This window comes from Vigna unguiculata, chromosome 6, assembly GCF_037176805.1.
Source record: "Vigna unguiculata cultivar grain cowpea cultivar isolate G323 ecotype 2 chromosome 6, ASM3717680v1, whole genome shotgun sequence".
Classification (NCBI taxonomy): domain Eukaryota; kingdom Viridiplantae; phylum Streptophyta; class Magnoliopsida; order Fabales; family Fabaceae; genus Vigna; species Vigna unguiculata.
In genome coordinates, this window is record NC_140797.1 from 9,090,468 (window position 1) to 9,162,556 (window position 72,089).

The 72,089-nt window shown below is 34.9% G+C and overlaps 1 protein-coding gene and 1 long non-coding RNA gene across 4 annotated transcripts; both read left to right on the top strand.

Moving 5' to 3' along the window:
* The first annotated feature begins 15,752 nt into the window (after positions 1-15,752).
* Positions 15,753-33,168, top strand: LOC114187975 (Glyceraldehyde-3-phosphate dehydrogenase-like family protein). Of its 3 annotated transcripts, none has more exons than XM_085674486.1 (12): positions 15,753-16,057; positions 16,375-16,525; positions 16,611-16,688; positions 16,926-17,041; positions 18,282-18,335; positions 24,469-24,556; positions 24,670-24,762; positions 28,096-28,142; positions 31,480-31,533; positions 31,648-31,811; positions 31,997-32,066; positions 32,744-33,168. In XM_085674486.1, the coding sequence occupies exons 1-12, from the start codon at positions 15,962-15,964 to the stop codon at positions 32,867-32,869; spliced, it is 1,137 nt and encodes a 378-aa protein (XP_085530612.1). In that variant the 5' UTR covers positions 15,753-15,961; the 3' UTR covers positions 32,870-33,168. The 3 variants fall into 3 exon arrangements, 2 of the variants coding, with proteins under 2 accessions (XP_085530612.1, XP_027932232.2); XM_028076431.2 differs by having other exon boundaries at positions 28,096-28,136; XR_014995701.1 differs by lacking the exons at positions 15,753-16,057; positions 16,375-16,525; positions 24,469-24,556; ... (4 more) ...; positions 31,997-32,066; positions 32,744-33,168 and adding exons at positions 20,779-21,958; positions 22,264-22,433; positions 22,509-22,689 and having other exon boundaries at positions 16,665-16,688.
* Positions 33,169-35,903: 2,735 nt separating this feature from the next.
* On the top strand, positions 35,904-38,533 carry LOC146885491 (uncharacterized). Its single transcript, XR_014995774.1, has 3 exons — positions 35,904-36,345; positions 36,425-37,754; positions 37,910-38,533. It is a non-coding gene; the product is annotated as an uncharacterized LOC146885491 (long non-coding RNA).
* Positions 38,534-72,089: the final 33,556 nt, after the last annotated feature.

Sequence of the window (72,089 nt, forward strand, 5' to 3'; positions counted from 1 at the left end):
CTCCGCCACAAAGAGTATACTCACTTGGAATCAAACCGTCCCGAGAATTTTCAGTTGGAATCAAACTATAATGTCCACTTCGAATCAAACTATCCCAAGAATTTCCACTTGGAATCAAACCATCCTAAGAATTTCCACTTGGAATCAAACCATCCTAAGAATTTCCACTTCGAATCAAACCATCCCAAGAATTTTCACTCAAAATCAAATCATCCAAAAATTTCTACTTGGAATCAAACCATCCCAAGAATTTCCATGCACCTTGCATCAATGCTAACCAATGCCTATGTATAATCACCACACATCATGCATAAATATTAGCTAATGCTCGCGCATAAACATCATACACCTTGTATCAATGATAACCAATGCCCAAGCATAATTCACACGCACATTGCATCAATATTAGCCAATACCTGTGTATAAAATTACCCTTAGGAAATACCGGTAGAAAACAAAGAAATTTATGAAGAAGGGGATTGTGTATTATTGAGTGTGTATAAAATGTTACAAGAGGTGTGATATATATACACACAAAGCCAACCCTAGAACATGGGCCTTAAACATGGGCCTGAGCTAACATCCCCCTCAAACTCACAATGCTACGGCTAAATGCGTTGAGAGTTTGTCAAATAAAAAACAAAAGCGTAAATCAGAGTGTGGCTTGGCAAATATATTTGCAATTTGTAGAGTCAAAGAAGCAAATGGTCAAGATATAGTGTCAAGTTGAAGATGATGATGAGTAAAATGGTAATATGTTTCAATATGCTTGGTTCGCTCATGAAAAATAGAGTTATAAGCAATATGAATAGCACTTTTATTATCACAATGTAGAGGCAAAGGATATTTCAAATAGACACCCATATTTGCAAGTAACCAACGCAACCAAATAATCTCACAAGTAGTCAGGCACGTTACTCAACTTTTATGGACAATCGAGATGTAACATCTTATTTCTTACTCTTCCATGATTAGAATCACCAAGAAAAATACACCACCCAGTAATGAATTTCTGATCATTAGAATCATTATTCCAATATGCATCACAATAGGCACGCAAGTCTAAAGATGATGTAGAAGAAAGAAAAGAGACTGAAATTCAGTGCCACGAAGATACTTGAGAATACGAAGAACAACATCTCAATGAATTATTGTGGTAGCTGAAACAAACTGATTAACAACATGAATAACATGTGCAATGTCTTGACGAGTCACAGTAACATAAACCAGACTCCCAACAATAGTTTGATATAAAATAGAATCATTCAAAGGAATATCATATGATGGGGAATGCCATACATTTTTTTCAATAGGAGTATAAACAATCTTATTGTCAGTATGCCGAGAATGCTCAAATAGGTCAACAACATACTTGGATTGAGACAAGAGATAACCTTTGGAAGAAGAAGCAACCTCAATACCAAAAAAAAGTAACACAGAACACCCAAATCTTTCATAGCAAAATGATGGGGTAATGTAGTTTTTAAAGATACATTTCCATAAAAATCAACACTAGTAATAATCATATCATCAACATATAAGGAAAGAAAAATATGTCCTGCATTGGTTTTCCTAACAAATAATGTAGAATCATGTTGACTAGCAACAAAATCAAGAGAGAGAATTAATGTAGAAAACTTCTGAAACAAAGCATGTAGTGCTTATTTAAGACCATAGAGAACTTTTTGAAGTTTGAAAACTTCACCAGATTTGTGAGAGACACCTGGTGGTGGAATCATGTAGAATTCCTCATGTAGATCCCCATTCAAAAAGGCATTCTTTATATCCATTTGAAATCTCTTTCATTGAAAAACAGAAGCGACAACAATCAAGGTACGAACAATAGTCATCTTTGCCGCATGAGCAAATGTTTGCTCATAATACATGCCATACTTTTGGGTATATCTTTTAGCAACAAGTCTAGCTTTATACATTTCAATTAAGCCATCTGATTTTGTCTTGATTTTGTATACCTAACAAGATCCAATAAGACATTTTCCTGGTGGCAATGGAACTAGATACCATGTATGAGTCTGATGTAGAGTAGTAAGTTCCTCATCCATATCATTCTACCATAATGGATCACAAATTTCCTTTCTATAGGATGAGGCTCATGAAGACGATGAATAAAGGTAATAAAAGCAGCAAATGAAACAGAATAAGAGAATAAACAAAATATGGTAGTTAAGTCGACTTACAATTACGATTGGGTCGAACATGTGGCAGATGAACTACAACCTCAGGAAATGATTGAGCAAGCATAGTAAAGGAATCAACGGGTACAACCTTTGGTCCGATGTCTATAATTGGTGCTAGAGTTGGTGGAAGTAGGTGTAATGTCATCAATATCAAAAGGATTAATTTTAATGGCATCAGATGTAGTCAAATAATGTGAGCTAGTTGGAATAGAAAAGAATGGAATATGTTCTAAGAACACAACATGACGTGAGAATACAATTTTTGAATAACTAGATCGAAGCAACGATATCCCTTTTGACCAAGACCATATCCTAAAAAGACACACAAAGTAGACTTAGCTAATAATTTATTACACTCAACATATGGTTTTAGAACAAAATAGGTACATCCAAAAACACACAAAGTAGAGTAATTAGGTGCATCACCATACAATTTTTCAAAAGGAGACAAACCAGAATTTTGTGAAGTTAGGATCTGATTCACAACATGAGTTGATGTAAGAGGAGCTTCCCCCATAAGACACTTGGAATGATTTTGCAGTTTTAACAAGACGACGATGTTTTCTTTTAACAACACCATTTTGTTGAGGAGTGTCAATGCAAGAGGTTTGATGTATAGTTTCATTAGAGGCAAGTAAAGTGGTAAAATCATTAAAAGTGCATTCACCCCCCAAGACACAACGAAAGGTTTTTATCGTAGTAGAGTGTTAGATTTTTACAAGACCATTAATTTTTTTAAAATTGTGAGAAAATCATACCGACATTTCATAAGATAGATCAAGTGAAACGAGTAAAATCATCAATGAACAAAATAATATCTAGAACAACTTTTAGTGGATACAAGTGAAGGTCCCCGCACATCAAAATGCACAAGATCAAAAGGAGCAAGGGAAGAAGAAATACTTTTATTAAAAGGTAAAGCAAAAAAATTTTGCCAGTTTACAACCACTATAATAAGAAATATCATGACTGCCCAAAGTATCGAAGACTTTAGTAAATGATAATGTAGATTTTTACCATTATCTTAGTTATCTTTTGTTAACAAAATCAACTCCTTTTGGGCTTTTAACCCACTTAATCCTCAATTTTACTTTGCTTTTGTACATAAATATATTTTAGGTTACATTGATCTAAATATACCACTAATCCCCATTTTATGTCTATCTATAGATTGAAAGCTTTGTTCCAAAAACCCAAACAAATGAGTGACCCAAAATAGCAAACAGAAGATAAAAAATGTTATAAAAAGGAAGCAATAGGCATCGCCGGGTGGTTCAAGGCCAGCGTCAGGCATCAACCCACTTCTAGGGAGTCACCGCCATGCGGACAACATTCAACGTCAAGTGTTAGAAGGTTCCAGGGGCATACCGCCTAGCGGCACCTAGAGACCGTCAGGCAGTTCACACAGGATTCTCCTTTGTTCTTCTTTGGTTGCGCTTGGCGATGGGAGGCTTCTGCCAGGCGCCACTTTCACTAATGTGGCAAGTTAGCCCTATTTCTTCGTGTTTTCGTGAGGGAAACTCATCTTGGACATTTTGGAGCTCGAACAACACGATTTGAGGGTTTGGAGGGCTGGTAAGGCTTATGGGAACTATCCCTTCTTCCTCTTTGTATCTCATTCCTCTTCCACCTTCATTTTGTAAGCTTGGACTCTTTGTAACAATGGAGAGCTAAACCCATTTTATTAGGGGTAGATGTAGTCATTGAACTCTCATGTATTTGTGATTGTTTTGAACATATATATATATATATATATATATATATATATATATATATATATATATGCTTCTTCCATTAATTGTTAGTATCTTTATTTCTTTACTTAATGCTTGCTTTGTTTTAACCATTCATTGCATGATATTTGGGTCATTAGGTATTGGAAAATATCTCTTGAAACCTAGACTTGGAATAAGATGCTTAATGGAACTTGTATCTGGGAATGGAGTTTGACCCATTAGTTGTCTTAAACCCTAGCTTGTAAAGCGGGTTTTCTTATTTAGGGATTCACGAAATTGACTCTTAATAAGGAAACCTAAACTCATTCAACTAAGGGATTAGGGTTTGAGTAGACTTGTGGGTTGACTTCAGTAATTTAATAGAGAAGAATTTTAATATTTTATATGCATGAAAGTGAAGACGGTGAAATCTAACCCCAACAATATCAATCCATTGCATTTCTAGTCTTTTCCATATTTTAGATTTTCAAATATCCAAGTTCACATTTTACTTGTTTATGCAAAATTTACTTTTTTGCACAAAAAACCCAAATGATGGATTCATTCTTTAGTTTAAATTAGTTATTAATTACACGATTATTTAATATACACGAGTATCTTGGGAAATGATATTCCGGTCTTACCGGTTACTACTTGCATTACCTAGTGCACTTGCTAGAGTCTTAACAATAGAGGCTAAAAACTGTAAACGAGATGCAAACACATGACCCAAATAAGAATGCCAGAAATAATAAGCTGAAGAAGAAGAACACAAGCGAAACAAAGATAAATCCACTATAGAGGCCACAATTATTGATTCCTTGAACTAATTTAAGACATAGAGTCCACATTACCTACGACCTATCCGAATCACTTTCTGAGATATGGTCCTGTACAAAACATTCAGATGGAGAGAAACACACGTTATATCTAGAATCACAAATGTTCTAAATAGAAGCAAGATTCATAATATGACCATGTATGTAGTAAACATCAGACAAACACAAAGATGGTGTGATAATGGTACAAATACCAGATAATGGAATTGAATCATCGTTAGTAGTTGCAATTGACATGGATGAGTTAGGTGATAACGAACAAAAGAAGGCAAATGATGTGACATATGATTAGTGTAGAATATAAGGAAATATATGAAGAAAGGGATTGTGTATTATTGAGTGTTTATAAAGTGATACAAGAGGTATGATATATATATATATATATATATATATATATATATATATATATATATATATATATATATATACACACATAAAGATAACCCTAGAAACCATTAGTAAATGTGCCTAAAACATAGGCCTATGCTAACAATACCCATCCTATCATTCACAAAATCAGATAAATGACAAGTTGTCATATATGCATAATCCTTCACTTACATAATTACCCAACCAGGACTTTACACATGGTAGCATCCTCACCTAAACATCTAAACCAATGAGATGTTGCCACGTCACCGTCTTTAACATCTCCAAAGCAATGATTTAACTCAAACCTCTCAACGCTTTATTACAAGAGTATAAGAAATATGAAGAAGAATAATTAAATACAAGATTAAAATGTTTTTGACTGGGACAAGGAACATCGTGCGATGACGCACCATCAATGTTGATGAGACTTAAAGAACGACAGCTCCAACCACGACCTTGCCTAGGTGACAACACCAAAACAACCTGAATCCCTCAAAGTCAAAAACTTTATCCTTAAGAATGAAACCCATATGAGATTTTAGAGGGGAAGTGTGAGAGATTTTGTTAACTGTGCAAATGGGAAAGTGAGAGTGGCATGGCCTGGGATTAAGAAAGAGAGTTGATATGTAAGCAGAAGAACAAGTATACTGAGAATACCGAATGTGACTTCAATCCTATGTAAAACTTCACTTTTTGATAAAAAATAAAATGAGTTCAAACATTATGATTTTTAATAAGTTTTTCTTTTGTTATAATTTTTTATAAACGTTTTTTTTCTTATTTTTTAATTAAAAAGTATAATTTATAATATATATATATATATATATATATATATATATATATATATGTGTGTGTGTGTGTGTGTGTGTGTCTGTCTGTCTGTCTTATAATTTTTCAATATAGTTCTGTCATTTATGTGTTAGTGGGCCTATACATTTTTTTCTAATATCCACGGATATCCGCGGGTATTTATAAAAAAGAATTAAAATATCTAATAACATATTTTAACTATAAATTCAAATAAAATACAATACATAAGATTCATAAATTTTGAACAAAGTCTAAATAACCTATAGAACGACAATTTAAAAAGAAAGGGAGATTATATTTTAAAACTAATAAATAAAAAACAACCTATCCAAAATCATTGTGTTAATATTTTAATTATTTTTCTTAATTTAAATTAGAGTATAGCAAATACAAGTATCTATGGGTACAAATACTATTATACTCGTACCCGTCCTGTTAACATGCGAATATAAAAATTATTTGTACCCCATTATCTGCGAATATCCATTTCTACTCATTACGAGTTTTATTTGCGTATCAACACCCAATTTCGTCCGGCTTAATAAAAATAAAGAATAAATAATAATAAAAATATATTTAAAAAATAAATAAATAAACAAATAAAAATAATAAAAATAAGTAATATTTTCTTTTGATTTTTTTTCTTTTTCTAAATAATAATAATAATATAATAATATGATAATAATAATAATAATAATAATAATAATAATAATAATAATAAATAAATAAATAAAAAGAAAAAGATTGTTTTAATCTTTTATGTGTTTTCTTTTAACGTCTTGTTTTTATTTTTTTAGCCCAAAATACTTTATCCACCCACACCACATCTTCTTGTAACTAACCGCGCCCAATATTTTGTATTCTCATCCTCACTTTATACTTTGCTTCAAATCAAGAAGTTAATGATGAGATTCTGATAATTAGAAGTATAATATGTTCTAATTTTTAGAATTGTTTTTTCCCATGGATAATTGATTTTGTGCTCTAATTTTATGACACCTTTTTTCTAGATAAATAAAGTAGTAATATGATTCTAAGAATATCTCTTCTACTAATTAGAATTATTTTTTCATGATCATGTCTTATATTGTGCTCTGATTTTCTATGTGATCTGATTCTCATAATGTGATAAATATTAAGACCAATTCTAGCCTTTTTAAATTTATTTGTAACCAAAACTGACCTTGTTATGAGATTACATTAGATTTATAATTTGGTGTATATAAACTCATCAAGTAAAAAAATAAAGGGGATCTTTGGAGACCTCTCTCTTGCCCTAAGCACACAATTTCTTTTAACCATCACCTTCGATCACCACCCCCACGTACTTCTTGGTGTTCCAACGCAACTATTCATCTTCTCAAACAAGTGTGCAAATCTAATCTCCCATTCAAGTTCACAAAAAATTAATTCTTGTTGTGTTATGCGTTTTTTGTTTAGAATTGGTTATGATCTTGGTTGAATTTGATATTTTCATCATTTCTTCTTGATGTGGAAAAAGCATTATTGTCATGAATTTTGGGGTTCATTAGTTTTTATAATTAATGCTTGTTGATTGCACTGGATGATTGCGAACGTTGTTGCATGAATATGTGAAAGATCTCATGTTTTAACATTCTATGTTTGCGTGAGTCCCGTTTTCTAATACATTTTGGTTGGTCCCACCTTTTTTTTTATTTATATGCCATGACTTCGTTTTTCTTTTATTCATTTATTTTTTTTCCCTTGATGTTTTTATAAATTATGGATATATAACAGTCACACGTTTTTTTCAGTATCCTATTTTATTTCCAAAGTTTCTTTTTAAAAAATAATAATAATAAATCATTTAAGTACACTTTTAATTTTTAAAAAGGTTTAAGTGCTCGTGTGACTGCTTGCATCATCTTAGTACTTAATATCTTCGCTTTTCTACAAAATTACTAAAATATACAAAATTTTCAAATATAAAAAATGTGCGATATCAATGTCTTCGAAAAAAATTGTTTTCAAAAACTTTTTTCATAAAGAACTATGTGATTTTGATTCTCCATTATGAATGGAGATACATAGGAGTAAGGATTAATTCTTGTCGAGCCCAAAAAACTTTTTTTTTTGTTTCTTTTGAATTTTCTCTTTTTATTATTTTGGAAAATAAATATTTAAAGGAGATCACATCCATTTGTATTTTAATTAAAGGTACTGTCTTAGGACGGGCGTTGTACGGTGTTAACACCTTCCTTGCGAGTAACCAACTCCCGTACCCAAAATATGTTTTCGTAGACTTGTTCTTTCTTTTATGGTTTTCCATAGTTTTCTATAATAATTATGGTGGCGACTCCAAATCTCTTTTCTTTAATATTTTATTTTTTGTTCGTCATCTTGTCGCAATTTTGGTTGTGACAGATGACGACTCCATTGGGACTTTAGAGAGTTAGGCTATTTAATTAAATATGTAAAATTGATATGGTTGTTTAATTTTTTTTTCATTCCTTTTTTTCTTCTTATATTTATTTATTTATATTTATTTATTTATTATTATTATTATTATTGTTATTATTATTATTTTGTACATTTTTGTTTTCATTTTGGATTATTGAATTTTTTTTGTTTATTTTGCTTATTTGTATGCTTGAATATTGAATCCCAGGGTAGACGACATTGTTATATATATTTGCCTAGTTTTTCTGTTTATTTGTAGGTGAAGGTTTGGGTATGCATCATCCTCCCTTCACACTCACACTGTGTGCATGACATGAGTGTGACCCTATACCCGGGTCTAAGTTGCTTAGAATTAGAGGGGGTTGTGTAGCAGTGTCACGGTGGATGTACCTCTCAAGTGGTCATTCTGAGAACCCTAACTAGAGTTTGTTTGCTTCATTGGTACTCCCACTTCTTGTTGTTTATCAACTGTCGTGGGAAATGCCATGAAGTGGGTCATAACTCTAGTGACCTTGATATGTATTTTACCTTAGATCCATTAGGCACCAAACCTTTGTTAATGCACAAAGGGAGATATGCACATCTCTTTATTCCTCAATTTATTTTTTTATTTATTTTTCCCGTTTATTTTGAATTAGTAATAAAATCATGCATGACATATTATGCATCCATGTATTTATGTTTTGCCATGTCATCTCATCATGTTTATCTGATTTTAGGCCCAAAATTATAAAGTTGTGATTAAGTCTAAAAAGAAGACAAGTTAACATGGAATTTGGAGCCGATGTCAATTAGGATATGATACTTTGAAGAAAAAATTATCCATTAGGGTTATAGAAAGTAATCTGAATAATTTGAGAGAGATAGTTGGCAAAATGAAGACCATACCAAGGAATACCTTCAAGAAGAGATATGGGAGCTTATTAAGTTTGTTGAAAGTGGAAGCCCAAGCAGCAATAGTCACAACTTTGGCCCAATACTATGCCCCACCATTAAGATGTTTCACCTTCTAAGATTTTCAGTTGGTACCCACAATAGAGGAATTCAAGCATATTTTGGGCTTATCAATGAAGGGCAAGATTCCCTACAAATACTCCGACCAATATTCCTCAATTGTTACGTTGGTAGGAATCTTGAAAGTGCACCCCATCGGGCTAGAAAGTAAAATGATTACTAAGGGCAATTCGAAAGGCATCTCTCAAGGCTATTTAGAGTGGTGTTTGTGACAATTGGTTGAAGAAGGGATCGAGGAAACATTCATGGACGTGTTAGCTCTCACACTCTACAAAGTCATGCTTTTTCCTAACATGGAGAATATCGTTGACCACACTGCCATTAATGTGTTTGTCGCTTATAAAAATTATTTAGAAAGCCTAGTCAATGCAATTATAGCTAATGTATATGGAAGTCTGAACCTTTGCTATGAGCTCAAGAAAAAGAAGATATTGTGTTGTCTACCTATATTATATGTATAGTTCATCTCATAGATCAAAAAGGGTATTTCGAATGCTGAAGGTCTAGTTGAAGAAGTGTTATTAAACAAGCCAGAAATTAAAGGGGCAAAAGATTGGGCTAATTCTTGTGCAAGTTTGAATGGGGGAAAGATCAGATGGCGCCTTCCCTGGCAATTGAAGTCACATATTATTTCATGTGGAAAATTTCCTAATGTGCCTCTCATAGGCACAAAGAGTTGCATGAATTATAATCATGTGCTAGCTCAACGACAATTTGGGTATCCCATGCGAGGCTCCCAAAACCTAGGAGCTCTGGTTCACATATGGACTTATTATGAGTAAGGAGTTTTCCTCAATTTAATTAGACAAATTAGAAGTGCTTGGGGTGAGGTTATGTGTGTGGAAGAAGATCCAAGGTCCTGGATAATTAAGGACAAAATGTCTTACGATTGATGGATTATGGAGATAGTTAAAGTGATAAATCTACCTTTCAAATTAGGCTCCTCTCCTTCAGAACAACCGCAACCCATAGAATATGAGGGAGGGACGATCTTGAAAGAAGAAATGGAGATAATAAAGTTGAAAAATGAGGGGTTAAGTAATAACCTCCAAAGTCCTAAACAAGAATGTGCGGGCCTTAGGCGTGATAACAAAGAGAAGACAAGAATGCACCAAGAGCTATTTAGGAAACTGAGGGAAGAAAGGAATCATTGCTTTAGACTTAAATAAGATCTTGTTGCTGCCAACGTCGAATTAACACTAAGGGCTCGAGAAAGAGATGCAACATCTTTATATGAGTACTACAGAAATCAAATTTTTAAAGAACTTAAGAGAGATAAGAAGGAAGCATTAAAAAGATTGCACGAGGCTCAAATTAAGATCAATGAGATGGAGCAATAAATGAAGGAGCTAATGATGACCTATGATGTGAAGATGAATGAGGAACACCGACACCAGGCAAAATCAGAGAAAAGATATCAAGAGGTGGTTGCTCAGATGAAAGACTACACATTGGAGCAATAATGGATCATAGGACATTGGAAGAAATACTTTTCGTAGTTGGCGACCTTGGCCAATGGAGCCATCGAGCACATCCCGCGATTACTATCTAAAGTTGAGTCTGCATTGCTAATTTTTAATCATTCAGAAAAGATTGAGACCATTTTGGACCACTGCAAGAAACTAATATGAGAGATGAAGAGCATGATATTTAGGGCTAGAAATTAGGTTTTCTTTCTAATGCATTGATTTATGAGTTTTTTAGAAGGTTGGGTTTGTGTAAACTCTTTTCCATGTTAAATTTTATTTACTCACAGCTTTATAATTTCTTAATAGAATAAATGACTTGCATTATGTTTTTCCTTCTTTCTTTTTCTTATTTTATTTTGTTTAATAAAATTAATAGAGAAAAAATATAAAAAACAAATACGGCAAGGCCAAGACACCCTTACAAGACACGAGCAAATAGTAAAAATATGGAGGACTGGGAAATCGCACAAGAGACAATGAAAACAAATAATAGCCAAATAAAGGACTAAGTGGGTCAAATCTTAGAGGCTTTGAAATCTCTAAAGACCTCAAGAGAAGCTTCTTCTACAAAAGGTGAAGAAAGCACCCATGGTGCTCCTTTGCTTTTTCGGTATACGGATTACCACCAAGTTATACTCCATATAATGGAGAATATTCAAAGGTTGAACAAGCTTCCTTCTCATTCATAATCAATACTCCAGGGAATGAAACAGTTACATTTGCGGGGACACGAGTGATTGTAACACCCAAGCCTTTAAACATAATTGTCGATGAGGACTCTTGGACCAAGATCACACCACACCCTACTATGCAGGCCGTATCCGTTGACGTTGAGGGAACCAAAACTAAGTTGGAAATTCTGGAAGAACGACTATGAGCCATTGAGGGAGGTGAAAACTATGGGTTTGACGATGTTGTGGGTTTAAGCCTAGTTCGTGATGTAACAATACCTCACAAGTTTAAAGTTCTAGATTTCGAAAAGTACAAGGGTACCACATGCCCTAGAAGTCATCTAACCATGTATTGTCGAAAGATGGTTGCATATGCTTATGACAACAAATTACTAATCCACTTCTTCCTAGACAGTTTGGCTGGGGTAGCATTGAGTTGGTATACACACTTGGAATCGTCTCGCATTCGTTGTTGGATAGATTTGACAAATGCTTTCTTGAAACAATACAAGTATAACATGGATATTGTGCCAGATCAGTTGCAATTGTAGAACATGGCCAAAAATGATGTTGAATCATTTCAAGAGTATACACAACGATGGAAAGAGCTTGTTGCCTAGGTGGAACCTCCTCTTCATGATAAGGAAATGGTGGCAATGTTTGTGAACATATTGCAACCACCATTCTATGAGCACATGGTGGGGAATGTATCTTCGAATTTCGCTGATATCATCATCATAGGCGAAAAGTTAGAGATCTGGTTGAAAAATGGAAAAATTGCATTTAGCTCGCTTGTGGTTGCAACTCCTAAAAAGCCTGATTTTAATCTTGGAAAGAAGAAGGAAGTAGAGGTGCACACAACATCAACAATACCTAAGTGGGAAAATCATGCTCCCACTCAAAGTTATCAAAAACAAATGAATCGACATCCTTACGTGGCTCATATGGCACCCGCCCACCAAGCACAATCTCCATAGTAGGGATTTTATCAATCGCTATATGCCACGAATAATACTTGGAAAACTGAGGTTAGCACGAATCCCAACCAGAATTTAGGGCAAAACGCTAGTCCTAGAAGGAATCAAGAAAGAGATTTTGTTCATTTCACTCCTATTCTTATGACTTACACAAAGTTATTGTTGGATCTACTTCGTAATGCTTTGGTAGCTATCTGCCCGATGAAGCCATTGGAGCCTCCTTACCCTAAGAATTTTGATGTAAATGCCACATGTGATTATCACGGGAGAACCATTGGTCACTCTATTGAGAGATGTTTGTCTTTCAAACACAAAGTGCAAGCTTTAATCAACTTAGGGTGGTTAAAATTTCAAGAGTATAAACCCAACATTGAGAGCAATCCCCTCTCTAGATATGATAATGCTCCGACAAATGCTATTGATCTCAAGGGACACAAGTTGGTGAAGAATATAAGCGAAATTCAGAGTTCCCGAAGGTTTAGAGGCACTACTAACAATAGGATTGTTGGAAGGTGAATATAACTTAAGGGATTCATGCGGATTCCATCCAGGTGCTAAACATTCCATCGAGGCGTGCAACAAGTTCAGAAATTTTCTACAAAATTTGATCAACAAGAACTTCTTGCAAGTATGTTGTGGGGATAAAGAGGACAAAAGGAGGCTGGTAGAAGAAAAAGAAAGAGCGAAGCTTGGCTTGCATAGAAGGACGATAACAAAAGATAGGGAAGATTTGCATTAGTGACATCAAAGAGAGCTTCCCCAATGCTGGATGGATTAACACTTGTCAAAAATCTGCCATCGAGGATGGAAAGAGATCTGAAACCTCAGACTTTGTGCGGTCCTGTCCTCCAGACGTGTAGATGAACATTTGAGAGATAATGAATTTACCTGTGATGTTTAATTTGGAGAAAATGTAATAATTTTAGTTTGTCCAATTCGCTTTACCCATAGCTTTAGGATTCATTACGTGACGGGCATACTTTTTCTTTTATGCTCATTGTGACAATAAAGTCATTTATAGTTTGCGTTTTTCATGGTTTTCTTTTATTTATATGATTTATAAACTTAAATAATCCAAATATGATGATGAATGTTTTGAACATATTAATGTCGATATTCCTAATTTTGAGCATTCTATTGATAATATGGAAGATGATAATGAGGATGACTGAGAACTTTCACCTTACTATCCGAAGATGAATGTGGCAGTTGGGGCTGCTAATAAAAACATAAAAAAGATTATACAAAATATGGTGGTCACATATAAGGATTTGCATGAGATGCTTCTTTTTGCTTTGCATGGATATCATACATCGGTATGTACTTCAACTAGGGCTACACCTTTCTCTCTGGTATATGGAATGGAAGTAGTACTCCCCCTTGAGGTAGAAATCCCTTACTCACGAGTATGAATGGAAACCCAATTAAAAGAAGCAGAGTGAGTTCAAGCTAGATTTGACCCGTTTAACCTCATTGTGGAAAAAAGGCTAACTGTGGTATGTCACAGACAATTATACCACAGAAGAATGAAAAAACGTTTGACAAAAAGGTGCGTCTCAGAGAGTTCCATGAAGGTGATTTAGTTTTGAAAAATATCTTACCTATACAAAAGGACCATAGAGGCAAATGGACTCCAAATTATGAAGTTCCGTATGTGGGTATGTGGTGAAGAAAGAATTCTCTGGTGGGGCACTAATTCTCATAAGGATGGATGGGGAGGAGTTACCGTTGCCAGTCAACTTCGATGCGGTTAAAAATTCTATGCATGATGATTCCATGATAGAGGATGCAACTAAGGATATCGACATTGTTTTCAAGTTTTTACATTTCGCTTTATTTGATAAAAAATATATCATTTGGGTTTTCATAAATTTGTTGTAAAAAAGTTTTGTGTCACACTAAGTTGGTAATTAAAGATAATAAAAATAATGGTAAAAAGGTATATTTGTGTCAGGAAACGTCACATGTATATTCACTAAATGCATATTAGCTCCTAAGGGATGTTGTGGAGGCAAAAAATAATAATAATCAAAATAAATTAAATAAAAAAATGAGGAAAAGAAAAGGAAAGTAAGGAAAAGTAAGGGTTTTGTGCATCCATGCATTCATACACCTTTATCACATCATACCATTCATTTTTATTATCAAGACAATTTTTGGAAAGGTTCAAAAAGAAAAATAAGGGCCATAGGGGCATGGGATCACTCTACTTCTTTTTCAAATGACATTCATGTGGTGTTTGTTTATGCTTAAATCAAAATTTAGGTTCTCCATTAGGTATAGATCCTCTCCTCGTAATTTGTTTATTTTTTTAAATCATATTTGCAAAATGGGATATGTTTAGGATTGGGGCCCTCTATGTGGTAATGGTCGTTGAATCCCTTGGATGTAGATCCTCTCCTCAGGATTGGTCTGATCTTTCTAAAAAAGAAATCAGATCTGCAAAACGTTTTTGTTTTTCGGATCGGGGTCCTCTACGTGAGAATGGTCGCCGAATCCTTTGGATGTAAACCCTCCCCTCAAGCATTGGTCTAATTTTTCTCAAAAAGAAATCAGATTTGCAAAAAGTTTTTGTTTTCCAGATTTGGGCCCTTTACGTGGTAATGGTCGCCGAATCCTTTGAATGTAGATCCTCTCCTCGGGATTGGTCTAATCTTTCTCAAAAAGAAATCAGATTTGCAAAATGTTTTTTTTTTTGGATCGGGGCCCTCTACGTGGTAATGGTTGTCCAATCTTTTGGATGTAGACCCTCTCCTCGGAATTTGGTTTAATCTTTTTTAAAAAAGAAATAAAATTTGCAAAAAGGACATTGTTTTTCCAAATTGGGGCCCTTTACGTGGTAATGGTCACTAAATCCTTTAAAAATAAGGTTTTTGGATTGTGACATTTGTATTTTGGTCATGGTTTTCGTTTAAACATAATCATTTCACGTTTTGTCATCTTTGTTTCTTTTGAAATCAGACAAAATTAGGATCTTTATCTTTACTTGTCTTTTCTCTAAACATATAAAAATGTAAATTCTGAGATTATCGCAAGCAAATCTAAGTAAAGAGGACAAGGTATAAATAGTGCGGATACCTACAAATATAATTTTTTTACAAGTGGTAGTGCCAGCTAAATGATGTAGGATTTGATTAACTTTAATATATAATGCATTTAATAAAATTATATATTAATGCTGTTTTAGTCAAATTAGAATTTCATATAATGTATTTAATAGAATTATAATATTGAATTGTTTATGTCATATTTGATGATTGATTATCTGCCTCTGTTGTAAGTATTGATTTTTTTTTGTCATATTTGATGACTAACTTTCCGCCTATGTTCTAAGCTGCAGAATTGGAATCAAGGATCACATTTCACAGTCCCCTCTGTACTTAAAGCTACTAGTTCTTCCATCACACACACAACCCTAATAAATTTAATTGACAACTTCTCTCTAAAAAAATTTGAAAGATTGAAAGGAAAAAAAATGAAGAATATTCCTCTGATTCTAATGGGTTGTGGAGGAGTTGGTCGTCAACTTCTCGAACACATTGTCTCTTGCCGTTCTCTTCACTCCACACAGGTAATGTCCCTTTAGATGGATTCTTATGTTTCCAAATTGTGCTTCAGTTTCCTATTTTTTTTGTCATGGCTTTAACCTGAAAATGACAAGTTATTTGGGTTTCTGATATACCATTTGTCTTTTGAACTTTTTTTTTTCTTTCTGGGGTTATTTGTGCGGGCTTTTGGCTTCTCTGCCAAATGAATCCAGCGATTGCGCTCCGTGATTTTATTTTTTGAAATTGATTGAGAATGGGTATAGAAAAATGTGCATTTTTTGTTTAGTTGATTGATGTTTCAATTTATTTATTGTGTTTGAGTTTTTTTTTTTGTTGGCAGGGACTGTGCTTGAGAGTTGTAGGAGTTGGTGATAGTAAATCTTTGGTGGTGTCGGATGATTTGCTGAATAAGGGGTTGGACGACAGCTTTTTGTTACAACTTTGCCGGGTCAAGAGCGCTGGCGAATCTCTATCAAAACTTTGTGATTTCGGTTGATATTTATGCCTAATTTTTCTTGATGGTGATATGAAAATTTATATTTTTTAGAATGTTTACTTGTTGTATGTTATTTAAAGGGGAATGCCGGGCGTTTGGGCATCCGGAGTCAGAAGGAAAGATTCTAGAGATTGCATCTCAACTTGGTAGAAAAACAGGTATGTAAGCAATCATTCACCACCATGAACTGGTTATGGCAGTACCCATGAAACCTCCTCTGCTGTTGTATCCTGCAACGCCCCATACCCCAAACATATTTAATCCTTGAATTTTTATTATAGACTGCATTGCTTGCTTACTGTTGTGGATTTTAAAATAAATTTGAAATGAGAGTGAACCTTCACAGCTTCATGCACTAAATCACTGAACAGCTATTTTTTTTTTTTTTATTATAGGTTTGGTGCTTGTGGATTGCTCTGCTAGCTTTGACACTGTTGTGGTGCTAAAGCAAACAATTGATATGGGTTGTTGTGCTGTTTTGGCAAATAAGAAGCCTCTTACATCTTCAATGGTACAACCATCTTCATTATTTTATAACAATTGTTGAGATGAGAGTTGGGGGATATTTATCAAGTCAAGAAAGACTATTTATTTTGATTTTCTTTTGCTTCTCTATATGTAACCCTTGGTACTGATGTACACAAAATAAGAAAGAAAATATCCAGTATACGGGCTCCAAGTTATGGCCTTGTACGTGGTCATAAAGCTTAATAAACATTCTATGTGATCCTTAAACACTATAATTTTTGTATTGTTATCCTTTTGTTTGATTTTTGTCAAAATTTGTTGTTCTTAAATCACAATTTTCATACTTCAGGACTGTAGTGCTCATGGCCGTTTTTTTTTATCTTGATATAATGCTCAAGCAAGAACTTACATGTATGTGCACATAGCATCTTCTCCCATGCTTTGATCTTAGTCTTCCCTTCACGCTCATGCTTCTTTAGATTCTCCACCTTGTGGAAGCATGCTTCTTTAGCATAACTGTGACAATCTTGACTTTTAGATCCTCATGGATTTCCTTAAATTCAAACATTTCTTCGTCAGTTTGGATCCAATCAACAAATTCTTTAGGTTGTAACTTGCCATCAAAATGTGGAAGCTTGACCATAATATCATTAATCAAAATTGCTGTCTTCTAGAGCAACATTGCTATTGTATGAGGACACTCATCAGATTCTTCACCCAAACATTTTGTTTGTTCTTCTATTAGAGCTTGTTGAAGTTCACAGTGGCTTGAAGATGTTGAATTTGGCATCTCAGTTCCTCCATCTCAATTTCGTTATTAGGTCTGTCTTTTTGGTATTTTGTGGGTTATTATTGGTTTAAAGGGTAAAAGTGTAAATTTGAAAATGTTTGGATTTTTTAAAACTTTACGGTTCAAATGGTAATTTTGTAACAAATATGGCGTAAAGGGTGACTTTTTAAAAATATAATGCAAGGTAACATGATTTTAGAAACTTCATTATTAGCTTGTCCCATTACTCCTGAAGCGTCCCAATTATCATCATTCACGACTGTATTTACATTTTCAGAAAACGTACTAGAAATGTTTAAATAATGAGGTGATAGTTTTAATTGGTGCATATTCAAAGTTTCTGAAACAAGGAGTGCATTATCCTAATTGGACGGGGCAGTATTTTACATTTTCATATTAAGGTTTCAAAAGATTTTGGTTTCTTCCTCTCACTAGTATGTTTTTACGTAGTTGTGCATCCTTCATCCAAACAATTACCTCTTTTATGTGACAGGAGGATTTCAAGAAACTTTTCATGTATCCACGTCATATCCGGCATGAGTCAACTGTAAGTGATACTTATTTCTTTCCTTAACTACACATGTCTCTCTAGCAGCACGTAGCAGGATTATCACATTTGTGATAGCATTGAAAATATTTATTAAAATGTGTATTTTCCACTAAGTGTAATATAAAATTCAGCATTACTGCTTTAATTTCTTTGCTTGGTTATGCTTTGTTGTTTTGAACACTGGTCTCATACTAATCAAATCTAAGCCTTTAGAAGTTCTGAATGACTTGTATGGATCAATAATGTACAAACTGACGCTTTGCTTAAATTTTTTAAGCAAAATTTACCTTGATAAAAAAGGAAAATTAAATCCACGGAAAAAGCCACATGGTGTGTTTTCCAGCTATTGATGATTCATCTTCTCCATTATATTAAGAAGGGAAAGATGAATTGCGGTGTGTGGCTGACTTGTGAAATTATGTTGATGAAAATATAAAACACGAAGAACAAAACTTAACATATGAAATTCAATTCCCTTTTGAAACACAAGGAGTATATCTTATTTTCTTTCTTTGAAAAGTGATCTTAAAAAAATTGCTTTTTATGTTGTCGTTGAACCAAATGTGTGTTTCTTTTGAAGTGTAATAGTATGTGATGAATCTTATGATAGTCATTACACAATTTTTTGTTTCTATCTCCTGTTTTCCTTGTTACTTGTTCAAATACACTCCAATTTCGTTCACAACCCAATGAACTATGTTAAAATTTAAAATTTTGATTACTAGCTTTTGTAAGTTTAGAGTTGCATGCCCATAATTCTTCCACCATTGAGCTACAAAAGCAAAGAAAATAACTTAGAATGTAACCATTATATCTTAACGCAATTTAGAAAGCATTGATGTGTCTCATCGGGAATGTGGTCTACCTTGATTCTTTGGCAAAGTCATCACCAAAGAGTCCACTTCCACTCTTATAAAGAGGCAACTCAATTACAATTTTTTGTTGCACGTCTTTACTTGGCACCAACCTCTTGATGCAAGCATACAATCCATTTGTAACTTCCAAATCATATTCCATTTCTAGGTTGGAATAATAGAACTTTGGGTTCAAAAAGTGACTAGCTGCATGCAAGGGGCGATGAAGTTGACATGCCCATCTATTATCAATGATTGCAAATACATTTACTTTCATTGTTGTTGAATGACTTCATTATTGTTTCCATCTAACTTTGATATGCCTAACAAATCTCCTATAAACACTTTTTCCATATTGCAAGAATTCAAAACAAACATTAAGATAAGTCCCTCTATAGTGTTTCCTTATAGTAATTTTTTTTCTTTAATACTTTTCTACCTCGAGGGACAACACATTGTTAGGAATGTTCATGGTTCCAGTCATGGTTATCAAACTTGCGAGTTAACTCGTTAACTCGGACGAGTTTGTGATTCTAGACATGGCTTCTGAGTTAACTCGGAATCAAACTCGATTTTTATGTAAACTCGGTGGAATCGGAAGTAGGCTCGTTAGAATTGCGCAAAATCGCAAGTTTGGAACGTGTGTGCGAGTTTGAATGGGTGAAAAAACTGAAACGAAAACGACGCCGTTTGGGGGAGATCTGACCTGATTTTGAAACGAGATTTAGGGTTTTTGGTTTTCGAATTTTTCAATCGTGTTTGCCCTCTCTGTGTGTTAAGCTCTCGTCGCGTCTGGAGATCTTGGCCACTGCAGTCGCCGTCGCGTCTGGAGGTTGCCATCGTTCTCGCGTTCACGTCCTGTCATTGTTCACGTTTGTCGCAGCTCGCGTCGCATCCTTGTTCGCATCGCCTCGCTGTCGTTTCCCCTCGCCGTCGTCTCGCCTCATCGTTGTGTCGTGGTCTGTGACAGTCGTCGTGGTCGTCGCATGTGGAGGTTGCCACTGCGCTCGCGTTCGAGTTCGTGTCCCGTCACTGTTCGCATCGCCTCGTTGTCGTTTTGCCTCGCCGTTGTCTCGCCTTGTTGCGTCCTGGTCTGTGACAGTCGCTGTCACCGTCGGTCACCATCTCGCCGTCAAACGTTGGTTGCATCTTCCCTATGCAGTGCAGTGCGTAGCGTGATCTGTCCCTGGTAGCTCATCTAGTCTTGTTATTTATAAATAGAATTATTTACTTAATTTTTCTTTTAAATAATTGCAGTTTTATTTAAGCCCTTGATAGATAGGTTTAGTTCAACTGTGATTTTTTATATGTTAATTTTGTAGTGAAAATTTACACCACTATGTCTGGAAATGCTTCAAATTCAGTGGATACTAATCCAAGTGCATCCTTATCTTTCAATAGTAGAAGTAAAAATGCTCCGGGGAACCGGTCTGATATTGGATGGAAACACGGGTTTGATATTAATGGCAATGGTAGAAAAGTTAAATGTAACTATTGCTCAAAGATTGTGAGTGGAGGAATATTTAGATTCAAACATCATCTTGCTGGAACTAGGGAAGATTCTGAACCTTGTGCCTCTGTTTCAGGAGAAATAAAAAATTTGATGATAAAGATAGTTGCAGAAGCTAAGCATGCAGCATTAAAGAGAAGAAAGTTGAATATCATTGATGAAGAAGATGAAGGAGGACATATGTTGTTTGGCTTTAAAGGAAAACAAACAGTTGCCAATGCTAGTAAAGGGGGAGTCCAAGAAACTATAAATCAAATGATGAAAAAAGGATTCAAAGAAGAGGTTGATGCTCAAGTAGCTGAAGTCTTTTACACTAGTGCCATTCATTTCAATGTGATTAGAAATCCAGCATTTGCAAAGATGTGTGAAATGATTGGTAAATATGGAGTTGGCTACAAACCACCCTCTTATTATGATATTAGAGAGAAGCTCTTGAAACAAGCTATGAGAAAAACATATTTAATGCTTGAAGAATACAAGGAGTGGAAGAGAACTGGTTGTACCATTATGTCTGATGGTTGGACGGACAAAAAAAGACGTTCTATTTGCAACTTCTTGGTGAATAGTCCTAAAGGGACGACTTTTCTTTATTCACTTGACACCTTAGACATTTCAAAAACAACTGATAAAGTATTTAAGATGTTAGATGATGTTGTTGAGTATGTTGGAGAAGAAAACGTAATTCAAGTTGTCACTGATAATGCTGCAAATTTCAAGGCAGCTGGAGATTTGTTGATGCAAAAAAGAGAACGATTGTATTGGACTCCATGTGTTGCACACTGTATTGATTTGATCTTTGAAGATTTTGAAAAGAATTTGAAGGTCCATGAATTGACAATCAAGAAGGGAAGAAAGATTACCACTTACATTTATGGAAGAACAATGTTGATTTCATTGTTGAAAAAGTTCACTATAGGTAGAGACTTGATAAGACCGGGTGTGACTAGATTTGCCACGGCATATTTGACTCTTGGTTGTCTTCATGAATTGAAGGCATCATTATTGACCATGTTTAACTCCGATGAGTGGAAGACAAGCAAATTTGGAACTTCACAAGAGGGGAAAGGAATAGAACGCGTGGTATTAGACAACCGAGTTTGGAAGAATGTCTCCACATGCTTGAAGGCTACTGCCCCTCTTATGGTGGTCTTAAGATTGGTGGACTCAGATGTAAAACCCACAATGGGTTTCATTTATGAAGAGATGGACTGTGCAAAAGAAAAGATTAGGTCCAATTTTAACAATATTAAGAAGAGGTAAACTTCCAAACTTTAACTCATTAAAAGTTTAATTCCTTATGTCTGAAATTTGTTTGGTATTGAATGTAGTTATGAAGATGTTTGGAGAATAATTGATGCTCAATGGGATAATCAACTTCATAGGCCTTTGCATGCAGCTGCCTATTTTCTCAACCCCCACTTCCACTATGAACCTAACTTTAGATGTGATGATGGTGGAGAGCTTAAAGAAGGATTGTATGAGTGCATGAGAAGATTAGTGCTAGATATTGTAGAAAGAAGAAAAATTAATTTGCAAATTGTTCAATTTCATTTTGCTATAGGTCTTTTTGGAATGGAAGATGCAAAGGAATGCAGGAAAGCATTAAATCCTGGTGAATGGTGGGAGATGTTTGGGGATGCAACTCCGGAGTTGAAGAGATTTGCTATTCGAATTCTAAGCTTGACTTGTAGCTCTTTGGGTTGTGAGCGTAGTTGGAGCTCATTCGAGATGGTAATTTAAATTATTTATAATTTATAATTTTCTTTATTAGGTTTATATCTACTAAAATTTAATATTTCATTTTAGGTTCATACAAAGAGAAGGAACCGTTTGTATCAGAAAAAGATGAATGATTTAGTTTATGTGATGTATAACTTGAAGTTGAAAAGTAGACAAATTCGAAAAAGTGTTGCTCCACCATTTGATGACATTGAATCAGATGATGAATGGATAACTGAAGAGGCAGATGATGTTGTTGAGATTGAGCAAGCTGAAGGTGAAATTGATGTTCACTTAGATGGACCAACAACAAATCCAACTCTAGATGCTCTTGATCTTAATAACATAACTTTTGATGCCAATGAGGATGCACGTTACATCAGGGGAGGAGTTGGATGAAGATGATGATGATGATATCATTAGAGGATCAGAGGATTACACATAGACATTTGATATTTGAATTTATGTTTTATAGTATTTGTATAAACTTATTTATTTCAAATACTTTTAAGCTATATAATTTTATGGACTTGTTTGAATTAGGATATTATTTATATAAATTAATTTTTTTTTCCTTGTGAAGTAAACTCTTACGAGTTTACGATTCGAGTTTACTGGGCTTTCACAAGTTTACGTAAACTCTCGAGTTTGACAACCTTGGTTTCAGTTACCCGATGATTCAACTTGACCCAATCCAAATGAATTAGATTGGGTTGGTTTCATTTATGATTGAGTCAAACCTGACCCAACACAAACTAACTTACTCTTATACAATTTGAGTGATGGGTTTAGTATGGCTGACCCAAAATCCAACCCAACACTCACTCTTATACTTGTGTTATGACAAATTGTGTTATGTTTTTTTCTTCACAGCTTGAATTAGTATGGTCAAACTTGTTATAACTTGACTTATCTACTTGAAGCCTTAAATTAATTTTTATAAAGATGTTTCATCTTTTAATTAGAATGAAACTTTAAAACTAATTTTTTAAACAAAAAATAAAGTTTTCCAAATTTCTATTCAATTGATCCAACTCAAGCCAATTCGCACAAGAGTGAGTTGGGTTGCATTGAGTTTTAACATAAATACAGAAACCCAGCCCAATACAATATTTTTTTAGTGGGTTGGGTAATGGGCTTGCCTAAATCCTACCCAACTCATCCCTTAAACACCCGTACTCTTCCTCCACCTTATTTATATGTTAAACATATTGTGTTATTCCTCTGTCACATATTTATAAGCATGAATGAAGTTATGCACATTAGATTTTTCTCTCGCATACACATTCTATAATGATTTAAAAGATTCTAGAATAAGGAACATGTTGGACTGCCATAGTTGAGATGTAGAAGGTACATGAATGCACTTAATTAATTCATGATTACTCATGATTAAGGTAGTTAAGTACATACGTGCACCAAACTACCTCATCGCGTGAATGTAGTAGCTTCTGCATTTCAACATGACAATAGGCATCCAAAAGGGCTTCATTTTGTTAAAACTTTTATTTTCAGAAGAATGTAAATGACTTATCACCTCCTACACAATTTATTAATTGGCCATAATAATATAACAATGTAAAGCAAATAATAACCACAATCAATTGTTACTTCTGGATATTTAGTCCTACATCACTTTTTTAATACACGTACTAGAATCCATAAAGGAATTCATGTAGTTAGTCATTTCAGTGAGAAACCAATGCTCAAGAAGCCATTCCAACAGAAATGAAAAACTAACAGAAACAATAAGCATGAAATTATAACACAGGCCTCACTAAAAATACCTTTAGTCTCTTTTCTCCATTGCTCTCTCTGTTTTAACCTGTTATTTCACTACCTGCCACACGAGCGGGTTTTTACCACTCAAATCCATTCTCCTTACTCATCCTCTCCTCATTGCGCTTAATTGCAATCTCCTGCTCCTCTTCCATTTTTCTGTGGCACAACATAGATTTGGAGGGTGCTTGTCATATTCTTATTAGACTTAAATGCAATTGAATTATATTGATGAACTACTACTGAGCTGGTAATTATATTTTTAAAGGTAGGAGCTGGTCTTCCTGTAATAGCATCCCTGAATCGTATAATCTGTTCTGGTGATCCTGTTCATCAAATTATTGGCAGTTTGAGTGGTATATATCTTTTACGATCCTATAATTACACATTATTTTTGGGTTTTCCAACATGCATTATTTGTACAAAATTAACTCTTTTGATACTGTATTCTGTTACTTGCTCTTGTTAGGGACATTGGGGTATGTAATGAGTGAGGTTGAAGATGGAAAGCCACTCAGCCAAGTTGTTAAAGATGCTAAAAGTCTCGGGTATACTGAACCAGGTTAGTGATGTTACATTTGAAATTGTGTTGTTGACATGTGAAACTGATTAATCTATGTCATAGGTAGTTTCTACCCTTGAACCTTATGAATATGGGGATATTATCAGTATTATGACTTCCTTTGGCTTGTACTAGTAACACTACACTAGTGTTTGACCAAATTATAATATAAATTGGACTTGGGTCCGAATCGCATCCATATCAATCTAAATATTATTCTCACATTTCTTCTTCCCCACCTAAATCTTATAATTCCTATGATTTTAACATTTGAATGTATCATGTTTCCATTAGTTGTGGAATATGTGGAAAAGCACTTAGGGAGGGTTATGGTTTAAGGCTCCAAAGTCTGAAATCCAATAGTGGGTAGGGGTGTATTTGATACATTAAGTTCAACAGAAAATGGTAACTTACTATAATATGTCAATGAACACACACACAAAAAAGAAATGCTAGACCAGTTATTAGACCACATGATGATACTAAATTTGGGAAAAATCTGGTGTACGGCTGAAGAGGAAAGTCCATTCCAGAATCTACTCATGTTCAAGAGTTCAACCCTATATTATTACACGAGGTAAATGTGTTTGACCTTATAAATTCTGATTCTACTAACTTTTATGAACTACTTCCTTCTGTAGAACCAGTTGCACAAGTACATCAGAATTTAGATCTCCTAATTGCCCTTAGAAAAGGAACCACATCCTCCACTAAACCATGTTACCCTTTAGCAAACTATCTATCCTTTGAAAAATTCTCATCTACCCATAGAACCTATCTAACAAGCTTAAATACCACAACTATAGTTTCTTATGTATCTAAAGCATTGATTGACAAGAAATGGAAAAAGCCAAGATTTGGAAATTGAGGAAGACAATACTTGGAAACTAGTAACCCTATCACTTGAAAAAACAAAAAAAAAAAGCCTGTTGGGTGCAAGTGGGTTTACATAGTAAAATACAGGGTTGGTGGTGGGACTATTGAGAGGTATAAGGCTAGGCTTGTAGCAAAGGGTTCACTTAAACTTATGGAGCGGATTCCTTGAAGACCTTTGTTCCAGTTGCAAAAAGGAATACAATCAGAATAATTTTTCCTTTGGTGGAAAATCATGATTGGAACTTGAAGTAATTTGATTTGAAAAATGCATTCCTCCATGGGACGGGTTGAAACCATCACCTAGAGTATGGTTTGGAAGATTCACCAAAGTTATGATGAGCCTTAAATACAAGCAGAGCCAAGGGGACCACACTTAATTTATCAAGCAGTCTAATTCAGTGGGAGTAAGTGTTTTATTGGTCTATGTGTATCGTATCATTTTTATTGCAAATGATGAAAAGAAGCAACAAAGGTTGAGCCTCTGCCTTGCCAAAGAGTTTTAAATCAAGGCTTTAGGAAAGTTAAAATACTGTTAGGAAATAGGTAAAATAGCATGCAATAATGATGTTGTTGTGGATAAAACAATGTACTAGAGCCTTGTGGGGAGACTTATTTATCTTTCTCCCACTAGATTTAATATTCCTTTTGCTAAGTCTAGTCAGACAATTTATGCATCAACCAAAGGAAGCACATTTACAAGTTACACTTAGAATTATCCAGTATTTAAAAGGGACACTAGAAAGAAGAATTTTGTTCAAAAGAAATGAGAATGTTAGTGTTGAGGCATATATTGATTTTGATCATGCAGGTTCAATTATGAACAGGAAGTCAATTACTAGATATTGCACCTTCCTTGGTGGAAATCTAGTAACTTGGAAGAGTAAAAGAGTGTGATAACTTATTGAGCAATGGTTGAAGGGATATGTGAACTTTTATGGCTGAAGATTACATCTGAAGACTTTAATACAAAGTAGGATGAACCTATGAGGTTATATTGTGACAATAAATCTGCAATCAACAGTAGCTCACAACCCTGTACAACATGATAGAACTAACATATTGAAGTGGACAAACATATTGACACTGGCTTAGATTTGCAACCCATATGTGTCTACTCAAGGACAACTTCTAGATATACTCACAAATGGGTTGAACAAGGTTGTCAAACTTGATAGTTTATGTAAACTTGTGAGATTGTGGTAAACTCAAATCGTAGACTTGAATCGTAAACTCGTAAGAGTTTACTTTAAATAAAATATATATATATATATATATATATATATATATATATATATATTATTGTTATATGATTTTATAAATAACTTTTTTAATTTTTTTAATGAAATATTATTATTATTATTAGATTATTATATACTATATTTTATATAGGCCCAAAAGTCGATAATAGAACAAAGAAACCCTAAACTTCATCTTTAACCAAACTTTCCTCCTACCCTTAGCAACCCTACAATGGCGAGTGAGCGCAACGATAAGCGAGCGTGATGGTGAGAAGGTGCTACAGTGACGGCGAGTGATCGCGAGGACAACAACTTGTGACAACATTGGCGAGCACAGTGACGTGAGTGCAAGAGAGTGCAACTTCAAATGAGTGACACTGGGCCCTAATCAGGTGAGTGTTCTTCAAAAATGCATTCCATACGAACAAGCCAAATAACTTGCAAACTCGCGAGTTTGAACGAGTTCACTGATTCTACGCTCGATTCTACCAAACATGAAAAGCGAGTTTGCTTGCAAGTTGACTCGGAAGCCATGAGTAGTCATGTAAGCTTGTCCGAGTTAACGAGTTAACTCACAAGTTTGATAACCATGGGGTTGAACAACAATAACTTTTGAGAGAGGATTATATCCAACTTGGGAATTGAGAACACTTATTCACCAACTTGAGGGGAATTGTTGAGATATTTTAGGACGTTTTAGATTTTATTTTGTTGTATTTTGGTTTTATTACTAGCATACCAATTCCACAATCTCAGGAATTTGTTTTCTTGAATAGGCTATATGTATATATGTGTATATATGTGTATATACGTATATCTATCTAATATATATATCAAATGTATACAAATGTATACACAAGATGAATAAGGGAGAAATTATTTTCTTCTAATTTTGAGGTAAGCAACTTTTTTTTATGAGGTAAGCAGCTATTAACATCTTTTTTTGTGTGAAGAAAGCTATTAACATTATGAAGTATATTCGTAGGTTATTGTCATGATTAATCTTCATGTTTAAGTTATTAACATCTTTTTTTTTTTTTTGTGAAAAAAGCTATCGACATTATGAAGTATATTCTTAGGTTATTGTCATGATTAATCTTCATGTTTTTGCTCGTTTCCTCTTGAGCTCTGTAAATTGCAAAAGTTAATGATAATTTGACTTCAATGTTTTAAATAGTTTGTTAATGATTATTTATCTATACATGCTATATTGTTGCAGATCCACGTGATGACCTTGGTGGAATGGATGTTGCTAGAAAGGTTCATGTAGTTTGCTTAACCTTGAAGATTAATTTTGTAGCTATTTCTGATCTGTGTAAAAGCTGATAATGTCTCACAATCAATATAAAATGGTTTGGTCTCGCAAGGACATTGTACATTACTGCAGCCTACATATAAACAATGTCCATTTTGGTCACCAATGAATGATGCCCATTCTTTGGTAATAGGCTGTGTTATTAATATCGGATTGCTGATTTATAGCAGCATGCCGTTGCCAGTTATGGTGGATAAAATATCTTTAGAATTTTTCTGTTCATTTCACCTTATTTGAAAGAGTTTGAATCTTGGAATTAAAGGTGAATAAAATGTAATTTGTAACGACCCAAGAAATTTGATTATACTTTCCTTGTGTTCCTACAATTTAGTATTAAACAGTACCTGGCCATGTAATTAAAGGGAAACATACATAACCCCATAATAATAGTGTAAATTACAATCCTTACATAGTCACAATCTTTCAAAACTACTTAGGTTTATAAAAGTTTTTCAAAATACACTTGAAAACAAGTAATCACATCATTTCATATACTTATATGCATACTTCCAAAATATCCTTTCCTTTAAGGACCATTGACTTACTGGTTAGTCACATCACCACCTACAGTCCTATCTGCTCACGCCATGATAGCGGTCATAGCAAAAATAACATAATAACCAACAAACAAAAAAGGGTAAGCTAATGATAAAATTGAGAAATCATAACAATCAAATAAATTCAAAATAATACTCTTAATCATACACTTTGCAGTTTAGACTACATTCATAGACACATGACTTCTAGACTCGATGTTTATCCGGATTTATGCATTGACTCAGATATAAGAAGCTATGCACTTGTCATAAAAGTGGATTGCGGTAAAGGCCCTGGCTCCAGTTGGCCTAACCAACATGAATCAATTACCTCTGGACAAGGTAAGTTACTTATGGCATCGCCAGTTTAGTGGTCCCACCTCTAATCTCGCCATAAGAACCTCCTTCAACTCTCACCACCTAAGTCACTACACTCTATATGAGTTTGTAAACCTAATAGAGTATAGGATAGCTTCTGACCAACACATATCCCTAGTCATGCATAACAAACTCCTAGTGGGGATTGCACTTCTTCCTTAGAAGCACAATCCTTATACAACAAACAATCAGTGTTATTAAAAACCGGTTATGGCAGCGTTATGGCGTAAATCGGGGGCGGTTTTTTAGCCTGCCACCATACAAATGCGGTGGCGATGCGGGTTTCTTATGGCGGCCATGGCGGCTGCTTTTTTTGTAACGGGTTGCGGGTGCGGAACGACTATGGCGAAAATGGCGGGACGACGTGGAGAAGAAGTGGAGAAGAAGCAGAGAAGAAGTAGCGGCGGCAGTGACCTTGCGAGATGCAACTGAGCACATTGAAACCCTAATTTCAGGGTTGAATACTTCTCTTCTTTCTGTATTAAGTGGGTTAAAAGCCCAACTAATGTTTTAATAAAAATTTGGGTCAGGCCCAATAAACACTTATTTTAACCTATTACTCCCACTAACCCTTTCCAAGTCTATCTTCTTTTTCTTGGACTGACCTTGCTGCTTGCTGCTGGTCGCCACCACTCATCATCGGTAGCCGCCGTCCAACGCCGGTCGCCGCCTGTCTCCGCCGTTCACTGGCAGTGGCCGCCTCTCACATTCTTCTAGACAAAATATAATTTTTTTTAATTATTTATATCTATATATTATATTTCTTTCTATTCTAATATTTCTGCCATAACCCGTTATTGATTCCGCCATAACTTTATAAAGGATTTTTAGGGTATCCGATATTTTCCATTATCCGATATCAATAACACTGCAAACAATTCAAATCATCTTCTTTGATTCCATTCCACTTATTCTCTTTTATACTTATAACCTTATCACTTCTCCACAAAACATGATCTCACACCGAGTTCCTCATACCAAACAATCATACAATGCTTATTCATCATATTTACATATCATATTTCATATTTTCATGTTAAAGGTGAATAAAGCAAACAAAAGGTTCCACAAGTAACCTGTGGATTTGGCTCCAGGATGCAGAATTTACACTAGTGTGTTCCACAGGTAACCAGTGGATTTAACTACGAGAAGCATAATTCAAAAAGCAGGTTCCATAGGTAACCAATGGATATTTCCACAACCTGTGGATTCAGCTACGAGGAGCAGAATTTCAAACCATACAAGCAAAAACAATCATACTCATCACAGATCAAATTCATCAACATGCATTCATTAATTTCGAAAAAAACGCTACAGAGTAAAACAACACTAGCTTCCCTTACATGATTTAGGAATTCCTCTTGATCTCCCACAACCCCTAATCGCTAGATTTCACGAAAGCTCTAAACAAACACAAGAAAGAACCCAAATTCAAAATCTTAGAAAACATTATGAGACCGCATGCACAACCACCACCTCACAATCATGAGAATTGATTCTTGATTCAAGAGAAGAGAAGGGAAACTTACTCTTTTGAAATGACCTAGTGAAAATGAAGTTTTTCCCTTTTCTAGAGTAGGGTTGAAGAAGATGGCTGGAAAGGGGATGGGCTCTCCTCCCCTACGGTGTTGCTGCGCCAGATAAGAAGAGAGAAAAGAGAGAAAGTGAAAAAAAAAAGGTGAGGTGATATGGGGTTTACATAATTGATGTGATTATCATCAATTAAATAATTCTTTATTTCCTTATATAGTTCAAATTGATACCCAAGCTCATCTTGAGAGTTTTGGTGCTGTTGCGGTTTAAACATTAAAAATTTTAAAACACTTAGAAGAATACTTAGAGTTTGAGTTATTTTCTTAGTTGTTCACCATGAGATGTAGGTTTCCTTGATGGTCATGCAAGCTCAAAAACAAAGAGACCGCGACAATTCATATAATTGGCCATTTAGAATCTTTTGTTGCACATCTCTATAGACTCCAACCTCTTCGTGCAATCATACAACCATTTAAAAAGTGGACTTTAACTTTAATTCAATCTCATGAAACCAACCTACATAGTGATATTTGTATTTACGTATATATTATAATTTGATCATATCTCTAGTCAATGTGAGATATCTAGGACGTCTCAAGTGTAAAAAGAAATAAGTTTTCGTTAGCTTAGATTTGTAAAATTCATGCGTGTCCATTTGATGATTTTGGTTATGAAAAGTAGTGGTATTGGAAAAGTGTATACACTTTCTGCAGATGGTGCAGGGAAATGAATGTTAATTTCGAAATGATATTACAATACTGTTGGTTGTTTGTTATTTTCAATTATGAATGACATAATTTGCTAATGCTAACTTTCTTTGTTTGGGCCAATATTAAGACAGGCTTTAATTCTTGCTCGAATACTTGGCCATCAAATTAATCTAGATAGCATTAAGGTTTGGATTTGCATTAGTATATTCAACTTTCCTGTCCTTTGCTTTTCTGTTTCTGTACCCGTTTTTCTCCCTTTATAATAAGTTTGTTATATTTTTTCTATATGCATTTAACAGATTGAGAGCTTGTATCCCAAAGAAATGGGACCTGATATAATGACTGTTGAAGACTTCTTGGACCGAGGACTCTCGTTGCTAGATAAAGATATTCAAGCTAGAGTTGAGAAGGCAGCCTCAAATGGAAATGTTCTGCGCTATGTCTGTGTGATCGAGGGTTCAAGGCATCTTTTTTTATCCTCCCTTCATATTGTGTCTTCAATCAAGCATTCATTTCACACCTTTTGCACACTTTTTCTCCATTTTTCGAATCACTCTTTGTATAGACTTCTATAGTGTTCATTGTTTGCAATTATTCACATTCAATATCGTGTTTCCTTTTCTACTATTTAACCTTTTCTCTTCGTAGGTGTGAAGTTGGTATTCAGGAGCTACCAAAAAATTCTCCCTTGGGAAGACTAAGGGGAAGTGATAACGTCGTAAGCTTCTTTTATTTTCTCGATGTTGTGTTGAGCATTTTTAATAGTGATAGGTGATTGAGGATGAAGAAATGTCGGGTCAGCTATCCCGCCGGTGGCGGGACATGTTCAATTTTCAACCTGTTTTCTGATGTTGGGCTGGCCTGCCCGGCCTGAATTTTGACGGGCCAGAATTCACACTCCTAATTTTCAGAAATTGTTTCTTAAGTGCACAGCATAATACTAATAAAATAAAATGCATATGTAACTTCTAAAACAGATATATAGAGCATTTGCTGAAAATTTAAATTAAGGGAGGTGTTACTTGCCTCATGCATTATGTGCTTCCTTTGCCTTGGTTTTCTTGCCACTTCTTTGAAGACTCTTGGATGTGAATCATCTCCAAGACTGAGCTTGAATCACCTTTTGTTTGTTTTTCTCATTGATTTCTTTTTTTCTTTGGCCCAAGACATATACATGCAATAGACGTGTCAAGAGACCCAATTAAATCTATTTACTAATTATACCTAAGAAATAAATCGTAGAGAGTAAAAAAAGTCCAAGAAATACAAAATGAAGAAAGGAGTATGTTGTTGAACAAGTGACAACTGTTTTTCTAGAAATAGGGTATTGCTCTTTTTTCTCTTTTATTCATGTACTCATCATATATTCTGTTTTATTGTGTATACAAATGGCAGTTGGAAATATACACTCGATGCTATAGTAAACAACCACTGGTTATTCAAGGTGCCGGAGCCGGAAATGACACCACTGCTGCTGGTGTTCTTGCGGATATCGTGGATGTTCAAGATTTATTTTCTTAAAGGGAAATTTTTTTGTATCCTGATTAGAGAAAGTAGAAGGTACAACCGCTACTGATTTGCCCTGGAAAGCTGCTGATGTGCGTTTTTTGTTTGGTTGAAGCCAAAATAAGTGGCTCGTAGTTTTTTTAAGATATTAGACATGAAGCTTTAGTGCTAATGTTGGTACATAATGCTGAACCAGATACAGATGGAATTGATTTTTGCATTTTTGTTTTTCTTAAACGTACAAATATCATGACTATTGGAGAATTTTGATGATTAGTTTGAAGGTTAAAATACACATTTTGTTCTTATTTTTATTCGATTTTGTCAATTCAATACTGATCTTCTGTTTAATAAGGTTTCAATTTGTCAATTTTGTTTTTTTACTAGCACCATCTAAATCATTAGTGGACAGTAAACTGTGTATGTCACGTGTCAGTTTATGATTTTTTTAATTTTTAATTTTTTTAAGTTTTCTTAATTTGAAAAAGAATGTCCATGTGTCAAGGTAGCATCGTGTTATGTGATAGTAGCAGTGTCAGATGTCAGGTCAGTGACACGTGTTAGTGTCAATGTCACACAAGATCTGAGTCATGTGTTAGTGTTTTATATTCAATTTGATTTTTATATTTATTATTTTTGTTCAATTCAGTCTCAATTTTGTTTTTAAAATTAGTAATTTTGTTCATTATCAAATTGAGATTATTTAATTTTTATATAAATGTTATGCCAAATTTTAGCTTAGACTATGTAATTAATTTTTAACATAAAAATCATATAAAGTATTAAATATTTTTAACCTAAAAATTACATAAATTTATTAAATAATTTATGTGATTTTTAAATTCTTAAATTTTTAAATTAATGATGCTAGTTTTCACTTCTAAAATTTTCATTCCAATTCTAAACCAACTCTAATCCTAAATTCGGAATATTTTAATAAAAAATCTATCAAATTTATATAAAATTTAAATTTGGTCTTTATTTGAAAATAGACAAAATTGTTCAATTTTAAAGAAATTAGTACTAAATTGAATAAAAATAATGAATATAAAGATTAAATTAAATATAAGATTGACACGTGACACTCACACGTGTCACGAACCTTGACATATGGAACTACTATTGCTATGTGACATGATGTTGGCTTGACAAAAACATTTTTTTTAATTAAGAAAAATAAAAAAATGAAAAACAAATTAAAAAAATTCATAAACTAACATGTAACATACATTATTTACTATCTGTTAATTATTTAGACATTGTTAGAAAAAATGATTAAATTGATGAAAATTGAGATTTTATTAAATTTTATTTTTAATGAAGACTGAATTAACAAAACAAGTGTAAATATGGATTAAATGTGTATTTTTAACCTAGTTTGAATAACACAATACTAATTCAAAAATGGCAAATTCAAAAAGATTTTTTCTTTACTACGCTTTTATTATTTTAAAAAATATTAATTAATATTAGGCATGAGTATCCCTTATTTGAAATGGATGATGGTGAAACAAATTTCACACTTGTTGGGTATAGGAAGAGGAAAGGATGTGATTGTACTTGGAAGATAAAGATTTGGATAGAAATGACTTTGAACTTCGAGGATGGAGATGAGATATTCAAATTTGCACTTATCTTGGCTCGTTGCTATCTTTAGGTCGAATCTATCTTAATTTTGATGAATAATTACTGCATTGACTAAATATGGTATGCGTATAGATAATACAATGTTTTATAAATCAAGTATGGAGATAATATTATTTTCCTAATAATAATAATAATGAATATGTACCTATCTATTTCATACCCGTCCCACACGTGTTCTTATACTCATTCTGTTTTAAAGTACCAAAAGACTCGTAGTTTGATAGATAATCTAACAAACTTATTTTCATTGTTTTCTTTTTTGTCTTCAGTTTCAAATTATTTGACAAACCTTGTTTCTTTCTCGTCTTCATTCTCTCTTATTTCTTATTTGACTTGTTTAATATTTATAAAGTTTACTTTTATTTCTACCACAACCTTATTATGTATAATTTTTCTTTGTGCGGTTTCATTCAAATGATATATTGTGTACTGCACCTAGACGGACCAAGGCAACTCATACACTTCCAAGTCTTTGACACTACACTTCTCCCGACAAAGGTTGGGGGACTAGTGTATTGCCCCTAGGCGGACCAAGGAGACCACACGACCAAGACTGCCTACCTATAACCCCACAAATAAAATTACTAAGTATATAACCAATCAAGCAGAAATACATAGCGGCCTAGGCCGCCTACTTCAAAGGATAAAACATAATAGGTTGATGACATTAAACTTGGAATATTGCAGACAAAGCCCCTGGTATCAACAAACACTAACACAGGGCCTGGGTCAAGCCCAGACCCACATAAAAATCCAAGTATTGGACCAGCCCATAAAGGTGGCAGCCACAATTAATGACTATATAAATACACGTGAACCCAACAATTAATGACTATATAATTCCTTAATCCAAGATTTGACTTTTTGAGAGCCCTTTTGCTGACTTGAACGTCGGAGTCCTCTGCGCATGTAACCCCTTAAGGGTCCAAGTGTGTACGCTATCAGATGGCACTTGCAAACTGAGAAGGAGCCAGCTCGAGAGGTCAATGATTGAGGTAAGACGTTATTTATGTCCCAAATATCTTTTATTTGTTTTTGCAAGAACATATTGTATTTCAAAAAAACACAAATCTCAATCTCATTAAATCAAATACGTTTTAATACATTAATCTCCTTTTTAATATTTTTAATTATTATTTGTTTGTTTATACGAGAATATCTCAATTTCAAGTATTCAATTATGTAAATTCTAATATGCATTTTTTTATATTGAAAAATTAATAATATTATTTTTGTGATTTTTATCACTTTTACGTAAAAATATTATTTGACCAATATTTTGAAAAAAGTGTGAGGACAAGTATATTTGTTACTCGATAAAAATGAGAATAAGACAAAAATTATATACACATATTAGGAATGTTAAAGCGGATTAGGTCCAATGAGTTAGCCTACCATCCCGTCAAACAAATGGTGGGTTGGGTTATATATCTGAACCTACCAGCTCGCTCATCCCGCCTTGCTCTCTAGCCCGTTGGGCCATAAATAAGCCCGTAGCCCATTTTAGTTTTAAATGTTTTGTTTCCTTTTTTTTCTTCATTCAACCACCACCCACATGACAGAGAGACGCAATTTGACCTAGGCTACCACACTGAAACATAACCCTTCTTCCCACTTCGAGCAGACAGACAATAACAAAATAACGATAGTGTTCGTTACTCAAGGCACACCATTATTTTTGTGGTTCGTTTATGGCTTAGGATTTAGGATTAGGTGCAATAGATAACCTTTTCCACTGTGTAACTTTATTGAACTTGCTTCAACCCTTTCAGTGGCGATTGCAAAGCAATCTAGGGAGGAGGACCCTGCTTCGGTCCTTCCGACGATCACCTCTTTGAACCTCAGTTAGACCTCCTTTTTTTTTCTCCTTCACTATGTCAATTTCAAATCCCCTCAAGAATTTCTCATCTTTTTCTATTTTAGTTTTTCAGGTTTCGACAATTGCAAGTTCTAAAATGCCCCTAACAACACGAAGGATGCAATGTTGCAGAATAGGCAGGCCAGCCTACCCATTGGTGGGCCGAGTTCAAGCTTTGGTGCCTTCTCCCTGCACCTCCAAATCTTCTTTAGTACTCCAAATTTACCATTTTACCCTTAATTAATTTGTAGCTGGCAATGGATGAAAACGGATGGAAGAGCAGTAAATGATATTTACTGCGGCAACGTATTTTACTTATCTGAGCTGCACCCCCAATATTCGACAGCTTCTTCCTCTTCTTCGTTTCTTCTCCAAGTCCAATTCTCTTCTTTGTGCTTCATTGGTCCCTGGTCCAAGGTTCTCTTCAGTTTCATTAATTTTATTTTTGAAAGCTCTCATGTTTCTCATTGTGCTTCATTCTCTTCTCACTGTGCTTCATTCTCTTCTATCCGTCCTTGAAGGTGACCCCTGCTCCGAGGTTTAGTTTCATTCGTTTTTTTAGGAAAACTCTCCTCTTGTCTTCTGCTGGTAGGTTAGCCTCCTTCCAGAATGTTTTGGAATTTAATTTGAATGGTTGAAATGTTAATATCAGTTTTGTATTTTTTTCCTTTTTATTCTGTTAAACGGATTTCGTGATCTTTTTCAAGAAAAAGCAAAATGGATTTCAAAATTTGTTTGGTATTTTTTAATTTTTTTTTCCAGAAACGAAATTCGTAATCCGTTTCAGAAAAGTGTGAAACGGATCTCGAAATCCGTTTCAGAAGTTTCCATGTTTTTTTTGTGAAACGACTCTTAGAATCTGTTTCATACTTTTCTGAAACGGATTACGAATTTCGTTTCACAAATTTTAACTTTTTTTTTTAGAAATGGAATTCGTAATCCGTTTCAGAAAAGTATAAAACGGATTCCAAAATCTATTTCATCAATTTTAATGTTTTTTTATGAAATGGATTTCGAAATGAAACGGATTACGAATTCCGTTTCGTGATTGCCCCGCCGTCATTTCTTTCTCCCATGCGGACGTGGATTTCATTTCATTTCACAACTTGACAATGGGGTTTTGGGGTTAGTCATCTTTATTCTCTTTTCTCTTCTTTCTCCTTCGACCTTCGACGTAGTTCTAAATGCACAAGCAATCAACTCTTTCACTTCTTATTCTGAAATTTTCTTTTTAGCTTCTAATATTTTGTTTCTTCTTTTTCATTCATTTTGAACTCTTCTATGTGTTTTTTCTATTTTGCATTTTCGTTTTCATTTTCTTTGTGAACTCAGGGATTGAAGTCAAACTTGGCAAACCGTGTGCTTAATGTGCGACGGATGTTGCACGTTACTCAGGTTCTTCTTTCATGACTCAACGTTTTCTTTCGAACATCCCTGCGATTCCAAGATTTTTTTTTCTTGTATTGGGTTTGTCTTATGCAAATAACTGTTGCTCTTGTTTTCTTTGATATTAAAGTTTGGAATGTAATTTCATTGTGGGGTTTTGACAGAGTGAGGGTAAAAGGGTGCCTCAATTTTGGCGTAAAGGTTAAATTTTGGAGATGAGGAAGGCATAAATGTTGCGTAGAGAGCCATTGGAGAATGCACTAGAGCTTCGATAGATAGTGGTGGAAGCTTAAACTGAAAATTAAAGACCTAAATTTTAATGACCCAGCAGAGAATGCTGCACTGAGACGACAGTTCTTTCTTCTTCGCTTCCGAATTTGCCATTGACATGAAACAGATTTTGACAGAGTGTGTGTGTGTTTGCAGTGTTGGCAATGGAGTGTGCAAAGAGTGTATCGGGGGTGCAGGGGTCTGGTGCATGAAGAGAGAGAGGATTATCTTTTCACTTTTTTTTACTTTTTATCGTGGGCAAAGATGGAATTATATATGTTTTTGGGAGTACAGGAGAAAAGGTTGGAGGTGTAGGGAAAAACCCCCTCAAGCTTTTAATCCGTTTTTAAATGTTGAACTGGTCCGATTTACCCCATTTTGACTTGCTAAAAGTGGGGTGGGCTGACCCATTTTAACATTCTTAAATTTAGTTATAATTTTTTTTCTATGTCATTTTGTTCATATTATGTATTGCATTTGAGGAAACACAAACTCTAATTTTATTAAACCAAATAGTTGTTAGGATATACATTTGATTATTTTTACACCTTTTTAATACTTTTTTTAATTATTTATATGAGAGTATCTCAATTTAAAGTGTTCCCTCGCATATGTTGTTGCAATGAGTGTCCTTTTGATATTGAATCATTCATAATATCATATTTTCTTCAGAATGATATATTAAATATTTGATTGATATGTTGAAATAGTAAGGGGGTGGGTAGGGATATACTCGTAATTTAATGGAAATAAGATAAAAAGTTTAGATTCAGATTTCTAAAGTATTTTTTCCAGTAATACGATCTTGATTATATATATATATATATATATATATATATATATATATATATATATATATATATATATATATATATATATATATATATATATATATATATATGTTTAAGTTATTTATTGTATCTGAGGAAACACACTTCAATTTTATTAAATCAAATAATTTTTGGGATGTATGTATGATTATTTTTAGTTCTCTTTAATATTGTTATGTATTGTTTATTTTATTCACATGACAATTTAGGAACTTAGAGTGTGGTATTCAAGTGTAACATAATTTTAATAAGTGATAAAAACAAATTGAGGATTATTTTTCTCAACTCATCCACCAAAATTGAAGACAAAAACATAAAGAAAAAGATAACAAAGAATCTTTAAAATAAATAGAAACTTCAATCTTTTAGAAGATATGACTGGATAGAATTGTTGATTAAATTATGTCTTTGAACTTTTTTTGTTGTGAAATATCAATTTGATCACTTTTTTATGCGAATTTGATCCCTATTTTAGAAAATATGATGCAATTAGGTTTTTTATGTTTGTATGATACTAACAATATTAAAGAGGTACATTAGTTAATTTGTGAATTTATAAATGTTTAAAAAAATTTAAATTTTTTTTAAAAAATAAAAAATTTGTCATTTGTCAAGTTGACATCGTGCCACATGACAATAATAATGCGATATGGCAGTGACAATGTCGTGTGTCATTGTCACACTAGGTATCATTATCTTAGTCTCAATTTGGTCCCTGTATTTTTATTTTATCTCAATTTGGTCCTTGTATTTTTATTTTGTCTCAATTTAGTCCAAATGTTTTTAAAAATTGAACAATTTTATCCCTCTCCAAATTAAAACAAAATTTAATTTTTATATAAATGTTATACAAATATTTTTGTTGGAAATGATATATTTATTAAATATTTTTAACAAGATTAAAATTAAATATTTTTCAAAATAGAAATCAAATTAATATTTCTCAACAAAATTAGGTATAAGACCCACTTTTTCAACTCTAATATTTTAGGGCCTAGCCCCATCTGTTGGGCCTAAGGGCCAACCCTTAGGGTGCTCCCCAAAGGCTCTTTTTCAGCCTCTTGGCTTTTCATTCTGCCTCTTTACCGAAAATCTCACTCCTCTCATTTTCCCTCAAACAGTGCTCTGCTAGGGTTTGGAGCTCATTCATATTCAAGTTAGCTCAACCATATTTTCTGCTCAACGTAAGTTGTTCTGCAGCTCATACTCTTTTTTCTCCAGCTTGTTTTAGTGGTTTTTGTTAGGGTTCACCATAGTAACCCCGTTTTCATTCTGTGCCACTATTCTCAACTCTTAAGTCTACTCCTAGAGCTGTTGGGTTCGTTGGCTTAGGTGTCGAAGCCTTTTGGATAACATATTCCAGGTAAGGGCAGCTATAACTCCTTTATCTTGGAAATACAGTGTACTTATTATCGTTCTGGAATGAGTATGTTTGATTGATGGCGCTACTTTTTTTTTCTACACTACACACTTTTCGTAAATTGAAGGTTCCTACTTCTTTAACCGTTGGATCAAGCTGAAATTTTAACAGTTGATCCTTAGCACATAATTCTTGACTTTGACCCGTCAGATCTTGAATCAGAGCTCTGTAGTGAGAGTAGTTTTTATCGCAAGATCACTGTAATTGGGTTGTTGACAAGATTGACCTTTGTTGCTTGTTTGATGCATAACTTTCTTTATAGTTATTCAATTAAGTTGGTTCTTGTTTCATTTGGTTCTTGATTCAATCATATTTAATTTGAATATAAATACAACATTTTTGGAGCTTTACACAAGCTGCAGTTTTATTTCTAAAATCCCAAATCGTTTGCATAATGTGTTGTTAAGTTGGATTGGATAAAAATTATAAGAATTAGTTATTTTCCAAGAGAGAAATATGTTGTATGATTTTAGTATGTGTCTTCAAATTCTTGTGTGAGAATATAGGAGATTCCATGGGGGAGATACTATTTGATTTAATTAGTAGTGTCTTCATTGGTCAGGACGTAATTCCATGAATCTCTAGGTGAGATCTCATGGTGGTGCCTCATTGGTCAGGACGTAATTCCACGATGGTTGCATGGTGGTGCCTCATTGGTCAGGACGTAATTTCATGACCCCTGTGATGAAGGATTGACTCCAACCAAGGATGGAGGCACATGCTTAAGAAGACTAAGCATGTTTAGAAAGGAAGTTCACTAATCCTTCATCCCTTTCATTTGTGTTTGTTATTTTTTATTTCCCAAGTTGACTTAGTTGAATCAACTTTAGTTGACTTGTTGACCTTTGCCTAGGTTTGACTTGTTGACTATAGTTGACTTGACTTAAGCCAACATGCTAATCTATGTTTATTTGCTTTGTAGGTTAATTAGGAGTAAGAAAGCAATGCTAGGTGGCGCATGGTGATTGGGGAGCATAAATGATGTGGAGGAGAGAGTAAAGCAAAGACATAAAGCATAAAGTAAAAGGCATGAAGCAAGTGTACCTATGTACCTTTGGTCTCCTTTGTTTTTAGCACACTTTGGCCACTTTTTAGAGACATATGGGACATATTCTTTGCCTCCTTTTGTGCTAGAACGAAATTAGCCTTGCACACACCATAGTTAGCTCTTTTGTCTCTCTTTTTTGTAACCTTATTTGACCTAGTTTCTAGAAGCTAGGGTTAGATTTTTGTAGAGACATCCTTAGGTATCTTTTATTTGCTTAGAGGCCCCTAAACTCTTCTATATAAGGGGTGCTCCTAGACATGTAAAAGGGTTGAAGATTTTGAAGTAAAAACACTCTTGTGTCTCAACCATTTATGAGAGTTTCCTCCCTAGGGAGTGAATACTTTTAAGCCTTATCTTGCATAGCAAGTGGCGACACACATCCACTCATCTTCAAGGTTGTCATGGCTTCTAGCCTAGCCTTGTAGTGGCGTGCTTCTCACATTTTTACCATTCCTTTCCTTTCCATTTTATGTTTTCTTCTTCCTTTAATTGTTCTTGGTTTTCTATGGTTTATGTGTTTTCCATTTCCTTTTTTTTTTGAATCAATCCATCATCTTCTTCTCTTGAGCTTTGTGAAAGGAACCTTCACATCTAGATAGCTTGCTATCTTAATGTCCAATGGGGATTTCACTTAGCTTTCTTAATCAACTCACACCATATTCAACAATGTTAAAAAGGAACAAGATAATCCTTCATGACCCTATTAGTGGGAGCTCATGGTGGTGTCTCATACTTAGGACGCAATTCCACGAAGTTTGTGAGACCCGAGAAATTTAAATAATTAAATAAATCATTATTTAATAAATGCAGGTCATGGGAGCCTTTATAACATTTAATGTGGTTTTTTATGATGTGAAAAAGTACTAGTTCAAGTGGTTAAGAGTACTTAGTTATGTTGAAAGGACTTAGGTTCGAGTCCTATGTATGTTATTTTAATAAGTGTATTATTTTAATGTTATGTTTGAACTGAGTAGTGATAATGTAATCCTGAAATTATAGGAATTATCATGAAATATGAATTGGTTGAATTGGTTGTGCATTGACTTTGTAATTGAGTGGTTGTGGGTTCAAACCTTACTAAGAATGAATTTAACTTTCTTTTTGCCAAAATTTCCTTTGGCATGGAGATGAAAAGGCAAAAAACCCTAGCTACCAAGGGAGGCAGCTTAGTGGGCTGGGAGACAACCAATTATGGTCTTTGAATGGTCACTAACACCTAATTCAAAGCCATTTTTTTTCCGTTATCATTAACAAGCATTAAGGCTTAGATAAGGGTCTAATTAGAGAGTTTTTGGGTGAAGAAAGAAAGGAAAACGTGAAGGGGTAGAAGGTGAGTTTTGTGTGGAAATTGATAAGAGCATCAAGTGTACTAGGAGAAGGCCAAGGTTGGACTAGTGGTGGCACAAGAGAAGTCTTGATTCCTTCATATTGAGCAAGGATTAACAAGTTAGAGGAGTTCCTTTATGTGTATGAATTATCTATGATTATTATCGTGTTGTAATGTTTGAATATGATGCTCTGCATGATCAAAAGCTTGTTGTTTTCATGTTTCTGGAAAATTTCTAGAAACCGCCTGGCGGCTTCGAATATACCGCCAGGCGAAGCATGAGAGTTAACCTAATTCTGGGTTTTTTGTGATGAACCGCCTGGAAGCAACGGTGACTCCGCCAGGCGATGCGAATACTGTGCAAAAATGCTATTTTTGTACTTTTCACGCAACAGGAACCGTCAGGCGCATGTTTTATACCGCCAGACACCAAGCTCTTCATTTCTGGGTGCTAGGCGCCACATATTTTTCTGGTTTGCGCAGTTTTTGTAAAACTGCGTTTCCCGATTCGTTAACTGTCTGATTTAGATGAAATTTTGGAAGATGATTCACAACATGTTGTTCTTCACTTTGAACTGTGGAGATTTGAATTGGATACCTGCAGAGGGAGATATACGTCACTCATGATTGGTGGTTTGAATTCCCTAATAGTATGAATACTAATGGATGATTAAGTGTGCTCAAGTGTTGGTAGGCCGGCCTTGATTGGTGAATGTATATAAATAAATAAATATATATATATATATATATATATATATATATATATATATATATATATATATATATATATATATATATATATATATATATAAATGTGTGATTGATGAGTGTGTTTTTGGTAGTGCTTGCTGAGACATGTTGAATATATGAACCTATATATGTTAGCTCAAATGTATGATGTTATAAGTGTGTGAATAAGACCACTATTGATGATATCACTATGACCGAGTGTTGCATAATCATGACGGGTTTTGGGAAAGTATGGGAACATGAGAATCATACTTTAAATGTAATGGAATTGCGAGGGCATGCATAATAAGTATATAACTTTGATTCTGTCTTATGTGGGGTTTGTGAATTGTAAGCATGCAAAGGGTTGGGAAAATAAGAAGGGGAAAATAAAGTGTGTGTTGGAATTGATTTAAGAGGTAAGTATATATGAATTATAAAAGAGAGAAATGTGTGCTTATACTTGAAAGATGCATATGTGTTGTGATGTTGTAATTTGGAATATATGAATGTGTATGTTGATTTCTGGATGTTTGAGAATTGAATGGTTGAATTATAGGAAATGAAGTAGAGTACCTAAAACCAGTAGTGTCATATTACTGGTGTAGCGCCTGACGGTGTAGAGTGAACTGCCAGGCAATAGTAGGAAACATGGATGTCTTGTGAGTTGTGGCGCCCAACAATGATATGGAATCGCCAGGTGGTCTGTACTGCCATTTTGCTAGAAGCGCTTAGGCTACGCTAGGCGATGGTGTAGTGGCAGGATGCGTTGTGATATGTTTTGCATGACTTGTTGTGTTGGTCCTGGTCTGGGATATGCTTGATGTGCCATGAGCAGGTTCATGGATGGTGGTGAACACGTGATGATATGAGTAGGAAGGTTCATATCCTATTACTCTCGTGTGGGGATACGAGCGAGGTAGGTTCGTATGTTCTATGCTCACACTTGAGAGATGCTGCGTGCGGGGAGGTACGTATCTAGTGGATCACGTGTGTTGGACTACGAGCGGGTAGGTCTGTAGAGTTGGACTACGAGCGGGTAGGTCTGTAGAGTTGGACTACGAGCGGGGAGGTTCGTAGAGTTGGACCACGAGCGGGAAGGTTCGTGGAAGCATTGAAATCCCTAAGACCAACTTGAGTATGTACCTTGTGTAGCGTAGTGTGCTTTTCTTGTTTTTGTTATCATGCTGTGATGTGAGACTTGAATCAGGGGATGCTGTGCCATGAACGGGTAGGTTCATGGATGGTGGTGAACACGTGATGATATGAGCGGGGAGGTTCATATCCTATTACTTTCGTGTGGGGATACGAGCGAGGTAGGCTCGTATGTTCCGTGCTCACACTTGAGAGATGCTGCGTGCGGGGAGGTACATATATGGTGGATCACGTGTGTTAGACTACGAGCGGGTAGGTCCGTAGAGTTGGACTACGAGCGGGGAGGTTCGTAGAGTTGGACCACGAGCGGGAAGGTTCGTGGAAGCATTGAAATCCCTAAGACCAGCTTGAGTATGTACCTTGTGTAGCGTAGTGTGCTTTTCTTGTTTTCGTTATCATGTTGTGATGTGAGACTTGGATCAGGGGATGCTGTCCCATGAGCGGGTAGGTTCATGGATGGTGGTGAACATGTGATGATATGAGCAGGGAGGTTCATATTTATTACTCTCGTGTGGGGATACGAGTGAGGTAGATTCATATGTTTCGTGCTCACACTTGAGAGATGCTGTGTGCGGGGAGGTACGTAGTTGGTGGATCACATGTGTTGGACTACAAACGGTAGGTTCATAGAGTAGGACTACGAGCGGGGAAGTTTGTAGAGGCAGGACCACGAGCGGGCAAGTTCGTGTGAGCATCATAAACCCTAAATCCGAGGCTAACTATTTGTGTGTTGTGAAGGTTGAAAAGCCTTGGGGATTAGGGTCTTGGCCAAGAATTAACTAGAATAAAATAGATGGGTGTATCTTGATTTTTATTAACTTTTATGTTAACTGTTTATGAGCTCACTCTATCTGGTTTTGTTTGGCGATGATCATGTAATGCGTTACACGAGAGTAGATGATGTTGCAGGTGGTGCTGGTGAGGCATAGCATCAGAGAGAGGGTTAGCTGGGAAAAGCTTTTACTGGAGTTTTATCATTATTGTTTTTATGAACTTTCTAAATAGTGCTTTACTGATTTGTGAATTTAGATATTATATTGGAGTTTCATAAATTATGGATTTTTGGATAACTTGCGATTAATAAATGTTTTAAAATTTCGCGCGTTTTTAGGAAGCGAAGTATAATAAATGAGGTTTTCATCATATTTCTTAATTTTATTACTTAGATTAGTAATATCTGACCAAGATGTTACAAAGTTCGTGGTGGTGCCTCATTATATAATTTAATAAGGATTCAAGGTAATTATTGCATCCTAACACTCTAAAGAGTCAGATAGTCTCACGTAGAGCGTACTGACTCAAGTGGTGAGAGCAATAGGAGGCCTTAGATCTTTTAAGGCTAACCTTGTAAGTGATAGGGTGAAACCCATTGGCAATTGGCTCTGCATAGCAGTAAAGGCCACCATAAGTGTAAGCATTCGGTGAATTCCGACTAATTATATGTATCTGGATAAGTCATGTCATGAGTCTTAGTGTATTGTTTGCGAGTCATCACATGATTGGTTGAGGTATGTATCTTTGATTGTGAAAATGTATGCAATCGTATGATAAAAATGTTTTTCCTACTCTAGCTTACCCTTTGTGCTTGTTTGTATGTTCTATATGTGATTTTCTCCCTTTTACGATGAATATCAATTTATTGATGTGAGTATATGCAAGAACACCTCGTGGTTATCTGGGTGATGGAGTTTCCGCTGCTTAACTTGTCTTGGGTCTGACCCCGCTTCTCCGAGTTCTCTTTTAAGGTTGTAGCCCATGTATTACCTTGCTCTTTGAGCATTCATTTTAAGTACTGTTCAACTTTTATCTTGTTTAGTCAATGGCATCGTAGTGTGCCTTAAACTTTTCTCTAAGTATTTGGGATTTATTGTAAAGAATGATATTATACTCCACAATGTTACTCTTTATATTACTTTGTGTGATGTTTCATTTAATTATGTTATTATTTAAATGGGACGTTAATATAAAAGATTAGAAATTAAGCAACAAAAACTATAAAGAAGGAAGATGGGATGTGATTTTGAAAAAAAGGATAAGAGAGAAAAATAAAGGAAAGAAAAAGAGACTAGACAGAGACAGGTGTAGAGTTTTCACAATTCAAAAATTTGGATTCTTTATTGAGTTGTTCAGTATTACTATAATGTTGTGCGTTCAAAATACACTCACGACTACTATTTTTATGGTTTAAAAGTATCAAAAGTAGAATGTTTTTAAAGTATCCTTTCTTATTTCGCCTGATTTTGCCATCATTATTTAAAAATATTATCATAAAAATATCATTTATGAGATACTTTTGTAAAATCTAAATAATTAAGAATATCAGAATATCTCTTTCTATTAAATACAAGTTAAATAATTATATTAATTAGAAATAATGAAATATTTACATCTATTAAAAAAAATATTAAATGCTTAAATTAATATAAAATATTAAAATATCTATGTTATAAATTTTTAATTTAATATAAATATATATTTTAGAAAATTAAAAAACTTAAAATTAACCAAAATATATTTTAAAAATAAAAAAATTACACCGAAGACGAATGATTTGTTTCTGGTAAAATTTTTAAAAGTTGAGGTGAAAAATCAGTTTGTAATTTTTCATCTGTAAAAGGTTCAAGGTATATTTAAGTAAATAAAAGTAGAATTCAAGGTATATTTAAGTAAATAAAAGTAGAATTAGGGTATCTATATCAATATATCAAGAGGATTCCTCTTTTTGTGTTCATATTTTAAAATACTAATTTTATCCTTTAAATATAATAATTTATTAAATTTTTAAAAATTGATCGTTACTTTTACAAACTCTTTATAAAATCGGCTATGTCTGCTTCACTTTATTTTTAATAAATATAATTTTCGTTTATATATTAAATTAATAACATTACAATATTAACATCTACTAATATAATATCACGCATATTTAAAAAATACAAACACACAGGCGTGATAATGTCTGTGTTTACTCTAGTTTAAATAAATAAAATACAGCAGTATATTAAGAAAAGTCAAAGTTGGCTCCCAATACAAATAAAAAGAGATTATTTAGAAGGTTTACTTAAAAATGGTCTAAATCAATTCAATTTCATATCTCTCTATATATATATTGTAAATATTTTATTTATTTATTTAACCTTTATAAATACAGCTTTTTTTATTGATTTTTAAACAAATTACTCATCATAAATACTAGTCAATGTAATTAAAAATTAAAACTACTGTTATTTTATAATTATAGTGTTATAAAATTGTTTTTTAACTATAATAAAAAATCAAGTGAATACACTATACAAACGTGTAATTTCCACCAATAGACAATAATAACAATTAACGTAATTTATTTTGTTTTTATTATCAAAATGTTTGGAAAATAAATAAAAAATCATTTACTGAAAACAATTGAGTAATTTCAGAAAAAAAAAAAATTAAAGCTATGGAGACGAATTAGTCAAAACTTGAAGGAAGAAAGAAAGGGTAATGTTGATCACGTTTTTTGGTCAACCCAAACAAATAAATAAATGAATAAATTGTAGTAGAGGAACAAAATAAAAATAAGAAACGACCACAAATTAAAGAAGTGAACATGTGATGCCCATCAACAGAATGGACAAAATCTGTTGAAATGGTTAGCATCATAAATGCTTTCTTATTCTTCCAAGGTATCTACTTCCAACTTCCAAGAGAGAAAAAAAAAGATGTGAAATCAAACTTAACTCTCTCACTTCCCCAAACTAGTGGACAACTCTTGGGGGACCACACAGAAGCGTGTCATGAGGGACATGGTTTGATTGATGCATGCAACAAACTCTAAGGTCATTAAGAAAACACGGGAAGTGATTAAGGAAACTATTGTTTGCATAGTATCTTAGAAAACTTGTTAAGAAATTACATGAAAACGATATAAGAAAAATTACAAACATATTTTAGTTGACAAGAATAATTGGGACATTGTTTAATACTTTTCAAAAAAAGTATCATTTAAAAAAAAATATGTAAACAATATCTTTTATTAAAAAATGTAAACAAAGTTGCAAAGTTCTCGAGTTCGATGGTGATGATTATAGGATCATCTTGCTGTTGATCGACGTCATGGAAATCGACGTCAGTGAAGGTGATGGGGGGCATTCGGCGTCTATGGTGGGAGTGAGTTATGTGGTTGATGGACTGGATGTTGCGAAGGTGTTTCTTCCTAGTTGATGAGGTGGAGCCACCGCTGGCGAAGCCCCCAAAGATAGTGCTGATTGTGCCGCATAGGGAGGGATCAACTTGGTTGACGTCAGTGCGGGCTGGCTGATGGTCTGGACGGTCATTAGTGTTTGGTCAATTAGTGTGACGGGTATCGCACGGGGGGTGGTGGTTATCGGATTGTTTGGGATGAGATGGTCCATCTTTTCTGAGAAAATGGCGGAAGTGGCCGCCATGAATCAATTCTTCTATTTTATCTTGAAGCGCCTTGCATTCATCGATGGTGTGGCCATTGTTTCGGTGATATTTGCAGTACTTGGTCATATCGACGTTGGGGGGTTCAAGGTTTTTCGTGGTGGTGGGATGAGGTGAGCATGGAGCGCTTCGTCAAGAAGACGTGATCTGGGGACATTGAACGGGGCATATCTAGAGAATCATGGTTGTCCAGGCTCTTTGGGCCTGGATTCAGGTCGTGGAGATGGTTTGTCTGCCCTGGCAGATGAGGGTCTTCATCTCCTCCATGCGCATGTAATCCGCAGCACGCAGCTTAAGTTCATGCATGGAGGCTGGAGGTTGAAGGTAGACATTGTCAGCAAATGGACCAGGTTTCAGGGTTAGGGCCATGCATTGCAAGATCATCTCTTGAGTGAGGTTAAGCATGCGGAGGGCGGCCTTTCTAAAACGACCGATAAAGGCCCGCAACATCTCGTCTCTTTCCTGTCTGACGCTGAGGAGGGATAAGGGTGTGGTTTGATGTGGGCGGCTACCGGCAAAGTGGGTGGTGAAAAGGTGGGAGAGGGTGTCAAAGCAGTCAATTGAGTATGGCGGAGAGAGGTGAACCATTCTAAGGCGAGGCCTTTGAGGGTGATAGGGAAGGCTTGTAGAAGACGGCGTCGTCAGATGTGTAGAGGGCGACATGGGTGATGTACACCTTAAGGTGTTCGTCTAGGTCGATGTCTCTTGCGTAGCGGTCCAATGTGAAGGGTTCCCACTGGCTAGGGAGGGATGTGGTGGTGATGACGTCAATGAAAGGGTGGCGACGTCTAGGTTGGTGTGGTCGTAAGGGATACGGTGGTATGGGATGTCAGACGATGGTGAGGAATGTGGTGGTGTAGTGGTGAGGAGGAATATGAGTGGTGGGAAGGGTGGCAATAGGGTGATTGGCTGCTGGTTGTTCAAGGATGGTGGTTGGATGATGGGTGGTTGTGTGGTGGGTGGAGATGATGGGTGTTTTCTGAGTGGTGGTGAAAGTGTGTGGGGTGGGGTTGTATTTACTTTCTTCTTCGCTGGGTTGGTATATTGGGGACTAGGGATCCTCTGACAACTCTTTACCTTTCCCCTTCTGGGTAAGATCAGCTTCAATTTTCCTTCTCAGTCTAGAGTTCTCTTACCTAAGCGCTTCCATCTCGTCAGCATTGCGCTTTTTTAGGTCAACAAGTTCTTGTTGCATTTTGGCTTGCCCCTCAAGGATAGCGGCCAAGTCCGGGGTGTTGCTTGTAGGCATAGTAGGGTCTGCCTCCGGGTGCTTCACGATTCCAGCTCTGCTGCGGGTGGAGACCATTCTCGACGTGTTCGGATTGCTTGGTAAGGTATCAATTCGTGCCCCACGGTGGGCGCCAATTGTTCCTGCAGAAACAAATAAGAGATACTAGGGAACCCAAATAATACCTTACCTCAATTCTTGACCTCTCGAGCCGGCTCCTTCTTGACTTGTACATGTCATCTCCTAACGTAGACGGTCTGGACCTTTAGGGGGTTACCTACGAAAAAAGATCTGACGATCAAGTCAATAAAAAGGCTCTCAAAAGTCAAATATCAGATTAGGGAATTAATGAAAACATACCTTTAATTGTTGGGGTCCACACATATTTATATACTCATTAAATGTGTCTGCTCCTTCTTGTGGGCTGAGCCCCTTTTTGAGTCATTTTGGGCTAATATCTAGATTCTCTATGGGCTTGGGCTGAGCCTAAGTTCTGAGCGTTTGTGAGAGGCCTAAGTCTGGAGTTAACGACCCTATGTTCAATATGACATTTTATAGTAGGCGACTTGGGCTGTTATGTGATCTTGTTTAACCGGTTACTCATATACTGCTTCTATTTGTGGGACTATACCTAGGCGATTTTGACAGTGTAATTATCCAAGTATGCCTAGGTATAATACATCTTTTATTAAAAGTATAAAAGTTTGAAGATTAGATATAACATTTAATAAGTTAGAGGCTTAATTCTAATTTTGGCTCTACATTTTACACAATCCCATAACTTTAGTTTTTTTTTTTTTTTTTACTTGTAATTCTATTCCTTTACTTTTGATTATCTATAACATTTTCAATTCAATTATTTATAGTTTTTTTTTCTTACTTTGATCATAAAATACGTACCGCTGTAGCAAATGTAGAATTAGCTATGATTATTCTTTAAAACTAGAAATTAACAATAAATATAAAGAATTGAAAGTAAAGAACCAAAATTACGTAAAACAACTAAAGGCAAAGTTAAATATAATTAAAATTTAAATAAAATTGAGGAAAAAAACTTAGAAATCAAAATACAAATTATAGCAATGATATATAATAATACAATACATTATAAAATAAATTCAATAAATAAATATATATATATATATATATATATATATATATATATATATATATATATATATATATATATATATATATATATATATATATATAAAGAAGTAGTATCAATTTGTGCTTCAACAATCTTATCAACATCAACAAAAGCATCTCGAAAACGTCTTTGTCACGTTAAACCACTCATCCAGTGAAGATATCTAGAAAATGAACTCGTCCTGCCTCTCAGCCTAATAAAACCCATTGTTATGATCAACAAGGACAAGTTTTTGGTATTTCAAGAACTCGACCTCGACACTTTCTCGTGCACTCTTCTCCTTGGCCAAAGCAGCATCCAGCTCCTTCGCTTTGTCCTTACCATTCTTCTCCAACTACAGGCAGTAGTTCTTCCAACTGTTAAGTTCTTTTTCTAGCTCAAGAGTGTATCTTCGAAAGACTTCCTTTTATTTTGTAGCCCCCTTTTCTTAAATAGACACTAAAGAAAATATTTACATTAATATTCAATAAGGGGGGATTGGATATTTCCTATTTATAGGGAGTAATTGAAAATCCCTAACAACTATATATTAAAGGTATAGAATAATCTATTAAAGATAGAATAAACTATATTTATACACACGAACACCCCCCTCAAATTGATGCTGGTAAATTAACCAGCAACAATTTGCCATAAGAAATTGATGGCGTTGTCGAGTCATAGCTTTTGTAAAGATATCTGCAACTTAAAGATCAGTGGAAATGTAAGGAAGAGAGATGACATTGTTGGTCAAGGCTTCTCGAATATAATGACAATCCACTTCAATATGCTTGGTACTTTCATGAAACACTAGATTTATAACAATTTGAATAACACTTGTATTGTCTGCATGAAGATCTGTAGATGTAGGTTGGAAAACTCAAGCTGGTCCAAAAGACTACGTAACCACACAACTTCAGCACAAGTAGATGAGATTGAACGATATTCAACCTCAGTAGAAGATTTAGAAACACGATCATGCTTCTTACATTTCCAAGAAATTAAGGCATCACTAAGAAACATACACCAACTAGTAGTAGACCTACGAGTATCCAGACATCTTGCCCAATCAGCATCCTTGTATGCCATAAGTTGTAAAGATGAGGCTTTGGGAAAGAATAACCCACATGTAGGTGATCCTTTAAGATATCGGATAATACGACGAACCGTAACAAAATGAAGTGTGACGAAGAGAAGAGATAAATTGGCTGACCTGGTGAACAACATATGAAATGTCAGGTCTAGTAGTGGTGAGATAGATAAGATTGCCTACCAAACGCCGATAGAGAGTGGGATCAGGCAAGATATCTCATTCATCTTTCCTGTACTTGACATTTACTTCCACAGGAGTATCAAATGATGTAGTTCCAGCTAAACCCGCCAATTTGATTAAATCTTGAATATACTTTTGTTAGTTTAAAAAAATGCCATTGGATCGATAATGGACCTCTAATCCTAAAAAATATGTGAGTTGTCCAAGATCTTTCATGCGAAATGTTGCATGGAGCTCAGTTTGCAACTTAGTAATTAACCCATGATCAGTTCCCGTAATAATGAGATCATCTACATAAACCAAAAGGAGAACAATATCAGTGGGATACTTGTGAAAGAAGAGAGAATAATCATATTGAGTTTGCGTAAATGAGAACTTAAGAAGAGAGTACGAAACTTCTCAAACCAAGCTCGAGGAGTCTATTTAAGCCCATACAAGGAACGTCGAAGTTTACAAACATCAGAAGAGGAAGAAGGAAGCATACCAGAGGGAAGTTTCATGTAGATTTCTTCTTTGAGATCACCATGAAAAAAAAGCATTCTTCACATCCATTTGATGCAATGGCTAAGATTGAGAAGCAACAATAGCAAGGATAATCCGAATTGTAGTCATCTTAGCAATAGGAGCAAATGTCTCCTCATAATCAATCCCATACTCTTGTCTATTACCAAGAGCAACCAGTCGAGCTTTATAACGATCTAATGAGCCATCAGATCGAAGCTTGATAGAGAACACCCATTTACTTCCAATAGGTTTTACCATGGGAAGACAAGACACAATATCCCATGAGTGATTTTCTTGAAGTGTATGTAGTTCTTCTTGCATTGCCTTTTTCCAATAGCCATGTTTCATAGCCTGAGTATAACTTGAAGGAATAGATATAGACGACAATGTAGTGGATAAAGAAATAGGTGTAAAGAAACCATACCTTGATGATCGAGTGGACCGACGAAGAGGTAGAGCAGATGTGACAGGATCAAGTGTCGGCAAATGGTCAAAATCAAGTGTCGGAGAGAAATCATGAAGGGTACCAGAAGGAAGACGACTTTTATATACCAAACCAAGCTTGAACCGTTCAATAGTGTGAGAAGAGTCTAGAAAATGTAGCATAAAGGAGAAAGATGAAAATGATGGTGCAACAAGGAGGGAAAGAAAAACTGATTTTCAAAGAACACCACATTCCTAGAAACTCCTAATGCGACGAAGTTGCAGATCATACTAAACATAACCTTTTTGATTAATAGCATAACCTAGAAAAGCACACTTAACATATTGACTAGTGAGTTTATGACGTTCATGGGGAGTAAGATGCACAAAATAAACACAATCAAAAGTACGAAGATTAAAGTAAGAAGGAGAATACCTAAACAACTTATAGAAAGGAGAAACATTACGTATAGTAGGAGATGGTAACCAATTTATTAAATGAACAATAGTGAAGAGAACTTCACACCAAAAACGAGGAGGAACAGAGGATTCTAACAAAAGAGTGCGAACAACATCAAGAAGATGACGATTCTTTCTTTCAACAACACTATTTTGTTGTGGTGTGGAAGGACAAGAACGCTGAGATATAATTCCCTTATTTTGAAGAAAACTTTGAAATGCATTAGACATATATTCACCTCCAAAATCTGATCTCAAAATTTTTATATGAGCAGAGAATTGAGTCTTAAGGAAAGAAACAAAACATTGAAAAATAGAGAAAACTTTTGCTTTAGAACGAATAAAATATACCCTGGTAAATCGAATGTAGTCATCTATGAACGTGATAAATTATAACCTGCATGAGATACAATAAGGGAAATTCCCCAAACATCACTATGAATAATGTCAAAACAATGATTTGCCCGAGATGCATTATGAGGAAATGGTAAAGTTTTACTTTTACCAAGTTTGTAGGTAGTACAATCAAACAAAACAAGTGAGTTTTTATTGCCCAAAGAACTAGATTTAAACAAGGTACTAAGTACATGAGAATTTGGATGGCCTAAACGATTATGTCACATTTTATTTAGTTATCTATCATCAACACAAACTATAGAAAAAACAGGACAATATGTGGAAGGCGAGATGCATAGCGGAAAGAGCCGTCCCATTTTAGGTCCCTTCAGAATGATCTTCCCGGACACTTGATCCTGGACAACACAACCAGAACGAGAAAATTGAACATTATAATCATGATAAACTAATTGGCCAGCAAATATGAGATTTGTGGAAAGACTAGGAGACACAAAAACATTAGGCAAAGAAGGAGAAATATCACCAATAGCACTAATAGGCAAGGAGGTTCCATTAGTTGTGTAAATTTGTTGATTGTCATCATAAGGTTTCACATTGGATAGGGACACAATGAAATTTGTCATATGGTTAGACACTCCAGAATCAAGATACCAAGGTTGAGAAGAAACAAGAGTATTACCTGAAAGACCAAGGACAAAAAGGCTAACACAATCATTTGTTGTACCATTTCTGAAGCAAGAGTGTTTGTAGGAGGTGTAGGAACAAAAGTTGGAGATGGCAAAGCAGCAGAACTCGAAGCACTAACAAAGACATGATAAGTAGTGCATTGTTTCTTTGTAAGGCTAATAGGACAACCGGTGATAATATGCCCCCTTTGTTTGCAATAGTTATAGAATTTTTATGAACAATCCTTTGCAAGATGACAAAATCCCTTACAATTGTAGCATTGGACAAAACACATATCTCTAGGCTTATTCTTTCCTTGGGCGGCATAGGCCACACTAACCAAAACAATATAATTCATATTTTGTTCCATAACTGTGTGCATTTTGATTCGTTGTTCTTCTCGAAGAAGCTCACTCAAGAAAGCATCCAAAGTAGGCATAGGGTCACGATTCATTAGATTGGATCAAGTAGCATCAAAATCAAATCGTAGCTTCATCAAAAATTGATCTCGCTTGCTAGTCTCATGCATCATTTGGACAACTGATAGGGCTTCACCTGAAATACCCACATAAATAATATTTAAGTATTCAGCCCAAAGATTTTGAAAATCAGAATAATATTCCTCAATCGATAGACTTCCATGCATGAAATTAGCCATCTCATACTCCAATTGAAAACTTCGAGCTGCATTGGCTTGATGACAAACCTTTTTTCAAATAATACCACATTTCCTTATCAGTGTTGTAAGGCCGAAGATTAAGGATAAAATGAGGCTCAATAGAGTTAAGAATCCAGGTCATGATTTGGGCATCTTTCGTTTCCTATTTTGCCAAATCTGTTGCAGCTGTCAGTGTAGGAATTTTGCCATCAATATGACCCCATCTTTCTACGGGATTGGCCAATTTTTTTACTTTTCTTTTTTTCGTGGTTTGGAACCCTCTCCTTGGAAATGGTTAAATTCGTGACCTATAAAAAATACCAAAAAAATATGAATAAAACAAATCAAATCAACTTTTAAATGCTAGTTTAAGAACTATGTGATCATTGATTCTTCATTGTGACTAGAGATACGTAGGAACAAGATCAATCATTATCAGGTTCACTTCCAAAAAGTCAAATCAGTTTTACAAATTATATTTTTCCAAATAGTCTTATCCAAAAAACTATGTAACATTGATTTTTTATTTCGAATGAGAATACGTAGGAGTAAGGATTAATCCTTGTCTAGCCCAAAAAATGAAAAAACATATTTTTGTTTCTTTTGCATATTACTTTCTTATTATTTTTGGCGAAAATAAACATTTTTGAAAAAACCACATCTTTTTATATACTTGGTTAAAGGTAATGTCCTTGGATGGACATTGTAGGGTACTAGCACCTTCCTTACACATAACCGACTCTAGAACCCAAAATCCGGTTTTCGTACACCTTATTTTATCTTTATGGTTTTCCATAATAAATTATGGTAGTGACTCCAAAATCTATTTCTAAATCTCTATTTTTGGTTCTCCGTCTCGTAACGATTTCAGTAGCGACATAGGTATAGTAGCCCCCTAGCCTCAAGAAGCATAGCGACGAAGAGGCTTAAGTATAAGGCTATCAGGCATGCATGAGTCAATGTGAGGCTAAAGAGGTGAAAAGTTACAACCTCTGACAGTTAGATTTAGGGAGATCTGAGGATTGGGATCAAAGAAGTGGGAGACGAAAAGTAACCATAATTCTTCTATAAATACCGTACGCACTGGTCTCGTTTGGTCACTTACTCTAGCATTCTCTTCTTTGTTGCCAATATATGTTTCAAGAGTCTTAAGGTCTTATTGTCAACTAGTATTAGGTATATCTTCAAGTAGTTATAACATGTTTGTTAGGGATAATCTAGATTCCACTAGTAGTGGGTATTCGTCTAGTCCTTCTCAAGGTTCTCTCTTGTGAAGTGAGAGGTTTCTATAGAGACGAGGGTGGATTCGGGCAATGAGATAGTTGAGTCCAATTGGTTGAAGAGAGGGGGTACAATTGGGTAGATCCCACAGTAAAACTATACATCTCCAAATTCAGGTGGTCTTCAATGCTTACGTCGTGGCTAAACAGTATATACATGTACGAGTGTGTCGAGGTTGAGGACATTGTGTGGTCGAGAGGGTGAATGCCATAGAAAATGTCTGTCATAATCGTGAGGATTACCCGAAAGACTTCTTTTATGTATATATAGCCTTCCTTGTCCAATCGCACACCCGCTTACCTTTTGACAAGTTTACTATGGGTGTGCTACGCATTTTGAACGTAGCACCCATGCAAATGCATCCAAACAACTAGGGTTCTCACCAAATATTGAGGCTTGTTTGTAAATCATTAGGACTAAGCCCTACACAATAGTGTTTTTTTTTTTACATTTATATAGTACTCAGCATCCCTTTACTTGACTTTCTTTAGTCAATCGGTCAGGAACATGCTTATTGGGTTCCTACACCTAGTCTTTCTAGAATTTTAAAAATGGTTTCTTTAGGTTCGTGGTAACCACAAAAGGTTATTTTCATTCTTATAATGAGGACAACAACCTTAAGTTTCCTTTATACTGGACAGATAACCTGACTAGGTATTAAGAGTGGCTAAGAGAGAATATCATTAAAAAGGATAAGAGAATTTTGAGTCTTCTGGACGAGCTTCCCTATTGGCTTCCTACTAGGAAAATTTTTAAGATATACTTGTCTCCCTAACCATTGACTGACATGTTTGGTAAGTATATTTATTCAAGTTGAGTATGGGCTAAATTTCAACTAATCTGAATATATTTTGGCATTTACAAGAGTGATGGCCCAACAGGAGCAAAAGGTTTGAAAAGATAACGTCTTTTGTAGCTTAAGGAATAATATATTATTGGGTAGCAAGAATCGGGGTGAAGTGTAACATCCCGCCAGGATATTACGGATTTTTAATAAAATAAGCAAAATAATAAAGATCGTTGCATTTAATAATTCCTCATTTCCCAAAAATGCGGGAAATTAAAACTTTATTAATGAAAGCCAATATCCATTATTTATCAAAAATAAGGAAAATAGTCTAAAACATTTCATAAGAGTTTACATATGATATCAAAATCATAAAATACAGTAAAGCATAAAATTCTCGAGCTATCCCCTCTCCGTGGCTAAGCTCCACCAGAACCACCTGCATCAACATCATCTGCTCACGTATACCGTGTATACGATCATCGCCAAACACAAGCAGATAGGGTGAGCTTAACTGATAAAGCATAGATGAATATATATATATGACTTAATAAAATTTCCAGTGTGAAACACAATAATTTCCAGCCCTGCACAGCCCCTCCTAACAGATACTCAATGAGTTTCTATGCCATTTTCATCGTTCATCTCATGAACATATCAATAAGCTTACCCATAATCGACTCTAATGTGACTTAATAAAATTTTCAGTGTGAAACACAATAATTATACTCAAGCCATCCACATTTAACTCTATCCACATTGTTCCATTCCATTGAATCGTCAACTACATGTAACTCAGGGACATTTCAACATCAAATCATCATTAAATAATAAACGCTGGTTTTTCCCCGATCCGAACCAACCCAGAAACCCAAAATCATCAAAATTGAATCAAACAGACCCGCACCACCTGGCGGAAATTCATCACCGCCAGGTAATTCCTAAGAAAACCCAAAACTGGGTTACAGGCTTTTGTCGCCTGGCGGTACATGATTTCATCGCCAAGCGGTTCCTTGCGGGAACCCAGAAAACACACAACAATGGATGAGCTGCCTGGCAACTATGTATAGCCCGCTAGGCGGTTTCTGAAAAAATCCCAGAAACTCCAAAAATTTAGCAGAAACTCGACGAATTCATGCATTTCACAATATACACATCATGCAATTCAGACTTAATGTAAATTAGACGCATAAAACTCCCCTAACCTAGTTTCCTTGCTAAAAGGTTGAGAATTCCCAAGGTTCTTCTTTGCCCACCCAAAGTCCTCTTAGTTCTCCCTCCAATACAGCCTCAATTCTGCTCTAAACCTTACCACTCTCCAATTTTTTGTGCTCAAGTTTCTGAGTATAATCACAGCTTGCCAAAACCCTCACTCTTACTATAATTTGGCCTTTTATATGGTGCCTTATTTCTAGGTTAATTACCAAAAACGAATCAAGGCACAATTGGTGATGTTAATAACCATTTATTGAATCTTATGGTTTGTTTTCCAGCCACCCTTGGCTGCCAATTCCTCTAGGTTTTACGTTAACTCTTCACATTCATGCCAAAACCAAAAATAGCAAAAATAAGGTTTAATTTGGGTTCTCCAAGGTTTGAACCCATAACCACACCAATGTTAAGTCAAAGTTAAACCATCATACCAATTCATGTTTCTTGCTAACTAATATAATTCAAATATTATATTATTCCACAACATGATCATATATATAAAAATATAAAAATCACATAAATAACATATAAATGGCATAGATAGAACTTGAACCCAAGTCCTCTCACACAATCAAAGTACTCTCAACCACTTGAGCTAGTACTTTTCCACATCATACAAGTTAGAATTAATTACCATAAATGTTCTCCCTACCCACATTTATTGATTAATTGTTTAATTTAATTAATTAATTTTCGCAGGTCTTACATGAAGGGTCCTTGAGTCCTACCTTGAAGGGGCCAATTGTATACATCCATCCTCCTCAAGTTGTCGCCCCTTAGAAGATCCAACCTTCAAAAATCCCAAGGAGTGGGAAGGACAAGAAAAAGGCTTAATTCGCCAGAGAGGAGCTCTGACTTTAAGGTTGTCGGCTATAGGGGACTACTCAGTCCTCAATTAAGCATGAAACAATGTATCCAGTTCAATTTTAATGAAGAGAAAAACCGACTAGTGAAGGAAAGCGATCCTAAGGTCTTGATGAAGGCGTACCTCAAACTTCACAACCGATCTCTCACGTATTGCCACAACCAAGCTTATGAAAAAAGAAATAAAAGATGAGGGGAAGATGAAATTGGCCAACGAGTTAGCGGCCTTAAAGCAACAATGTGTTGCCAACAAGGAAGCCTTGGAAAAGGAGAGAGAGGTTGTGAAGGAGGAGAAGAATGTGTTAGTGTGTATAAATATAGTTTATTCTGTCTTTAATAGAATATTCTATACCTTTAATACATAGTTGTTAGGGATTCTCAATTACTCCTTGTAAATAAGAAATATAATATAATCCCTCCCCCTCCCTCCTTTTATTGAATATTAATGTAAATATATTCTATAGTGCTTATTTAAGAAAAGGGGGTTGCAGAATAAAAGGAAGCCTTTCTAAGATACACTCTTGAGTATTGGAGTATGTTTTCATATACCGTGATTTTGTGACATTGTATTAGAGCTACAACTCTGAACCATGGTTCAATCTTGTGCTCTCCATCCCTGTCTTCTTCTTTGACCTATTATCGAGCTTCGCTGCCTCCATCTTCGTCACACTGTTCACAATCGCTGGTTTTGAACTTGTGATTGACGTTCACAATCGGTGGGAGTTCTTCAACCTGTTCACTTCTTAGTTCGTTTCAGTTCGTGTTCGGTGGTGGTTTGCGAATTTGTTCTTGTTCATGACTTTGACTCTCGTTCGTGTCACTATGATTGCCATGTTCACAAATTTGTTCTTGTTCACAACTTTGACTCTCGTTCGTGTCATGGTGATTGTCATATTCGCTTTGATTTGTTCTCACGGTTCGTCCATACTATTGCTCGCTCACAGTATTTTGTTCTTGTTTGAAGTTCATTGTTAATCGCAACACCTTTGTCATCTTCTTTGGTTTTGATTTTGAGAACCCATTCTCTGCGTCTTTGTTCATCATGGCCTCAGATAAACTCAACACTTTTCTAGTTTGATTTAATGGAAAAATTATGCTGCTTGAGAGTTCCAATTTAAGCCTATATTAATAAATGATCAAAAGAGAAACTATTTTTCATCTTTTTATTCTTATATTTTTTTAATTTTTTTTATATATCTTTTATTTTATTTCGAAAACATTTGATTTTGTTTATATTTTTTAATTATAGAGAAAAAGAAACGTATCAAGTACTAGGACGACATGTGCGGTCACATAAGTACTTGTACTCTTATTTTAAACAATTATACGTAAAAAGAAAGAAACATATTTTTAATTTCTTTTTTATAATTATATTGTTATTTTAATTTTTTGAAAACTTTTATATTTTAAAAGACTATTTTTTTTTTAATTATTGTTTTTATTTTTCTTTATTAATTTTATCTTAAAAAAAACAAAATCTGTTTTTTTTCATGTTTTAATTGTTTTTAAACTATTAATGAAATAAGTGTAATAAACTAAAAATGGAAGCTTTAAATACAGTTAATGTGTGTAGTAAGGTGGAGGTAATGGTAAGGTGGAATGCATGAAATAATATTACAATCCAAATATGGTAGAAAAGGAAGGAGTGGGGTTGAGAATATAAAAATTTTGAGTTGTTAGTTGCAGGATAGGGTGGTGTGGGTGGATAAAATATATTGGGTTGGAAAAATAAAATTCAAAGATGTAAAAGAAAAATACAAATATGGGGTTTAGAAATGTCAAAAATAGATTGGATTTAATAAAATTAAACAATAAAAAAATTCTTTTATTTATTTCTTATTTTTTTAATATATATGTGTATATTTTAATGTAAACTAACACCAGTGCAGTAAGGGCTTTTGGCCTCAGTTGTTTTTGTTATTTTGTCTCGGTTTTAGAACCGAGACATATTGGGATGAGGTAAAAAGGAGATGATTTTTGGCCTCGGGTGTTAACCGAAGCCATAAAGTGCTTTTCTACCTCGGGTCACGCCTGAATCGAAGCCATAGATTCACAAAAATTTTAATTAATTTTTAAATTGGCCGCGCATTTGGCCTCGGTTATGGTAAGAATCGAGGCCATAGGGAACATTTTTTAAAATACCACTGGCATTTTTCATCATCACCATTTGCACACAACAACATATTTCCTAATCACACATTCAAATCAGAAACAGAGAGAAAAATTATTTAAGTAATGAATGTGCAGAGACATATTAACCAAACACCAGCGGCATAGACACACCCAAACAACCTAATCCGAATTTTGCAATCTTCACGCTACTTATTTAAGTAATGAATGTGCAAAGAAAAATTAAATGATCAGATGATGCGGCGGCAAAGGGTAATCCATCACCCACGAAGAGCTTGCAAATCTCGATCCTTGAATATGGTGCCAAGTACTTGTTCAGCTCCAACACATAGCTACGAAGAGGCTTAAGGTAATCCATCAACGGTGCATTAGGAGGCACAACCACATATCCAGCCCATAGGGTGATGTCCTCTAAGCAATTTTTTTCTTCCGCAGCCACTGTGTCCTCTGAACCCTTTTGCTCTCTGACAATCCCCACATTCACCAAACATTTTTTGCTCTCTAACAATCCCTGCATTCTCCAAACATTTTTTGCTCACTAGCAGCCGCTGCAACATCCTTCGAGCATTTTTTCCTCGCTTCCGCGTCGCTGATAGTGCTGGTAGTGAAGTGGCCCAGTTCTTTGCATTGACGCTGGAAGACGCGCCCCTTGTTTGAAGCAGCGGTGCCGGCGATTCCTTCGATGGTGACGGCAAGACAGTCGCGGGATGGCACGGTGAAGCAAAGATGGAGGTTGGTGTTGTCGGCAGCGATGAGGAAGAAGAAGCGTCCTATATCGTGCAGGAGAGGAAACGAGGAAGAAATTCGTGGTTGTCCAACACCGTCTTCGTTCCAGATCTGGTTAGCACTACTTCTGCTTCCCGACTTTGGTCCAACATCGCCAATGTGCCCAGATCTGCCAACATTTGAGCCCCCTGGTTTCATCCCCTCCTCCACTCTGCATTTCAGCCCCTTTTCAACAAACCCTAAAATCAACAAATAAAATTTAATCAAGGAAACAGGAAATGGAGGTGCAGCGAACCAGCAGCGGTAACGCGATGGTGGCCATAGCGGTGTGGTTGTAGCGACAGTGGAGGTGTAAGTTGCAGGGAGAGAGAAGAGAGAAATGGAGTTGTAGAGAGAAATGGAGAGCGCGGGGAAGAAGAAAAAGAAAAAGGGGTTCGCATCTTGGCACCGGTCCTTTGGCACCCGAGGCCAAATAAAGGGGTTCGCATTTTGGCACCGGTCCTCTGTCACTTGAGGCCAAATATGTGAGTTTTTGGCTTCGATTCTCCGTAATCGAGGCATATGCTAGTTTTTGGCACCGGTTTTTTATCAACCAAAGCATAAAACCATTTTTGGCTTCGGGTGCTTTGTGAACCGAGACATAGAAATTGGGTGGAATTACAAAAATGCCACCGCGCCATTATATGCTTCGGTTTTTTGATAACCGAGGCATATAAAGCGAGTTAAAAACAATAATTTGCACTAGTGTAAAATTTTCAAAAAAACTTATTTTAATTTTTTTATTAAAACCTATTTTTTTGTAAAAAAATATTTTTATTAAGTCTGACGAAATCAGGTATTGACAACCACCCTTTTTACTTATATTTTTCCAGATAAGAAGGAAATTTGATATTTTCATATTATTAGAGTAAAAAATAAATAAAAATAAAGATATTAATTTCGTCCAGTTTCAAAAGGAAACAAAGAAATTACTAAGCTTAAAATGGATACTATGACCAATTCCATGAGTATGGTCATGTCCCAAAAACCTTATCCTTCCTTCATTTTTTTTCATTTTGACTTTTTGACAAACGAATTAGACCAATCCTTAGGAGAGGGTCTTGTCTAAAGGATTGAATGACCATTACAATGTAGAGGGTCTCAATCCAAAAAACCATACCCTTTTTTCAATTCTGAAGTTTTAAAAAACTAATTAGACCAATCTCGAGGAAATGATCTATATCCAAAAGATTCGACGACCATTACCACGTAGAGGGTCTTGATCCGAAAAACCTTATCCTTTTTGTAATTTTGACTTTTTAAAAAATGGATTAGACCAATCCAGAGGAGAGGGTCTATATCCAAAGGATTTGGTGACCACTACCACGTAAAAGGTCTTGACCCTAAAAAGAACATCTGGACTTGACCATTCTCAAGGAGAAGGCCTTTGTCTGAAAGGAGAACTTGAAATTTGATTTAGATGCAAACAAACAGCATGTGAATGCCTATTGAAAAAGGAGAGTCCAAATGAGATTCATATGAAATGTTCTCTTTTGTGGACTTCTATTTCTATTTTTGAAAAAAAAATTTGACTTGATATTAATTATTTTTTTTATGAATTATGATCAATGATCTGATGTGATGAATGCATGGTTGTATGGATGAAATTAATTTGAGATCCTTATTTTCTTTTTCAATTTCCCTTTTTCTTTTTTTTTTGTCTCCATCTTTCTTTTATTTTGGGGGCCAACAAAATTAGGCTTAGAGGCTAAACAAAATTGGTCTTAGGGGCAAGACAAAACTGGGCTTGGGGACTAGTGTGGAAACTAGGCTTGGGTCTAGTGTGAAACCTGGGCTTAGGGGTCTAATGTATAAATTGGGCTTGAGGGCCACATAAATACTAGGTCTGGGCCAGATAGACTAAGCTTAGGGGCCCAATGTGAAAATTGGGCTTAAATGCTAGAGTTAGGCATATACTGGCATTAAATGTAGGGACCAGGTAGATGTTGAGCTTGGGTCTAGTGTGGAGACTAGGCTTACACATTAGTGCCAGACAAATATTGGGCGTAGATATAATGGCAAGTAGATATTAGGCTTGGGGGCCAGGCAAACTAGGTTTAGAGGGTATATTTGTCATTTATATAAAAAAGGACTATCAACCTAAGGGAGATGTCAGAGAGGCAAACTTGCAATATTAATTTCTTATTTTTTTGAAAATACCGTTTGATTGAAGGAGTATGTTGCATGATTATCTTGACTCATGTTTTGATGTTATGAGATGAGAATGGTCATGCATGATTGAAAACATATTCACTTATTTTGAGCACAAGGTGTCAAAACACTAGTGTATCCCTAATATGCATGAATGCATGATGAAAAACCTGTTATGCTTTGGCTTTATTTTCTAGGCATGCCTAAGTCAACTGTTCTATTTGCAATCATCAAACTTACTGTTATTTTTAGTGCTTTGTGAAAGTGAGGAATGTCATAAATCTCGAGGTCTAATGTTTAAGAGGATTATTGCTTGACTTTCTCCTTCGCTACATTAGTGCAAACATGCTTGCATTCACTAGTGATTGAAAAACATAAGAGAGATGCTTGGGAAGGCTTTGGAGGACATTGAGATAACCATGTGGGTATATCATACACTCCTCAAAGGAGATACAAGGTGAGAAATGAAAGAGACCCAAAAGCTGCCCCAATTTTGGTGCATGGGGAAAAGTGTTTGAGAATATGGATCTATGAATGTTAGGGTGAGAAAATCATGTGACCCACAAAGCTACCCCAATTCGGGTGTAAGGAGAAGAATTTGAACGAAGTATGGTTTTCGTTCAGAAGAGCTAATGTATATGGAAATGGTTGGATGAAAAGGAATGCCCCAATTAACTTATTTTCCTTTCATTTGCTTTTGGCTAGCTAATAGGGAATTCCCCTATTCTTGAGACATTATTTCTTTTTCTTTTCCCATTTTTTGCTTTTTTGTTTCGCTCATTCATTTTTTTAAAAGAAAGACTGCATTGTTAGTCATGTTGCCTTATTTCTAGAATTAAGTTTTATAAACATTAGAGCAACCATCCTTCAATCTGTGTGGACTTTTATTTGGCTTGTAATGTGGCTATGAGCTAAAAGGTTTTTGAAAGAAAGTTATCATCTTAGTATTGAATTAAGTATTTATCAAAACTTTTTACGCACTTAATATTTCACTGATTCGATTTTCATTCTTTCATTCTTCATCACTTTATGATTCTTTTTATTTTTTTGGCTCATTTTTCCCTTGATGAATTCCTTTCCTTTTATCACTAAATACTTTATTTGTGTATCTTGAGCTTACTTTTATTGTAATGACAACCTTTGTTTGGGAATAATTTTGAAAAAAAAACATTATTGTTTTGGCTCAACAAAAAACATTATTGTTTTGGCTCAACAAGCTAGTAAGAGATTTTTGTTTTTGTTTTTTTTAGATGAAGAAAGACGAACACACATGATCTCAAATCCTGATTGCTTTATTTTTAAAATGTCAACTATGCTACAAAACTTAATAATCTCAACACAAGTCACCTTTTTCTTTTCTTTTCCTTCTTTTGTTTTGTTTGCCCTTTCAAATTTTTAGCTTGACAAACCTTTTCTTCTTTTCTTCTTTGAAAATTATTTTTATTTGTCCTAACAAATTTGGGGATCATCCAACTATCACAAGCAATGATAAACTTGAAAAATCTGCCCCAATGTAAAAGTTTGTTTATTTTTCAGGCAATATCAACAGTGTTAGGGAATATCCTCTAATTTTGGGAAAGTCAGGGGAAGAATGTTTTCAAGTGACACTTACACAAATGGTTCAAAAGAAAATGTCAAGTTGTTATTCTTGGTTACATTTGACCTCGGAGAATCATGACACCCCATCATCCTTTTCTTTCATTTTTTTTTAATTTTATTTTTTATTGAAAAACAATGTATATGATGATTTGCAAGAAACCAAATGACTCAAAATGTGAAAATCTTGTTTTATTTCCTTTTACAATTTTTTTTTTTGCGACACCCTTTAGGACTTGTTCTTAATGAAAAATAACATATCTCGTATACTTTGAAACTTGTGAAGAAGAGCATGATGCAACTGAGTATATTCATCATAACAATACGAAAGAAAATCCAATAGTGAAAAGCATAAAATTGTCAATGTTTACAAATCCTTGGATTACTTCATGTAGAGATGTTTTTATGTCTTGGTAAAGGATTTTCTTCAACATTGGGTGTCCCTCCTTCAAAGACCAACCATCCTAAGCCATGCATGCTTCTATTGAATTACCCGATGCTTTCCCATGATAATCACATCTTGCATTTAAGTCATAATTCTTCGGGTACGGAGGTCGTACAAGCTTGGTGGAACAGACGTCTATGACATTATTGCACATGAGATTTAGTAGTAGCTTCGTGCAAGTCATGGGGATAAGAGTGAAATTCAAAGCCTTTTTGTCCCGATTGTAATTTTCTTGCCTAATGACCTTGTCAGATTTCTCAGACTAAGTCATCAAAGGATAGGCTAATTGGACAATGGGATATGAATTAGCCCTTTGTTCTCTTCTCCTCTTAGATTTAGAACCATACTCGTTCAAATTTGCTATTAGATTTGGGCCAAGAGTAACTAAGTTATGGCCCTTTTCACAACATTTTCACAACAGTTGAGGCACAACTATGTGTGGAAATACTAATGAGGAGACAAATTTTGGTTGGGGTTCTCACGATAGCCAAACAGGAAGTATGTCCCAAGTGGCACCGCTACACAACCCCTCTAGTTCTATGTTACACTCGGACTCGGTATAGGGTCCCACTCATGATATGCATAATGTGCGTGTTTAAGGGAGAATGCCATGCAAAACCAAAACCGTACCTGTAAAATAGCAACAAACTTCCCATACAAATATAAACATGTCTCCTACCCTAAGATTCAAAACAAAGTTTTCAAATACATGATAAACAAGAATATTCCATTATTCCAATCATCCAAAAATAAAGAAGAACCAGCTTAAAGACAAATAAACGAGAAGGACAAATATAAAAAAAAATACATCAATTTTGCACATCTCATTAAATGGTTTGATTCTCTGACGTCTCCAGCGGAGTTGTCATCTGTCGCAACCGAAATCACAACAAGATGGTGAACCAAAAATAAAGATTTAGATATAAAGTTTAGAGTCACCATCATAATTTATTATGAAAAAACTATGGAAAACCATAAAGATAAACAAGATCTACAAAACACATCACCGTTAGAATATCCAACCAATATCATCATATATTACATTCAATCACTCAACCTTTCCCAACATATTCACATATCAACTCTAGATAAAACAAGAGCCAAAGAAAAAAAAAATACCTGGAAGCTAATTTTGCTGATGAATTTTCTCGTAGGTGTATTGAGGTAATAGAAAAGAAAAGTAGATATCTCCCGAAAATGTTTTTTTCTCTCCTTTTTCATATGAGAGGTTGTGTATTTATATACACATATTACAATCCAAATGTATTCCCACAATAAGGTTAGTCTTAATTATAATGAACTATAAAAGGCAAGAATAGGTCATGACAGAATCACATTACAAGAATCAAATCACAACAAATCATAGCATGAAAATCAACCACTATTAATAATATTGATTTTAATCATTAGAAAATATATTATTTCTAATTATTATAATCATATCATTAGTTTCTCTATGTGAAACAACTTATATATGAACAACAAAGATGGTAGAAAAATATGAGTGGGAGTGAGAATATAAAAATATTGGATTATTAGTTGTATGAAAGGATTATGTGAGTGGATAAAATATATTTGGCTTAAAAAATAAAATTCAAGATATAAAAGAAAAACACAAATCGAGGGATTAGAAATGTCAAATGTAGATTGGATTTAATAAAATAAAACAATAAATTATATATATATATATATATATATATATACATATATATATATATATATATATATATATATATATATATATATATATAAGCGATTCTCATAGGCCTACGGTCAGCCCACTAGGGGGACCCCAATACTCTGTCCAGCCCCCTCACAATCTCACTTTACTCTTTTTTCAGAAAAATAGTTTCTCTCTTATCTCTCTCTATGAAAGCATAAGCTCTGCTAGGGCATAGAGAACCTTCCATCTTCGAGCTAACTCAGCTTGTTCTACTACCAAGTAAGTTACTCCTCAAATCTGTTGTAGCCTCATTCCCCTTCCTCCTGTTGGGTGCTTTTGTTGCATTTGGGGTTCATCCTCTTACTCTCATTTTTGGTCCTGGGGTTTTTGTTTCAGCTCATCATCTTAGTCTGTGGAGTTGTTGCGCCTGGGTTGCGTTCTTTGAGTTGCTGCTCCTTTTCTTGCGTCTAAAAAGGTAAGGGAAGCTAGGTTTTAAGTGTTTCAGAGCTATTTTCTGCGTGCTTTTGGTCTGTTCCATGTTTTTATGCTTGAATGATGTTTTGGATCGTATGAACTGGCATGTTTGCGTTCTGGTATGTTACTATTGAGTATGTGTTTCTGCTGCATGCGTGTAATAGTGGCGAGTACGGTCATTCTCGCCCAAGCGAGCTCGTCTCGCCTAGGCAAGAATAGTTGAGACTCGCCTAGGTTCTGCTTGAGCAGCTCGCTCAGGCGGAGGGCTCTTATTTTGAGCGACGCATTGTCTCGCTCAGGCGAGAGTGACTCGCTCAAGCGAGTTCTCGAGGAAACCTGGTGTTCTTGGCTCGCGTTCTCGTCCAGGCGAGGGATTTGCGTTTTGGGCGAAGGGCGGTCTCACCCAGGCGAGATGGGTCCACTTAGGCGAGGACTCGTAGAGTGCTCAATGTGCTACTGTTTCAAGTCTCGTTCAGGCGAGAATGCCTAGCTTAGGCGAGATCATTGATGTCGCCTGGGCGAAGGCGTTTAGCCTAAGCGAGAACAGTTCGAAATTTCATTTTATTTCCTGTTACTGTTGTGGCTGAATATTATTGTGAAGATGCATGTGTTATTGGATTTGTATGAAATGGAAGTGGCATGTTTGGATTAATGTATGGCTTGGAACTAGGGATGTCAACGGGGCGGGTAGGGTACGGATAGTAGTTTCCCCGTACCCTACCCGCTGAATAAATATTCGCCCCGTATCCGTACCCATATCCGTCGGGTATCCGTTATGCGGGTACCCGTCTTTTTTTTTCATATCCGCGGGTATCCACAGGTACCCGCGGGTATTTACAAAAATATTTAAGAAAATAATTATTTAACCATAATTATTGTTTGGATCAACAAGTCCCCTTTCTCCGATTGATTTTTGAAAAACAAACAAATAAAAAATCACTACCAATTTATATTGTGGTTTATTTTTGAATAAAATATTAAAGAAATTACTAACTTCATCAATGTCCACCTCTTGCAACATTGTATAAAGTTTCATGTTGTCTAATTTTAATCCAGAAGAGCCTTAAAATATAAGGAGTTTAGTAAAAATTTCTAACAATCACTTAATTAAAATATCTAAGTAAAAGTGTTAATTTCATTACCTTCCATGTTGGTCAATAACCAGTCTTAAAGACACATCAATGCCTCCACAATATATGGAAGTAATTTACTCATTTGTGGGGTAAGAATCTGACCACCATTATTGAATGAAGACTCATAATGTTTTTACTAATATATATATATATATATATATATATATATATATATATATAATTTTTCTGAATTAAAGTTTTTACTAATATAATGAAGACTCATAATGTTTTGACTCATTTGTGGGGTAATAATTTTTCTGAATTAAAGTTTAGCGGATACGGGTATCCACGGGTACGGATACTATGATACCCGTACCCGCCCCGTTAACATGCGGGTATCAAAAATACCCATATCCACGGGTAGCGGGCATCCATTTTTAATATCCATTTCCTATCCATTGCGGGTTTTATCCGTGGATACCCGCGGGTACGGATTTTTTTGACATCCCTACTTGGAACTATTGGATGATGGAAATGTGGCATGAGAATTGGATGTGTGAGATAAAGGTGGTGGTTATGGTATGAGAGACATGAAATTTGTATGTGATAGGCGTAATTCCATGAATCTCGTGGGGAGATCTCATGGTGGTGTGTAGTGTATATAATTGAGATAAGGATTCAAGTAAGGACTGCATCCCGAAACTCTAAAAGGTCAGTGAGTCTCATGTAGAGCAAACTGATCCAAGTGGTGAGAGTAGCGGGAGGCCCTAGTCTCTGGCAAGATAATGGCCTTAGACGCTTAAAGGCTAACCTTGTGTGTGGTAGGGTGAAACTCATTGCCAATGGCTCTGTAGAGCAGTAGAGGCCACGACAAGTGCAAGCGTCCAGTGAATTTGATCTTATTATATTTATCCGGATAATTGAGTCATAGTGTCCTATTTGTTTGCTATTACATGATTTGTACCTTCTGTGTTGCATGTTTGGGATTGTTTTGAGTTCTTGTCTGCTGTAATATGTTAAAGTTATTTTACACTAGCTTACCCTTTCATTTTTGTGTATGTTCTTGTTTTGTTTTTTCTTTTGCGATGATCACCTTTTGGTGGGAGCAGATGGGAGAAACACCAAAGATAGATCTAGTGGTGGCAGCGACACTGTTTAGTGGGGACTGAGTAATGGCTCTTAAGAGTAGTTTTAAGGCCTTGGTGCCTTTGTATTTCCTTTTCCTAGGAGTAGCTCTTTCGCTAAACTGTTGAACCTTTTTGGATTATGTTTTTTGTATGACATTGCGGTATGCCTAAGTTTTCATTTCTGTACACTCTTGGATGACTGTAACAGCTGGGTTCTTATGTATGTTGTTCATTTGATTACTCTCCATTATTATAACTATGTGATGTTTTAATTTAGTAGATTTTACTCTATTTAAATGGGATGTCAGAATTCTCATTATTATCTGTACAATTAATATTTTTATGATATTAATTATACAATTGAATTGTTAATATGTAATTGATTGGATAGTCCATAGTTAATATATACATATAAACTCTTCTTATTATTAACATACTATATATATATATATTTAATGCATATTAATATATAAATTATAAATATATATATACATATATATATATATATATATATATATATTAATTACAATTAATGATAAGATATACAAAATTGTACATTAATTATTCCTATGATACCTATGTACATTTTACTAAAACTATTTCTTATATTATATACATATAAATTAAAAAATTATAATAAAAAGAAAATAATTCAATTTCTTAAAATAATCCAATTTTTAGTTGTAATTAAGCTTATTTACTAATTTGGTCTCAAATGGAAGATGATGAAATTGAATGATTTTAAAAAATTGGGGTACTAAATTGAACCAAAAATTTAAATTGGGGTACTAAATTGAAAACAACTATTACACTGCCACGTGTCATGCTTGTAAGCTGCCACGTGGCACGATGATAAA

Bases quoted from the DNA above. Each gene is read 5' to 3' on its own strand.
- LOC114187975 (XM_085674486.1), top strand. From the start codon at position 15,962: ATGAAGAATATTCCTCTGATTCTAATGGGTTGTGGAGGAGTTGGTCGT. The intron at 16,689-16,925 runs GTATGTAAGCAA...TTTTTATTATAG, and splicing joins TCAACTTGGTAGAAAAACAG to GTTTGGTGCTTGTGGATTGC. The intron at 31,534-31,647 runs GTTTGGATTTGC...TGCATTTAACAG, and splicing joins TTAATCTAGATAGCATTAAG to ATTGAGAGCTTGTATCCCAA.